The sequence below is a fragment of the Lithobates pipiens genome, unplaced genomic scaffold (genome assembly GCF_037356315.1).
Source record: "Lithobates pipiens isolate NorthernLeopardFrog02 unplaced genomic scaffold, aLitPip1_a1.2 Scaffold_8, whole genome shotgun sequence".
Taxonomy (NCBI): domain Eukaryota; kingdom Metazoa; phylum Chordata; class Amphibia; order Anura; family Ranidae; genus Lithobates; species Lithobates pipiens.
Genome location: NW_027507903.1, coordinates 121,396,659 through 121,468,747, shown reverse-complemented (window position 1 = coordinate 121,468,747; position 72,089 = coordinate 121,396,659). Strand labels below are relative to the sequence as shown.

Genomic DNA, 72,089 nt, shown 5'->3' with positions numbered 1-72,089 from the left:
AGTGACAAAAAGATATTGAAGGATGCAGAGGTATGCAGGGGACACAGTGGGTGTTTTTACATTTTATGGTGGGGGGAGGGTGCCAGATATAGGATCCGCCCTGGGTGCCAAATGCTCTAGGTACGCCTCTGGTTCCACTTTACTACTACCAAAGCATATAGGCCTCATGCACGCTGGGCATTTGTTCAGTTACCCTGAAACCTGGCAGGAGAAAAGCTGATTGAAAAACATACCTAAAGCTGTGTTTTGTACATGTGTTCAGGGGCACCAATCGTTTGAGCATTCATTCATTTAGTTGGCCAGAGTATTAATTTATTCTGGCCATTGGAATGAATAAATGCTCAAGCATTAAATGTGCAAAGTTGTTAAGCATGTTTAGGTGCACCAAGCATTTTTTGTTTGTTTTTTTCTGCCCAAAAGCGCTTCTAAAACACCTGTAAATATCAATGTGCATGGACACGTGTGCTATTATAGAAAAACATGTAAAAGCGGCTTCTTCTACTTCTCTCCTACTCCTCTCCCTCTCCTCCTTTCCCCTCCTCTCCTTCAAACTGTCATTTTTATTTCAGATCTTTCTCTTTCAATAAATTATGTGGCCATTATTCTGTTCTTCCAAATGTGATATTTGTATGCATGATGGGAAAAAATAGGATTTTTGACTTACCGGAAAATCTGTTTCTCTGAATTCATTGACAGACACAGAGCTTCCTTATTCAGAGCCACAAGGTTATATCGCCCCTTACAGGAGTAGGACACTAGGCAGAAAAAAGACTTGGCTACACCCATGGGCAGTCCTACGTGATATACACCCCCCTCTCTGCTATAGGCCTTCAGTTTTATCACAAGCAGTGTCAGAAGCATTAAAAACTCCATAGAGTGTCAAGGTGCTGTGTCTGTCATTGAACTCAGAGAAATGAATTTTACGGTAAGTGAAAAATTCTATTTTCTCATACGTTCATTGACAGACACAGTGCTCCCTTATTCAGAACCCTAGGCATGTCTCAAAGCAGTGCCAAACATGAGGGGTGGGGCAGCCAATAAAAAAAACAGGCCAACCAGACGATTTGGAGCGCAGCGAGAACACTGGAGCCCAACCTGAACAGCAAGAAAACCCCTTCATGAGGGAAAAACCCTCTAGACCGCCGCCTGCAGAACCTTGCAGCCAAAAGAGGCATCCGCAGATGCCAGCACATCCACTTTGTAAAATTTTGTGAAAGTGTGCACTCATGACCAGGTGGCCGCCTTGCATACTTGTGTCACTGATGCCTGATGATAGGAGGCCTGAGTAGAGTGTGCCTTCACCAGGAGGGGAGGAACCAGACCCCTGACAGAATGGGCCTGAGTCATCGTCTGTCTGATCCATCTAGAAATGGTCGCCAAGGACTCAGTAGCCGCCAAATACACCCTGATCTCCTGAACCACATCCAAGGTGTGTAAGGCAAATTCCCTCGGATGTTACGACCTGGGACATAGGGAAGGCAACACAATGTCTTAATTTAAATGGAAATCAGAAACAACAAGGAACGAAGGACAAGGGCGAAGAACCACCTTGTCTTTATGAATCACCAGGTGGGGAGTGTGACAGGATAGCGCCGCCAATTCTGACACCCTGCGAGCAGAGGTGATAGCCACCAAGAAGGTCACCTTCAGTGAAAGAGTGAGCAGGGGAATTTCTTGAATATTTTCAAACGGAGGCGTCCAAAAGTACCAGATTCAAGTCCCACGGTGGCAAGAGATCACACCGGTGGAACCACGTCGCACCCCCTGAATGAAGGTACGCACCAGGGAATGCAAAGCCAGGGGGCGTTGAAATAAAACCGCCAAAGCGGACACCTGGACCTTGATGGTACTCAAGGCCAAAATTCTTTTCAACGCCCTTCTGAAGAAAATTCAAAATCCCAGCCACCGAAAAGGAACGTGGGTAAAACCCCACTGACTCACACCATGAAATATACGCTTTGCGATCAGATCTACCTTAGGAGAGCCTCAATGCAGACATATCTGTTGAATTATCTCCTAAAGAAGGGACCATTCCCCTTGGTCAAACATTTGTCGACTGAGGTAGTCCACCTGCCAGTTGTCCACTCCCTGAATGTGGATGGTGGAGATGAATGGGATGAAATACTCTGCCCACCTGAGAATGCCTGCTACTTTCAGGCTCACTAACACACTCCTTGTTCCTCCCTGGTGCTTGACATAGGCCACCGCTGTGGCATTGTCCGACTGGATCTGTATATCGGTAGCCCCTAAAGTCGATCTGTCCAATGATCCAGACAGAGTCTGATCGCCCAGAGTTACAAAATGTTGATAGCTAGCCTGCATTCCGCAAGCTGGAATCGGTGGTGACCACCATCCAGTACAGAGGGAGAAAGGATTTCCCCTGCCGAAGAGCCGGGGAAAGAAGCAACCAGATCAGGGACCCTTTTGGTTCCTTGGCTCAGCCGAATCTGATGGCCCAGAGACCCTGGACATTTGTCTCATTTTAACAAGATCTTCTTTTGCAAGGGTCTTGTACGGAACTGAGAAAATGAAACTGCCTCAGGCGTAGACACCATCAAGCCTAGCACCCGCATGCAAGTCCGCAGGGAGAACCACCTGCTGGACAGCAGTAAGCGGGTTACCGCCTTTAACGTCTGGAATCTGCCCTGCGGAAGAAACACTCTGGCCAGAGCGGAATCCAGAGTCAGACCCAGATAAACCAATTTCTGAACTGGAATTGGAGCAGACTTTTGGTAATTTTATCAGCCAGCAAAAAAATCTGCCAGTCTGAATAGCAATCTCCGCGTCACCCCTCAGGGTCGCTGGGGACTCTGCTCGCAGCAGCAGGTTGTCCAGAACAGTAAGTCACCACTGGCGCAGAAGTGCCAGAACTGGGGCCAACACCTTGGTGAAGACCCAAGGAGTGGAGGCGAGACCAAAGGGTAATGCCACAAACTGATAATGCTCCTCTCCCACAGCAACGCGGAGGATCTGCTGGTGTTGTGCAGGTAGGCATCCTTGATGTCAATGGAGGCAAGAAAGTCCCCCTGGAGAAGAGATGCCACCACAGAGCGAATGGATTCCATTCTGAACGTTCACACCCGCACAAAGCAGTTGCCTTGAGGTCCAGAATCGGACATACCGTACCCTCTTTTTGGGGTTCGTAAACAGGTTTGAATAAAAACCATGGAAATGCTACGACACGGGACAATCGCACCTTGAAGTAACAGGCCTTGCACCACACCCCGGAGGGCTAACAAGCAGTCCGGAGACAGACACAGATTGGACGAAAAAATATGCCTGAGGGACATGACTGGAATTTGATCTTGTAACTAGACAGAATCCCTTGGTGGACCTACATGTCGTTTATCAGGGAGATCCATGGACCCAAAAAAACAGCAAAGACATCACCCCACCCAGACTGTGGGTGAGGGCATCCCTTCATCCCGAAGGAACCTTGTCTGGGGGGTCTGGAGAACCCCCCTCTCGGGTTTGCCTTTGAACCTTTATCAGTGGACCCTGAGGGACGAAAAAACTTTGTGTGCCGAGAAGCAAGGACCACGCTTGCGACGTGGCTCCTTCCCCTTTTTTGACTGTGGAAGAAAAGTACTCTCCCCCCCTGTGACACTCTTAATGATATCATCCAGAGTGGCCCCAAACAAACGATCGCCTTGAAAAGGCAGATCAGCTAGGGCTTTTTTAGAGGCATGGTCCACAGTCCAATATTTCAGCCATAATACCTGCCGAAGCACTGCTGCTGAAACAGACAGCTTAGAAAGGAAGGGTGCTGCGTCCAAAGAGGCATCACAGACAAATTGCAGCCCCCGGACCAGCTGGTCCGCCAATTCAGTGAAGGCAGAAGGAAACTGATCACCCCCCTTGTAATGGTACAACAGCTTCGCCCACTCTGTCAGCGTTTGAGACACCAGGGCAATGGCCAGGACCGGTCAAAGCACCAAACCCGCAATAGTGAACATAGTGTGGCTCTGCCTTCCTGTCAGCTGGATCATTAAAAGCCTGAGAGTCTTCAACCGGAATCATGGTGGCTTTGTTCAATCGAGAGACCAGAGGATACATCACAGGTGGAGTTGTCCACTTCTTGAGAAGACTCCCCTCAAAAGGATAACGCACAGCGAAGCACTTTGGGGCTGCAAAGGGACGTTTTAGACGCTCCCATTCCTTATAGACAAACTTTTCAAAAAAGGAGGGGTAAGGGAACACTTTTCCCTCTTGAGACGACTTGTGAGTGCCAAAAGGAACAGCACCTCCACTGAGCCGCATCCTCCATTTTTTTTTTTTTTAAAGTTCTTTTTATTTATTTCAGAAAAAGAAAAGTTACATAACAGAGTATCTGGGCATTCCCCGGCTCAAGGTGTATAAAACATTAGGCAACAACAAAACAACCCCATAGCTTGCTGCTAAAAATAACAGGATGAGTGTAATGCTCAGCAATTTACATATATATATGATATACGACAGGTATCACCCAAGAAAAAGTCTACAACAAGTGGGTGGTTATAGGCGTATGGTTAGAATGCACCCCTGGGGGGACAGTCAGAGGAACCATCATCTCATATGTAAATCAAATCAGACCGATTGTCTTACGGGGTCTTCTTGTTCTACATTTGTCATTTCAGACTCTAACCATATGTTCCAGACCTTTTGAAACTTTAGGGGACATCCTCTACTGGAATATGTTTCTTTGTATAAGGGTACTGCAAGGTTGACTAATGATTTCCATGCATTCAGGGTAAGGACAGACTTGGGAGCTCTCCACTTGAGTATGATTTGTTTCCTGGCATAGAAGAGAAGCAATCCTAGCAGTGTACGGACTGCCCGCAAGAGCATCCACCAAGCCAAGCAGGCAGATCTCTATCTTGTGGGGTATAGGAATTGTGGTCAGTTCTGTGATGAAGGTTGTAATTAATGACCAGTAATGCTGTACATCAGGGCATGACCAGATCATGTGTAAGAAACCCGCAGAGTAAGCTCGACAGCACCAACACTGCGACGTGCATTCTGGGTATATTTTGTGTAGCCTGTATGGAGTATAATAAAGCGTGTGTAATATTTTAAACTGGATCAACTGATCTCTAGATGAGACCAGGTGTCCAAAGGGGGAGTCCCAGATATCTTCCCAGTCCTCCCCATTCAACTCCAGCACCTCCAACACCCAGAAGTCACAAAGTCTCTCCAGACCATGATGTAGGGTAGGCTGCAGAGCCTTGTAAATTCTGGATAATGGTTTAGTTAATGTCTCTTGATGTAAAAGCGGCCGTGTTTGACTGGTAAAGGGTCAGGGGAGAGCCCCTGAACTGTGCCCTGTAGGCGTGGCGGAGCTGCAGGAACTGGAATAAATACACATTGGGTAAGTCAAATCTAGTTTTAAGTTGGTCAAACGTCAGCAGTGTATCATTCTCACAAATATGATGTAAATATTGAATACCCCGTGACGCCCATATGACCGGATCCAGGATGGAATAGAATTCAGGTAAAGGATTAATCCATAGCAGAGTATTTGGGGAACGCACCTGGGGAGCAGCCACCCGAGGGCCGGCTGCCCCAGACCATGCTCTAAGCACCATTTTCATTGAGATAGTGAGGGGATGTGGGGCTCTAGTAACTCGAAATAAAATATTCTGCAGTTCTTCGAATTACACCACAACGGCAGCCTCTAAGGCAACTGCTGCATTATTCGCATCCAAAATGAGTCAGTTGTGAGTATGGGTAAGCATCGGCGCAATAAAATAAAGGAAGAAATCAGGGCCGGCCAGGCCCCCCTGGGTCTAGGGTCTTTGGAGAATAAGACAAATCGGAAAGAGGGGGGGCGGAGCCCCACAAAAAACTGGATATGTGAGAATTTAGCCGCTTAAAAAGTACCTTGGGTATCCACATTGCAGAATGGCGCACTACATACAGAAGAAGGAGTAGTAATCAAATTGATCCTTCCAATCAATGTGAGGGGGCGGTTAGTCCACGCTTTTAACCTATTTTGAAAAATTTGTAGGAGAGGGAGAAGGGTAAGCTTGCAGAAGTCCTGTACTCTAGGGGAAATATGGATGCCAAGATATTTTATATTCTCAGCCCATTGAAGTGGAAGTGACGGATCCGCTAACTGTGTAGCACCCGGATGTACTGGCATTATCTGGGACTTCTCCCAGTTAACTCTTATGCCCCGTACACACGAGCGGACTTTTCGACATCCAAACTCCGACGGACTGAGTCCGGCGGACTATCCGCTCGTGTGTGGGCTGCAACGGACTTTAGCTTCGCAAAAGTCTGACGGACTTTAGAAATGAAGCATGCTTCAAATTTTCCCGACGGAACTCCGCCGGACCCAGGTCCGATGTAGAAGTCCGCTCGTCTGTATGCTGTTCCGACAGTCCTAAAACGACGCATGCTCTGAAGCAAGTACGAGACGGAAGTGCTCGGTCTTGTAAAACTCCAGTTCGTATTGGAAGTAGCACATTCGTCATGCTGCAAATTCTGTGCTCGTTTAAATGTATAGCGCATCTTCTTTATAATGCTAGAAGAACGAAGCCTTTTGATTTATAATGCTAGAAGAACGAAGTTGCTTTGCTGCTCATATTCACTCACAGAGTTCTCACCAAACACATTTCTGTTTTATTTCTCCTCATCTCATGAATGATCTTGTTTTTATTTTAAAGCCCCATCTCAATTTTTTTTTTTTTTTTTTTTTTTTTTACTAATTTTTTTTACTCCATATTTTTGGTACAATTCTTTACCATGTTTTTCTTGTGATCTCCATATTTAATTATTCTGTCAATTAAAACCCCCCCAAAACTAAAAAGTTGTTAACTTGACCGAATAATTAAATATGGAGATCACAAGAATAAAAATGTTCATGATTTCCCCCAAAAATATTGATCAAAAAATTACTCCAAAAAAAAATAAAAAAAAAGGAAAAAATGTTGGTGACTAATTTTTGGCCTACATATTTTTGGTACAATTCTTGACCATTTATTTTTTATTGTGATCTCCATATTTAATTGTTCCGTCAAGTTAAAACCAAAAACGTTATTTTTTTTTTTTTATTTTTTCATTACCACAATAACCTTTTTTCTTTTTATTCTGGTGACAAGTTACCACAATAACATTTTTATTTTGTTTCTAACCTCAAGGAGGTTAGTGTCCCTTGTTAATTTCACATTGTCTTTTATAGAAAGGTATTTGACCAAAAAACACATAGGCAATTATATTTTCAAACAAAAATATCCATTTATTCTTCTGGTTCTACAAACAAAAAAATGAAGGCAAAACTGGAGAAAATTGTGACATTTCTGTAGCCTTTTGGCCCCAGGGCAAACGTGAAACTATGTGGACAAGAAAATTCAAATTTTACAAAATCAAATATGGTCCCAGAATCCCAGACATCAAGAGCAGCATCAGATGGTATATATGTCCCCAGGCTGTGGTTGGTCGGACCAGAGTGAAGCCAGGTCATCACCTTCTTCTCTTCGCTCCACCCTTCACTGCACCCTTCCCTGCAGACTTCCCTGTAGCCTTCCTGGGAGGCTGTGTCTCCGATGGTGGACTCGTGGCAGGAGGAGGAGGAGGAGGAGGAGGAACAGGAGGAACTTGCTCCACAATAGTACTGTTGGCTGTTAAATCTCCACTGAACCCCTTCTGTAAGGACAGGAAAATCAGCCTTTCGCAGTGGAGACGTTGGCCCATCTCTAGTTGCTGGAGCCGGCTGGCAATGTAGCAGCCGTAGGCCTCTTCTGCGTCAGGGGGGCTGTTTAAAACATTAGTCGCCTCTCTAATTAGTTGCAGGGATTCCTCCTGTGCCTGTGTATTTTTTTTGGCCCTTTTGGATGGAAGACGGAGGGGAGGCACTTGAGAAGTCGTCATCCTTCTACTAGGCCCGGCCACCTCCTGCCTGACAGAGGGCATGGACTCCTCCTGGCTGAGAGTGGGCATAGCCTCCTCCTGCCTGCCACTTTCCTCACCTTCCTCCTGGCTGAGCTCCTCCTGTGTATAAAAAAGGGACATTGTTTTAGTTTTTTGTTCATCAATCCTAAACATTTTTCAGCTCCTGACTTCAAAATTCGGTTAATACATATAAAAGAGTATCATTATGACACCACTATTTCTTGTTTCTGCTGGTGACAAACATTTGTGGCCACTACTGTAAATTGATATGTCCAAATTTTAACTATTTTTTAACATCAATAATAGCGTACAAATTCGAATAACATCTAGTTAACATCATTAATATTCTGAATCTCACTATTTTTGAAAAAAAAATACCTGGCTCCAGCTGGGTGCATCCGCTTCCTCCAGGATGGAAGGCTCATCAGCCTCTGCTGAGGTGGAGGGAATGCTGCAGGGAAGGGTGGAGGGAAGGGTGGAGGGAAGAGTAGAAAGCGACTCCCTGGGTTTATATCGGTCGTCCAGGAACCGTAGCTTTTCAAAGTACCACAGCCTGGGAACATACACATCACCTGGTGCTGCTCCTGATGTTTTGGATTGTTGTATTTTCCTCTTTTCCTTTCGGAACATATTTTGCAATATTTGAATTTTCTTATCCACAAAGTCCACGTCTGCCTCTGGGATCCAAGGCTGCACAAATGTCACAAATCTCTCCAGTGTTGCCCTCCTTACTGGTTTATTAAAATAATCCTTGTGCTTGGTATGCCACAGATTAGACATTTCTTTATACTTGTCTATAAAGAGACTTAAAAATTCTGGATCCCGGAATTTTTGATTCATTTTTCTGCAAGACAATACACAAGCCAAAAAACATAATGTTAGCTCAGACTCTCCTAATCTTAGCCCAAGATAGACTCCAGGATCTGCCACTTATTTGGGGAAATGGTTTAAACTTACCTTCGTTTTTCTTGCTCCCAACTTCTGTTCCTATTTTCGCAAACGAACATACGACATGTGATTTTTGTCGTTATATACAGTGCGTCCGCGTAGAACTACGCCTGCGTTGCCCGCCCCTGACGTTCTTTTAGTCAAGTTCATGGTTTCCCGCCCCTTTCTGCGCACTTAACGTCCGTACGACATGTGCATTTTGTCGTAAGACCCAGTGCGTCCGCGTAGAACTACGCCTGCGTTGCCCGCCCCTGACGTTCTTTTAGTCAAGTTCATGGTTTCCCGCCCCTTTCTGCGCACTTAACGTCCGTACGACATGTGCATTTTGTCGTAAGACCCAGTGCGTCCGCGTAGAACTACGCCTGCGTTGCCCGCCCCTGACGTTCTTTTAGTCAAGTTCATGGTTTCCCGCCCCTTTCTGCGCACTTAACGTCCGTACGACATGTGCATTTTGTCGTAAGACCCAGTGCGTCCGCGTAGAACTACGCCTGCGTTGCCCGCCCCTGACGTTCTTTTAGTCAAGTTCATGGTTTCCCGCCCCTTTCTGCGCACTTAACGTCCGTACGACATGTGCATTTTGTCGTAAGACCCAGTGCGTCCGCGTAGAACTACGCCTGCGTTGCCCGCCCCTGACGTTCTTTTAGTCAAGTTCATGGTTTCCCGCCCCTTTCTGCGCACTTAACGTACGTACGACGTGTGATTTTGGCGTAAGACCCAGTGCGTCCGCGTAGAACTACGCCTGCGTTGCCCGCCCCTGACGTTCTTTTAGTCAAGTTCATGGTTTCCCGCCCCTTTCTGCGCACTTAACGTACGTACGACGTGTGATTTTGGCGTAAGACCCAGTGCGTCCGCGTAGAACTACGCCTGCGTTGCCCGCCCATGACGTTCTTTTACAAGAATATTTCCCGCCCCCTTTTCTCAACGGTGCGCAGTAGGAGAAACATGGCGGAAACACAACAGGTGCTTCATATGAACGACTCCAGTAGTCAGGAATCCCCGGAGCCACAAACGTCCCGATCCGGAAAGAGGAGATTTAAGGCCTCAAATATGGCATTTCAAGAAATGGTGGAGATGGTGGGAATCTTGCGAAGTAGGGATTATGATGGCAAGCATGGACCATACACCCATCCGAACTTGCGCAAGGCCAGAATCATGGCCAAAGTAGTAAAGACCCTGCATAAACGTTTTGGGGTACGACGGTCAAAAGACCAATTGAGGAAACGGTGGTCCGACCTGAAATTGAGGGAGCCGGATCAATACAGAAGGATCAAGAAAGTTCTGAAAAAAAGTAAGTACTTGTCGTGTGTTCCTATTTTATGATTATTGCATACAGATCCATATGCTTTACCTTTGTACAATGTAAAAAATTGCTGCTTTCATGTTGGTTACAGTAAAGAATCGTATCGTTTTAACAAACCCTCGTAAATTGTTCGTGGCAAACCTCGTTTATGATACAGGGTTTGAACAGCATTTTTTGGGTGTGTAATTTTTAGGACACAACAAATGATTAGGACATTGTGGTTTAGATGTGTTTCAAAATACAATGACTAGAAAAGAACATTCAGTGTAATTGAAGGAGAGGACACTTGGCAGCTGGGTAAAAACACATCTGCACTCATGAGCAAAGGTGTGGGACACCAGAGAACATTTATTAGGGTAAACCACACGCCACACGGGGTTCCCTGGTATACTTGGGGGGGGTTGGGCATCTGTGAACCTTGGCACAAAAACCTACTTATTAGCTTTTTTGGCAAAGTGAATTGATTTCTCATGTCTTCACATTTTGCATCTCTTCATAAACCGACAATTGTACAACACTTCTAATCAAGGTTTCATCTTCCTAGTTCTGGCCTTAAATATCTGTGTGCTAAAGTATACCTTTTGGTTTGTTAATTTCTCATAGGGGAGAAAAGCCTCACAAAGCAAGATCCCAGGGACCGCCATCCTTGCCAGGAGGAATGTGAGGTTAGCCCCATCCCCCCCGTGGATGTGCATGTGGAGGAAGGAGAGGTGGAAGAAGGAGAGGAGATGGGCACCCCACCAGGTGAGTGTCTGACACCACAGCTTCAGGTAATCGATGTATACCTGCATATTTCCAAACACATGTTTTTACATCTATTTTAGGTGATGTTGTGGTTGTGGAAAGCGACACATTTCCAAGCACCAGTGCCCCCCCCGAGGATGTCGAGGAAGGAGAGGTTGAGGAAGGAGAGGTGGAGGAAGTAGGGGAGCTGGGCACCCCACCAGGTGAGTGTCTGACACCCCAGCTTGTTGAAATCCATGTATGACTGCCTAATTTTTGACCCAATTTTTCACATCTATTGTAGGTGATGTTCTGTTTGTGGAAAGGGCCCCATTTTCCAGTGACAGCGCACAAAGGCTGATTGGCCAGATAATGGGCTGGAATGGGGAACTAGATGACATGCGAACTAGCCTGGATCTCATGAAGACTCAGATTGACAATATGCAGCTGGAAATGAAGAACATGATCGATATTTTGGGGAGAATATAATCCGTTTCTCCAGAATATCGATCATGTTCTTCATTTCCCTTGTTTTAAAGCAAAGATTGTTTTACTTCACCAATTTTTACGATTGTGGCTGATTGTTGTTTTATACATTTTTCATATTTTTACTAGAAAAATAAAAACCACCAAAAAAATCAAAAAAATATTTTAAAAATTGAAAAAAAAGGAAACCAAAAAATGTTTGGCAAAGAAAGTTAAATAAACCCCCCAAAAATTTTACATCACTAAATATTCAATGGCACATGTGAATGTGGCCAAATTAAAATTTTGAAGAATCAAGAATGTGTGGCGTATTCTTTCAATGCTTAATACCAGTTTGGGAAAAGGGATTTTGTGTATACAGTGACAATGGGCCTTATTGAATTTAATGAAAATACACTTGGCACTACAAGTACACTAGGATAACATAGGAGACAGCACAAACCAAAAGCAAGCAAGAAAACACATTTCAGATTTGAGGTTATTTTATTATTTTCCTCTTTTTTAAAATTAAATATTGGGGGGCATTGCAATGGCCCCCCTACCATTAAAATAAGTGACATATCTCTCACGCACTTCCCGTGCACTTTGGGGGGCCAAGCCAGTCCGGCCAGTATCCAGGCCTGTCATAGATTCTGGCCCAACTCCAGCCTCCGGCATTATTCCTGAGAAATATGTCGTTGAATTTTTGTGCAAAAAGTTGTGCAAAATGCAGCACGTAAGGATGACATGGTTCAGTTTGTATTCCGCTAGGTTGATATCCGTCAGAAATACACGGAACCGGCTGGCCATTATGCCAAAAGCATTTTCCACCACTCTTCTTGCTCTGGCCAGCCGGTAGTTGTAAACCCTCCTCTCCGGGGTGAGGGCTCTTTGGGGGAATGGCCGCATTATGTGGTTGTGCAGAGCAAAAGCCTCATCCGCGATGAATACGAAGGGCAGTTCCTCCACATTCTCCGAATCAGGTGGCAAGCCCAGGCCACCTGTCTGTAGACGGCGGTAGAACTCCGTCTCGGCGAAGACTCCTCCATCCGACATGCGGCCATTCTTCCCCACGTCCACATAGAGAAATTCATACTGTGCCGACACCACCGCCATTAACACAATACTGTGAAACCCCTTGTAATTAAAAAAGTATGACCCCGAATGGGGTGGTGGCACAATGTGGACGTGCTTCCCATCTATGGCACCACCGCAGTTAGGAAAGTCCCACCGGGTGGCAAAATGGGATGCCACAGTCTGCCATTCCTGTGGCGATGAAGGAAACTGGGGAGGCAAAAAGCAGAAAACAAACAAAATAAGTACTTTGGCACATTAAACATTGTACATTACAACACAAACTTTATTTCACGCTTCTGCCTAGTCACATGACACCGATCGTCTGCTCCCTGTCATTGGGAGCAGTGATCAGGGTCATGTCACTGCTAGCCCATCCCCCAGACAGTTAAGAAAAACACTCACCCAGAACACACTTTAAACCATTCCTTGGCCCCCTTGTGCTTAATAAAACACCTTCACTGCATGTGACATTTTTACAGTAATCAAGACAATTTTTGACAGCATTGATCACTGTATTAATGACAATGGTCACAAAAATGTATGGAAATTGGCCAATGTGTCCGCCATAATGTGGCAGTCACCAGAAAAAAAAAAAAAACCAACAAAAAAAAAAAACGTTATCAACGCCATTACTATTTTCAAAAATGGCAACATTTTAAAAATGCCAGCAAAATAGACCATATTTACTAAACGATAGAACTTGAAAAAAAAAAAAACAAGAAACACTTAAATTGAGTTTCATTTTAACACATTTTTGTGTACTAAAAGACTACGTATCAGCATCAAATGAGGTCCCCAAAAATCATGGTGAGATATTTTAGTGACTATCTTTCTTTAGAGCGAAAAGAGAGAAAAAAAAGCATATTTAGAAAAATGCATTTTGTGTTTGTTGGTGGTTAATCACCAAAACTAAAAAAGCAGAGGTGATCAAAGACAACCAAATACAAAATCGCTTTGTGCTAATAAAATGAAGATAATTTACTAGGAGGAGCCAGGTTACAAGGACGCACAATTGTCAATTCAAACAACGCACTGCCAAATCACCCAAAAAAGTGATGAAGGTCAGGAAGGGGGGGAAAATCATTCCAGGGTTGAAGTGTGTTAAAAATACAAGATATAATTCAACATTAATTTAAGGACACACAGACTCGTTGGAATTATATTAAGTGTGTGTGTGGGGGGGATCCAGTTAAAGGACACACAGACCATTTGGGATACTATTAAATTAAGGGGGGGGGGGGGGATTCAGTTAAGGGGACACAGACCATTTGGAATAAGCTTTAAAATGTTTGGTTTTAGGATAAAGCAATAGAATGGAGCTGACAAAAGACATTTTAAGTGACTAGACTAGGTGGATATGGGCCTACCATAGCATGTTGGTGAGGTTTAATGAAGGCAAATATGCATGAAAAAGAAAAAAGGAGCATTAAAAGATTGCAGCATGCATGAGGACAAAGGGGACATTCACAGCATATTGCAATCATGGTAATTAGAGATTGAGGAAAGAAATACAAGGCATTAGCAAACATTAAAGACAATAAAATGTGATGTTAACTGCGAAATCTTACCTTAATATAGTCCTCCTGCAGGACCTGTATAATGGCAGAACAGGTCTCTGGGATAATGATCCCCAGAGCCTGGGGGGAGATGCCTGTCGAGAACTTCAAGTCCTGAAGGCTTCTCCCTGTCGCCAAGTAGCGCAACGTGGCGACGAGCCTCTGCTCCGGAGTGATGGCTTGCCGCATGCAGGTATCCTGCCTGCTGATATAAGGGGTCAGCAAAGCCAGCAGACGGTGAAAAACGGGGTCCGTCATCCGGAGATAATTCCTGAAATCATCAGGATTATTCTCCCGGATCTCACGAAGCAAAGGCATGTGCGAGAACTGGTCACGCTGGAGCAACCAATTCTTCGTCCATGAACTCCTCAACACCCCGTCCAAGGACTGCTCTTGGGTTGCAGAATGAACTACAATACCAAGCGCAAGCAAAGCACGAACTCGACGACGAGTACGTACACGCAACATGGCTTCAAAACGGTCGGATTGTCAGAGCGAACTTAACAGACGTCACTGAAGAACAGCAAGGCCTGTGAAGAGCGACCTGAAAGTCAGCGAGCGCAGTTAGATCGCACTGCAAAATACAGACACGAACTGACTACACGCACTAAAAAACAGATACAAACCTCACAAGCACAAACTGAAAAGCAGTGAAAAACGTTCTGAAAAATACGAGTCTGAAAACCGCGAATCGTCTCTCACCAAACTTCTACTAACACGAGATAAACACGAAATTAGCAGAAGGAGCCCAAAGGGTGGCGCACTTGCTATTGAACTTCCGTTTTATAGTCTCGTCGGACCTGGTGTACGTCACAGCGGACCAGACGGGCGGACTTTAGTGTGATCGTGTGTAGGCAAGTCCGTTGCGTCGGAACTCTGTCGGAACTCCGGCGGAACTCCGGCGGAACTCCGTTGGGAACTCCTTCGGAATTAAGTCCGCTCGTGTGTACGGGGCATTAGTCCTGACATGTCAGCAAAGCCTGAGAGGAGCTATAACACTGCCCGGAGGGAGAACCCCAGGAAAAGGATAATATCATCAGCATAAAGTGCTATCTTTTCCTCCAGGGACCGTAATGCAACAGCCAGGGGCTCAACCATCAGGGAGAAAAGGGCGGGGGATAGAGGACACCCTTGTCAGGTTCCTCGCTCCACAGGGAATGAAGAGGATAACATCCCTCCAAGCTTAATCTGTGCTGTTGGTTTCTGGTTTAAGAGCTGGATCCATTTTCTAAAAGTGGAGTCAAAACCATATATCTTGAGTACCTCCTCAATGTAGGGCAAGGCAATAGAATCAAATCCCTTTTCAAGGTCCAAGGCAACCAAGACTCTGGTACTCTGTTCTGTAGGAGGAATTTGTAAGTGGGTGAACACCCTACGAATATTAACAGCCGTCGACTTCCCTGGCATGAAGCCAGTTTGATCCATATTTACTAAGAATGAGAGGATCCCCATCAGTCTGGTGGCTAACACTTTTGTTAGTATATTTAAATCATAATTTAGAAGGTACATGGGTTGATATGCTGAACAGTATGAGGATCCTTCCCTGGCTTTTGTATCAGTACTATGTGAGCTTGTGACGTTGAGCCAGGTAGGCTTCCTGCTTCTGAACTAAGGGCATACAATTTTTGGAGACGCGGGTCTAAGTCAACTATGTACATTTTGTACCAGTCTCCTGGGGGCCCATCAGGGCCCGGTGTCTTGTTAGGGGGAAGTGAGTGAATTGCCATTTCAATCTCAGTCAGCAAGATCTCCGCCTCTAGGGAGGCAACATCCTCCTCTGTCAAGGTTGTTAGAGTCAGGTCACGGAGCTACAAGAGGTGGTCAGGGGATATCTGCGAGGTGGTAGAGCTATACAATGAGGTGTAAAATACTTTGAATTCGTTAAGGATGTCAGAAGGGTTTGAAGCGACCCCCCCCCCCCCCCCTGCAGCAGTATGTATTGTGGGTATAACTGTTTGAAATTTGGGGTCAGCCACCAGACTGGCTAGAAACCTCCCGTTCATGTCCCCAGACTCAAAGATTCTGGCCCTGAGCAACCTTTCTGATGAGGCAGTCGAACTACAAAGGTGTAAAGAGAGTGCCCTTTGAGCCAGTGGCAGGAAAGAAAATGCCCCAGGAGAAGAGTCTGACGCAAACATCTCCTCTGCCGTACTCACCCAAGGCTCTAGTTCTTTAGTCTTGGAGGCATATCCCACCCTGGCAGCTTTAATTACAGATATGTAATCCCCTCTTATAGTTGCCTTAAAGGCATCCCAGGTCACCTGTACATTGGTCACATTGTTATTACAGTGCCAATATTGGGCAATTTTCCTTTGCATATTCTCTTCTACTTTTTCATCCTGTAGCCAGCGTGTCGCCAGTCACCAGCAACCTTTGCGCTGCCCCCTCCAAGCTGAAGAATGACCACTAGGGGGGAATGATCTGAAATCCCTGCCAGCAGGCAAGTTGCTGAGGCCACATACGGGAGTGTAGCTGGAGAGCAAAAAGCCAGGTCAATTCCGGAGCTCGAGTGGTGGACGGCAGGTAAGTGGGAGTAGCGCTGTGTTTGTGGATTTTTCCATCTCCAGTCACCAGCAACCTTTGCGCTCCCCCCTCCAAGCTGCAGAATGACCACTAGGGGGGAATGATCTGAAATCCCTGCCAGCAGGCAAGTTGCTGAGGCCACATACGGGAGTGTAGCTGGAGAGCAAAAAGCCAGGTCAATTCCGGAGCTCGAGTGGTGGACCGCAGGTAAGTGGGAGTAGCGCTGTGTTCGTGGATTTTTCCATCTCCAGACCTCTGTAAGCTGCAGGGTCGAGGCCCATTGCCACAATTTGGGGACCAGCAACCTGGTTGGATTAGAGGTGTCCAAAGTCTGGTCCAGAATGCCATTAAAATCCCCTGCTATGATGAGTCTAGTGATCATATAAGGAGTCAGTCTGAAACAAATAAACAAATAAACTGGAGCAGTCTGGTGTCAGATCACTCTATCACGGTGCAGGAGTCAGTGCTCTATATCACGGTGCTGGTGCTGGTGATCATCTCCTGCACCCTCTTCTTTGCCTACCCTGACCTTCCCTCGCCTCCATTGTCTCGAGTCCTGAATTGTCAGAATTTCACATATAAAAAAAGAATGCTTGTAGTTGTCGATCCCAGATTCACCTCATACATGTGTTATGTCACGGTGCTGGTGTCAGATCACTCTATCACGGTGCAGGTGTCAGTGCTCTATATCACGGTGCTGGTGCTGGTGATCATCTCCTGCACCCTCTTCTTTGCCTACCCTCACCTTCCCTCGCCTCCATTGTCTCAAAAGTCCGGAATTTTCAGAATTTCACATATAAAAAAAGAATGCTTGTAGTTGTCGATCCCACATTCACCTCATACATGTGTTATGTCATTGGCCATGTGGTGGGACTATGTGTGCACAGCTAGTAATTATTTTGTGGCTGCAAATATGACCTGTAGGTTTGTGAAGTTCACCATCCCTGTGATGTGATGACTTCCTCCTGGGGCTGCTTATTATGAGGGGCTCCCACCATCCCTGTGCTATGCTGACTTCCTCCTGGGGCTGCTTATGGTGCAGGTGTCAGTGCTGTATATCACGGTGCTGGTGTCAGTGCTTTATGTCACGCTGCTGATGTCAGTGCTCTCTATCACGGTGCTGGTGTCAGATCACTCTATCACGGTGCAGGTGTCATTGCTGTATGTCACGCTGCTAATGTCAGTGCTCTCTAGAGGTCGACCGAAAAAAAAGGGCTAACTTGCGTGTGAAAGACCTCTGCGCAAATACTGCATCACATAAAATATTGCAACAACCGCTATTTTATTCCCTAGGGTCTCTGCTAAAAAAATATATAATTTTTGGGGCTTCTGAGTGATTTTCTAGCAGAAAATACTGGATTTTTACTTGTAAGCAACAAGTGTCAGAAAAGATTTAGTCTTTAAATGGTTAAACTGAGAACTTCTACACACGGAGTTCAGCCCATTGAAGAAAAAACATTGTATCACTTTGATCTTTTCTTGGCAGCCTGTCCAGAGAGGAGGAAAGTCCTTCACTGATGACTTCAGGCAACTTACATTGACTTCTATTACAGAAGTCTTTTGCAAGTCATAATAAGCATAATGACTGAGTCGTCGTCAATTCGACGACAACTGATCCGAAATCCGAAATTCGTAAACAAGTTCGTATTCCGTACAGAATTCGGACGCACGGCAATTCTTATTTCGGTTCCTCCCGAACGTACGAATTTTGGGAAATTTGTACGAATTTGAGATTCGTACGAAACGAATCGCACATGTCTATTCTGTATTGCTCCAGTTACTCCGGTTATTAAAGGATGGCAAAAGTATACAGAAAAGAACCTAATTAAGCGCCAGGATGTTCAGGCCCATTAGGGTAGTATAATGTATCTGTCAAACACCATTTCAGGGCATTTCAGGCAACAACAGCTTACCGCAGAGCAGAAAACCAGAAGTCAGCCTCCTCCGGGGAATCAAAGAATATTGCAGTGCCAGCATGTACAACTCTCAGGCGGCTCGGGTACAGAATGCCGTAGGGCATTCCTTTTTCTCTGAAGTGTCTTCAGATGTCTTGGAAGGTTTTTCTCTTCTTCTGTAGGTCTGCCAAGAAGTCAGGGTAAAAGGTAAGGTAAGTGTGCCCCAAGGGGTTGACAGCCAGTGGGAACTCGATGTGCGCATTCGATTACATAGATTCGGTGGAACAGGCGCCAGCTCAAGGATGTCCTTGAAGAAAGCTTCAGCGAACTCTGCAGGTCGCTCGCCCTCAGAGCACTCTGGCAGGTCAAGCACCCTAACATTATTCCTCCTTAGGCGATTCTCTGCATCATCGGATTTAGCTACCAGTGAATTGACCATAGTCTCTAACAATTCAATGCGGTGGTCATGACTGGCAGTCAGGTCCTCTGTGGCTGATATGCGTGATTCAGATTCTGTTAGGTGGCCTCTGAACTTATCTATATCTTCCCTTATGCAATTGCATTCCTCCGTGTGCATATCAATACGGGTCAGCAGGGAGGATCTATTGTTTTCTATGGCTTGCAGGATCACCGCTGTTCAGAGTTCAGAGGTGGAGGACTCCAGGGCTGCCTAGTAATCTCCTGGCTTGCGGCTACGTTTAGCTCAGCCAGAAGCACGTGGATCCTGTCAGCTAAGATGGCGTCTGGGCATTCATCCGGCGCCGGCGGGTGCTTTTTACTGGAGTTCGGGGCCGCGGCTTTACCTTTTCCTGGCATGGATGGAGGTACAAGGACAAGTGCTGTCCATTTCGGGCACCAAGGGCCACCCGAACAGAGTCCCATCGGTGCGGAGAAGGATGATGTTATTTCAGGGTGACAGAAGCTTGCTGGTAGCGGTACCGGAACACCAGGACACCCCACAGCCTGCAGCAGAGAGAGGAAAGGACCCCACCAGACTCATCACCCCACTGGCGTAGCGCTTGCTGCCTCAGGTGTAGACCCACACACACGTAACGTCTGAGGAAGAGGATAACACAGGAGTCAGCACTGGATTAAAAGGAGGAGCTTCCTCCTGCTAAAAATGCTGTCTGGGCTCCACAGTAATGGCCACCGCTGCCTGAGCACAAAAAAACACTAAATCATGGGCGCCAGCCATAAGAAGTCAGTACGCACTAGGGGGTAAAGACGCTGCCTACGGCAAAATGGCCATGCTACACGGGGCTGACACAGACCCCGGGAAAGCCCCTGAAAAAGAGAGAGAGGATCCAAGCACCAGACCCCCAGGAGTTCTCAGTGCCTCCCCCCTGATAAGCACTGCACCTGGTGGCATGCACCCCCTGCCCACCAGTACTCAACCCCACCCCCCAGGATCCATCATTTCCCTACACAAGCGCTTATAGAGGAGGGAGGGGGAAAGGGGCTTCTACCAGGGGACCCCCAGGGACCATCCACCCCAGGAAGAGAGGGTGCAAGGGTGGAGGGAAATCTGCAGGACCGACCGACCCGGGGAGGGGCCCGCGTCCACCACAAACCCACTAAGGGGAGAAGGGGGACCAGGGAGCATCCACCCCAGGAAGAGAGGGTGCAAGGATGAGGGAAACCCGCAGGAATAAACGACCCAGGGAGGGGCACACGTCCACCACAAACCCACAAAGGGGAGAAGAGGGACCATTTACTCACCATACCAGGACCAGGAGGGCACTACTCTAGACAGAACCTCCTCTCTGCCAAAGTGGGAGGCTGCGATCATAAGGGGCGCTGCGACTCGAGCCGAGAACCGGTTGTATGCAACCTTGCAAGATGTTTAACTCACAGGTCCAGCGCCCGTCCAGTGGGGCTTTGCCACAGGTGACAGAGCGCGTAGCTGTGGTCTGCACTCACTGACCAGACTAGAGAGACCACTGGATCAAATGTCCAGCCCGTCGCTCAGTCCAGCAGTTGATTGCAGATCTCACTGGAAAAAATCCAGGAAAAAGAACAAACAAAAAAATTCAATTTGCCAGGGCTAGAGATCCCAGCAGGGAACTTGGTCCTTACTCCTGACTAGGCAGAAAAAAACTGAAAGCCTAAAGCAGAGAGGGGGGTGTATATCACCTAGGACTGGCCATGGATGTAGCCAAGTCTTTTTTCTGTTTAGTGTCCTACACCTGTAGGGGGCGATATAACCCTATGGTTCTGAATAAGGAAGAGCTGTGTCTGTCAATGAATGAGAAATTAAAATGTACTACTTATTTATCCTGTCAATGTTTAACCACTTGCCGACTGCCCACAGCAGATGTACTGAGCCTATTTCATGAAACAACGTACCTGTACGTAATTTCGTGCAATAGACACTGGGGGAGCATACTGAATGGATACAGCAGGAGCCAATCGGCGGTTCTGCCGGCCACCCAGGGTCATTCCTGAGCAAGGCAGAACGACGATCTGTCTGACAGGGAAGAAGATGGAGATCTTGTGTACATGCTAAGCAAGAACACGGATCTCAGTCTTCATCCAGTCAGACAATCCCCCACACAGTTAGCAAGCACTCCCTAGGGACACACCTTTGATCGTCCCTGATGTTAACCCCTTCCAGTACAGTAACAGTGTATATTTTTTAGCACTGATCACTGTAATAATGTCACTGGTTCCCAAAAGTATCAGTTAGGTGTCTGATTTGTCTGCCGCAATGTCACAGTCCCGCTAAAAATCGCTGATCGCCTGCCATTACTAGTAAATAAATAAATAAATAAAAATGCCATAAAAATATCCCATAGCTTGTAGACGCGATAGCTTTTGTGGAAACCAATCAAAATACGCCTAGTAAGATTTTTTTTTTTTTTTTACCAAAAAGTTGTAGCAGAATACATATTGGCCTAAACTGATGAAGAAATTTGATATTTTTTTAATTTTTTTTTTTTTTTTTTACTTTGTGTTTTATCAGAAAGTAAAAAATATTGTCTTTTTTCAAAATGGACACAAAAAAGGCAAAGGTAGTCAAATATCTAATAAAGTAAAGCTCTATTTGTGGGGGAAAAAGGATATCAATTTTATTTGGGTACAGCGCCGCACGGCAGCGCAATTGTCAGTTAAAGTAACGCAGTGCCATATCGCAGAAAATTACCTTCTGGAGCTGAAGTGGTTAAACGGACTATATAAAAAGACAGGCAACACATACATAGGAAATTGTTTGTTAGAAAAAAAAAGTATAAGCGTCATTAATCTCTCATCTCCAAGGGTTCATGCACACAGCTATTTGTAGGCGTTTTCTGTACCTAGCTCGAATTTCTGGGTGCTTTCCCATGCTTGGGGAGCTGCATATGCCACATAGAGACACATACAAGTGAATGGCTGTATGCAGCTGTATTTTTGTAAATGGCGATACTTATTGCGCCCACGCATGTGTGTCCAACATATTTTCTGAACACAGACATGTTAAGTTTAAAGGGAATCTAAAATTGTAAATAATCTCATCTGTGTAATAAAGTGTTAGGAAACTTTGTTTTAAATATCATTTTATATAATAATTTACATAAAGCAAATCTATTTTATCATTATATAGGCAGACTGTTTTCCGGTTTGTGTCACAGAATAAGTGTGTTTAACTGTCCTTTTCTAACACTGGAATTCCACCAGTCCTAACAACCAATTGAAAACGGTAGACTCTCTTTACTCCTCCTAAAAGTTCTTTATCAGACTAGCCAAATACACTTTTTTACATAAATAGCTTCTTTATTTGACAGAATATCAGAGCACAGAGATCATATGCAACAATGACACATCCGGATTGCCAATTACAACGTTGTTACCATAATGTCAACGATGCAGGAAGCGAACATTGTAAAGTAAAGCAAATAAAAGTGTGAGCTTATTTCCCTGGCTTAGTGGAGCCTTACAGACTAAAGGTAAGAAGATCCATCACTATATACACCATGCTACACGTGGGTCTGAGCACTCAAAAAAAAAAAACAAGTTCTTATATAAAAAAGGAGCATGGAGGGTAACATGCCTAAAATAAGAGAGGAGTGAAGAAAGAGAGCAAAAAATTAGGGTGGGGGCAAGGAAGGAGAGAACAGGCAATGGAATGAGCAGGGTGAATGGGGGTCATGTAAGAAAGGGCCCCACCCAATAGGTGGCTGGCCCAAAGAACAATACGGTTGGAAGTGTTTGATCGGGCTCCGTGGCCCCACAATCTCATAAGGCCAATTGGCGTCTTACTAATAGTACAGGGTACTGACTGAGTTTAGTAGGGCTGTATAGATAAATAGCTTCTAAGTATAAGAATCGACTAATTGTAGAAAAATATTGAAAATACATCAGCAAGCATGTAAAATGTAGAGGACGTATAAAAAAAAAAAAAGAAACAATGATAAGTAATAGCTGAATATATTTGCTCACTGAAAACACATTATAGAATCCCTTTAACCATAAATACAGGTAGAATGATTGTGATATAGTTAGCTGAACAGAAAATAAAAGAAGCAACAACCAGGTGCTGTTCATTGCATATTTAAAGACCAAGCTAAATCTAAAGTGTATCGATACTCTAAGAAAATAAATGTAACATATTGCAGTTTATCAGTCCTTAACCGCCTCCTGCCCGCCATATAGACAAATGAGCCCAGGCAGGATGCTCTCATGTTCTGAGCCAACGTTCTATGACATCGTCCAGTCTCAACATGCAGCAATGCGATCGTGGGCGTGCCGTGTCCCTGGGACACGGCGTGACCCCGATTTCAGCAAAGAGCCGCCGCCGCGGCTCTTCACCCATGTGATCAGCTGTGTCCAATCACACTTCTTTGTTTACAATCACATGTAAACAAAGAAGTTCCATTTATCGTCTCTCCTCGCCTCACACTGATAGAGTGTGAGCCGATCAGTGGCATCTCCTCACTGAGGAGACCTGTATAGGTAATCAGGGCACTGATCATCAGTGCTGTGATTACAGTGCAGCCCCAACAGTGATGCCACTCTGTGCCCATTAGTGACACCAGTCTGTGCCCATCAGTGATGCCAATCTGTACCCATCAGTGATGCCAATCAGTGCCGCCTATACGTGCCACCTATCATTGCCCATAAGTGATGCCCATCAGTGTGCATCAGTGCCACCTATCAGTACCCATCGGTGCTGGCTATCAGTGCACATCATTGCTGCATATCAATGCCACCTATCAGTGCCCATCAGTGCTGCATATCAAAGCCACCTATCAGTGCTGTCTCATCAGTGGCCATTAGTGAAGAAGAAAAATTACTTATTTACAAAATTTTCTGACAGAAACAAAGACTTTTTTTGTTTTTCAAAATGTTTTCTCTTTTCTTAGTAAAAAGTAAAAAACCCAGCAGTTATTAAATGCCACCAAAAGAAAGTTCTATTTGTGGGAAGAAAATAATAAAAAAATGTATTTGGGCACAGCGTTGCATGAATGCACAATTGTCATTCAAAGTGTGACAGCGATGAAAGCTGAAAATTTGGCCAGGGCAAGAAGGGGTAGTGCCCGGTATTGAGGTGGTTAAATGTGGTGGCTGCATTTGTTGAATTTTTTTTTTCAGGCTTTGTTCCTTTTATTCTCGTCTAATGATCCTGCTAGTTACACACTTCCCATTCTACGGTGACAACACTTGCTCACTGTGCTGTATCTATGGAGGAGTAGAATTGTCACCATAGGTGTGCACAGGGGGGTTTGCCAGGTGCCACATGCTGTGCCGATTCTCCCTACTGCCCCCCCCCCCCCCGTGTTGCACCCCCCACCCCCACCTAGTGCTGCTGGCTTCCGTCCTCTCCTCTCCCCCCGGCTGCTGCAAGGGATATGTCAGAATGGAGATCAGGGGAAGGGGCAAATCAATATGTCATTTACCAGCCCCTTCCTTTTCTAAATGAACACACTGTGTTAATTCATAACTGAAGCAGAGTAAACAGTTCACTAGGCTTCAATTCATGAATGAACAGAAAGCCGCTTAGCACAGATCACTTCCCATTAATTCACTGTCCAGTGCAGCTGAGGCTACAGACAAAGGCATGTGTGTTTGAGTTTTGGGGTGCACACCCTAATGCAATAGGCTGCACACACACCTATGATTGTTCCCCTAGGAAAGGAAGTGTTTTAGGACTACATAACACCTTTCCATCTCCTCAACTCCATGACAGGGTGAGGTATTTTGCAGTTTACTGAGTTACCTGAGAAGGAAGATAACCCTACATTAGATAACATTGCAGAGTGCCCAAGAAACAATACAGCAATGAATGTCTGGCAGGATCAATCGCTATTTTTATCTGTTATAACAAAATCCCTTCAATTGTATATTTAACAGACCAAAAAGAAGCAAATACAATAAATTCCTTATTGGGATTTACAAATATTTTATGATGAATTAATCTGGAGGATATAAGGCGAGTACACACGTTTCCAAAGGGGGAATCAATCAGCACTAATTCCTTATGCCTGCTGAGTCCCTCCCAAGCACAAGGATGAAAACGGTGTACTGAGCAAAATGACAAATACAAGTTTGTTAAATAAAACTTTTCATAAAACAGAGCAGAAAATACAATGTTTAAATGACAAACGGTCCTTCTTGAGTCATCATAGAAACTGACTGTTAGTCACGAACATCCCTGTGCTCTGTGACTGCAGCTTCCTCCACTACTGCTATTCATCCAGATTAGGTCTCCATCCATCTCGGAACTTCAAGAATTTTACACAGTTAAGTCCATTCATTCCCAAGCAGCTCTTCATCATCTCTTGGTTAAGGTCATACACTAGCTGGCCATCCACCTGAGATGCTTCAAAAGCTTTTATGTATTGGTGCATATTGAGAAATGTCAGACATTCACACACTTGTTTCACAGTCAGTTTGCGAAGGTCTTTTGGGACATCATGAATGGATTTGAAGGATTGTACAGTTGGGGATTCTGGTTTCACTGTATTTAGGGTCAGATTGTGAATGACTTTTGGGACATCAGGAATGGGTTTGAAGGATTGTACAGATGAAGATTCTGGTTTCACTGTATTTAGGGTCAGATTGTAAAGATCTTTTGGGACATCAGGAATGGGTTTGAAGGGTTTTACTGTTGGGGATTCTGGTTTCACTGTATTTAGGGTCAGATTGTGAATGTCTTTTGGGCTGTCAGCAATGGATTTGAAGGAGTTTACTGATGGCAATTTTGGCATCGCTTTGTTTTGGGTCTGTTGCACTTGCTTCAGTTCTGACACGACATGAAACTGATACACATTGCTGCTTCCTCTATTATCCAGAGGTGCCTTGTAGTCACTGTTGATTTCATTGAGGTCAATATATATTGGCTCAATTGTGCTGTAACATGGCTCTTGTGGATTAACATCCTTTTTATCTAGCAATAAAATCTCTGTAGGGAAAGAGTAAGATGACAAGTGAATGAAAGTTACATTTATTCATCTTTCATTATAATGCTCTAAGCAGCCATACCAAGTTAGCATTATAGAACAATAACATTCCATTTAAAATGTGAAGAAAAAAATTATGTAATGTACCTTTGTGGGTGGATCACTATACTAATTGTCCTTCCTCCAAAATCAAATATTTCTAAATGAATGGTGGTGACCCGTATCATGACTGTTTCACTTCATTATTATGGGACTACAGAAGTGAGATCTCCCTTTTGGAACCTCCCTACCATGTATTCTCACTCTATTTCAGAAATAAACCTCAATCTTCCTGCCAGTTTGGAAAGGTGTAGAATCAAGGAAGATTTAAAGCGGGATTCCACCCTAAAGTGGAACCTCCGCTGATCGGATCCCTCCCCCCCTCCGGTGTCACAATTGACACCTTTCAGGGGGGAGGGGGTGGAGATACCTGTCAAAGACAGGTATTTACACCCACTTCCGGGCATAGACTCCCGTGGGAGTCTACGCCATTTCCTGCCCTGTCGCGATGTCTGCTGGGACACACACGGGTCCCAGTGACAGCGCGGAGATTTCCTATTGCGCGGCGCGACTCGCGCATGCGCAGTTGGGAACCGGGAAGTGAAGCCGATTCGCTTCACTTCCTGATTCCCTCACCTAGAATGGTGGCAGCAGCAGCCGAGAGCCGAGCGATCGATCGGCCTCGGCATCGCTGGGACCCGGGACAGGTGAGTGGCCATTTATTAAAAGTCAGCAGCTGTAGTATTTATAGCTGCTGGCTTTTAATATTTTTTTTTTGGTGGAATCCCTCTTTAAACAGGAGACTACCGCACAGTTAAATGGCAGCAAAATAGTATAAGATTTTCAAATAAACATTTCTGTGGTGACAGAAGAGCTAGTGTGCTGGGAAGTTTGTCTGTCTATTTTCTGCACATCACATTTCCACAAGGTGGACTTAAAATTGACGTCCGGGTTTCTTGTCACTTTAATAGTTTGTTTGGGCCAAGCTGACCCCCCCAAAAAAAATGATTGTACATTACTAAGGGATTTGGCCACCTGTATATACTGTATCATACTGTACTAGCATGAGCTGCATAAAGTATGTGGCGTTGTGTCCCATAGCAGCAGGGGTGACTTCATTTCTGCTGTCGGAACAAAACTGAGGCGGCCTAAATGCTTCTCAGACCTTCAGGAGAAGCTTGTACTTTTATCAGTAAATACAAGGCTTCTTCTGATTGGCTGAGCTTAAGAGGCAGGTAGATGATATCATGATGTCCACTTCTGCCAGCCAGAAGAAGCCTTGTATTCATTCATAAAAATGCAAGGCTTCTCCTCAATGGCAGTTCAGGCCAACTCAAATTTGTTCTGGCAGCAGATAGGAAGCCACTGATACTGCTGCAGAACACAGTGCCACATACTGTACGTAGCTAATGCCACTAAAGCAGGGGCCTCCTTATCAGTGTCACCTAATCAGTGTCCATCAGTGCCGCTTCATCAGCGCACATCAGTGATGGAGAAAAAATACTTACTTACAAAATTCACTGACAGAAACTAAGAAACTTTTTATTTTTCAATATCTTCTGTCTTTTTCCTTTTTTTTGTAAATTAAAAAAACCCAGCAGCGATTAAATACCACCAAAAGAAAGCTCTATTTGTGTGAAAAAAATGCGTCATTTGGGTACAGTGTTGCATAACCGCGCAATTGTCATTCAAAGTGTGAGAGAGCTCAAAGCTGAAAAATGGCCTGGGCAGGAAGGGGGTGAAAGTGCCCTGTACTGAGGGGGTTAAAGTGACAGGAAACCTGGACTTTAAAAGATGGTACATGATGATTTAGTACAGTCTCCATTACTGCCTGTAATTGTACATGCAACCAACAACTTACCCTCAAAAGTGACATTTTCAGTGTTGCCTTGATTTCTGACTTGCTGGGTAAACAAACCACATAAGGAGTTCCATTTGTCTGTATTTCCATTCGTATATCCCACTGCCACTGCCAGTTTCAGCTCTGTCATGTACATTGGAATGATTATAGGCTCCTCTACCAATAACTTACCTTTATAAGAAAATAGGAATGAAGAATTATTTTGCTGTTCTACTCATTTCAATACATAGTAGCAATTACACATGGATTGGGGGGTTGCGATAGGAATATTGGAGAAACATTTGTAATCATTTTGTCCATTCTATTCCAACAATATTCAAGTAACTAATACAGCTTTATCATTTGATTTCCCTTTGCAGTTAATGTTTAAATGTTTAGCACTTGTGCCAATGGTGTCAGTTGGAGACATTTCTGAGATCATTCAGAATCCACTGCCAAGTCAATTTAACATGCAGTTAACTTTCTTCTGACTTGCATTTGACTTTTCACAAGAAGGATTTGCATTCCCATAGAAAAGTATAGGAATGCAAACCCTGATAAAGTGAAAGAAACCATCAGCAGCACTAGTCTGCCAATATCCAAAAACCCTGTTATAACAGAGTATGATAAGAGGACATACTGTATATCATTCATGCCATAGTCATTGCTGTTCCATATGAACACATAACTCAACCTGTTATATAGTTAGTAAGGTTGAATAAAGACACCAGTCCATCCAGTTCAACCTGAGTGAGCATCTACAATTGTCCTATCCTTGTACATTGCACACTCAAATTGGTCCCTACCCTCAAGGACCCCACAATCTAAGGTCCCCATTCATATACTAGGGTCAGTTTTGGACATAAGCCAATTAACCTACCTGCATGTCTTTGGAGTACCTGGAGGAAACCCACACAGGCACAGAGAGAACATGCAAACTCCAGGCAGGTAGTGTCGTGGTTGGTATTCAAACTAGCGACCCTTCTTACTGTTAGGCAAGAGTGCTAACCACTACACCACTGTGCCACCTGTTATAACAAAATGGATTCTGGAGGAAAGACAGAGCTATAGAGCAAAAACAATTTACATTTAGGGTCCTTTCACACAAACATCCTGACCTGGTCTGCCTGTCCGTTTTTGAGGCAGACTCGATCGCAGCCTCTATGTGTCTATTTACACCTGCCAACATCCACTCTGATCCACTAAAAATTGATGGATGGGGATCCTGCGGATCTGATGGCAGTTGGCTGTAAAGGGATAGGGGGTCCATTTACATCTGACCCCTCAGAGGAGAGTAGGCTGTGTCTGTGTCTGCTCTGCATAAGTGGAACAGGCACAGACCTGTCATCCTCCTGCTCAGTGGGGGTCAGCGGAAAGATACTCTGAGTAAGTTGATTGCAGCCGGAGTTCGTGAAAGGACCCTAATGCCATGTACACATGATCGGAATTCTCGTCAGAAGAAGCTCTGATGGTTTTCCCAACGGAATTCCGACGGAATTCCGCTCAAGCTGTCTTGCCTACACACGGTCACACCAAATTCCGATAGTTTAGAACGCGGTGACATACAACACGTATGACAGAACTAGAAAAAGGAAATTCAATAGTCAGTAGCCAATAGCTTCTGTCTCGTAGTTGAATCTGAGCGTGATTTTTTGGAGTGTCGGAATTGCATACACACGATCGGAATTACCGATAGAAAGTTTTTCTGTTGCGAAAATTGAGAACATGCTATCAATTTTTGGCTGGCGGAAATTCGGACAGCTAAATTCCGATGGAGCATACACACGGTCACATTTTCTGATGAAAAGCTCTCATTGGTCTTTTTCTGGCTGGAATTCCGACCGTGTGTACGCGGCATAAGAGTGTATGCCAGCCAGAATCTTTTATCTTTTTTAGTTCATTTTGAATGGAATGAGAAAGCATTAGAATTTTCATTGGAATTAATACTACTATAACATTGCTATTAATGGCTTTATTAGTAGAAATGTCTTCCTACTTACTATCCAGATGACAATGGTTTCATTAGACAGTAAGTGAGGGAAAATATGCAACAGAGAAACATACAGAAGTTTAAAAAAAAAACTGACAGGGGTTATAGCCTTCCCCTACTCTACTAAAGCATTTTTATTTCTCTCGGTGTTGCGGCAGACTAGGCACGACGGAATCAGAGCATCGGACAATCCAATCGTGTGTGGGCTAATCTGATCGTTTTTTCATTTAAAAAATTTGACGGGCCTAGAAATAGAACACGTTTCAAATCTATCCGACAGACTCAATTCCTATCGGGAAAACCATTCTTCTGTATGCTGGTCCAACGGACTAAATATAACGCAAGGGAAGCTATGGTCTACTGGCTATTGAACTTCCTTTCTTACATCATTACGTTCAAAATGGACGGACTTTCTAATGGACTTAGTCCGTTTGTGTGTGGCCAACTCCATTCATTCGGAAAGTCTGTCCACCGAAAGTCCATCGGGATGACCGTCGGACCTAGTCTGCCGGAAAGTCAGTTTGTGTGTAAGGGGCATTAGAGTATCTTTCTAATGGACTGCCTAAGAAAGCAGTAAATCAGATGGGGTTTTAATCCTTCCCCACTGTGGCCAAAACTTAAAAAAAAATTTTGACTGGACATAGTATTTTATACGTTTGCCTCTACAGAAAAAAATGTAAAGGTAAACTAACACCGGACACCCTCCTCAATCACCCGATGCCTGCTATACTTATTTACCGAGCTGTCAGCACCCAGCAGCCACCCCACTCTTCTCCCTCTTCTCCATCAGCACTTCCAGCATGGACCAGATTGATTTTGACTCATCATTGGGGGTTTGGGAGGGTGTCTGGTGTTAGTTTACATTTCTTCTGCAAAGGTGAACTAACCTTTTAAAGTTGAAGTTCAGGCAGACATAAAATACATGAATGCTGCTCTGTATTATTAATCATCAAATGTATCAGTCAGTACCTATATTTAATTTGATTATATGCTTGTATGCTCTCCTACATAGCAGCATTCAGCATTGCAGCATAGGGAGGGGCAGGACTGGGCATCAATCAGGTGTGTTTCATGTAAATGTCCTAACAAGCAACATGCTGATAAGAGAAGAGACCAAACTGAGTAGAAGGATTTCCTCCTCAGTCTGCTGCTTCCCCACACTTTTCAATCCCATCAATGTTTTCCTTAAAGTGGATGTAAACCCTCACATAAACCCAGTGAAGTGAACAGCCTCGGATGATACACAGAGATGAAACAAATCTTCCTACATAAGTTTTACATGTAGATCTGCTGTCTTCAACTTTCTAGACTGTTTAGAAAGTGCACATAGTGTTAGAATGTTCTCATCCTGTTTCCGCTGATGGGTGTGGATTCTTGGCATACACTGTGTGACAGCTGATTGGTGGAAAGGCGCACACACCCCCCTCCACATAGGCAGAGGATAGAAGAAATGTGCAGAGCTGTGCTGGGAATAGACCAGCTGTCTGCTTATCTGTCTCTAAGCACCATCCCCGACACAAAGGGTTTGCTTTGGAGAGAGATAAGTAAACACTACAGATAGATATGCCCAGGTTGAATTCCATGAATGGGGTTTACATCCACTTTAACTTCTTTGTGCCTGCGCTTTAACTGAAACACGGGCAGAGCGTGGGACTAAATTGCCGGGAGGGCATCCATGTACATCCTCCAATGCATGTGCTGCCTGTGCACCCCCTAGTCCATGAGACTTAGTTGATCACAGATCGGATTAAGGCCGCGATCCCGGCCTCTTACCACTTGATGAGCTATCAGCCAATGACAACTGATCACGTGATGTAAACAGAAGCTGGAAATCGGCTTCTGTTTCCCCATTTCGGATGGCCTATTTGTGGAGCCAAAAGCTAGAAAATCCATATTGGGATATGCCTCTCCTGGGAAGAATTGAGAGTGACTGGCAGGGACACCCATACTCTCAAATTTTCCCAGGTGAGGCACTTCATATCCCACTTGGGATTTTCTGGTTCTGGCTCCGCAAACAGGCCTCCCGAAACAGGGAACCTTTTATACACAAAAATAAGGCTCCATGTCCTTCATTACTCTGTTGATGGGGATTCTTTGGATATAGGAAAGTAACAGCCATGTCTCTTATTCTTATATGAGCTCTTGAATCATCTGTGACCCTGGTTACATTAGAAGTGAGACTTTCTCTCCTCCGCAAACTAAGCGATACAAAATAATTGGTCCATCTGCTACATCTGCAAACTATCTGTGGGAAGAACTGTTCTTGATCTATAACTTTCTCTTGTATGGTGGTACCTCATACCTGGTCTCAAGGTTTATCAATACTTACCCAGTATATCCTGAGGAAGCTATTAAAATTGCGAAATACGTTGACAAGGCATGCAGAATTTTATGAATCCAATGCTTTGATATCTTTATACAGTGTGTTTGTATCAACCATGGACTATATATACTATAATTCTACATCCATGCTTCCATCTCCATTCTATTGGGTATCTGTTCACCTTGTCAGTTAGTAGGGTGTCTGTCTAATGTTATTTTAATAATGTTTGTAATAAAGATATTATATTTTACAATTACCACCTCATAATATGCCCACAAAGTCTGCCTTGTTTTGATAAAAGTTCTTTTTTCTGAACTCACTTAATACCTTTTATATTTATATAAATACTGAGGTCATTTCAGACTTGGAATGTATCAAGGGCAGAAACATAAAAGCCTTCTGTGTCCCTTGGAGCTTTGCTATGTTAAAAGCAGATTCATTTTGCTTCTTTTTTTCAATCGAACATCTAAATGATTGTTGATTCCACTTACCTTTGTCAATAGGATGTCCAAATAGGAACATTTCCTCATAAGTATCTTGCAGCATCAGTTCCGATAGCATTTCATCTTGAGACTTCCTATCCCCCTTTTGCTTATATGATAGGACCTTGGATGTGTGGACAGTAACAGGTAGAGTATATTTGGCTAATATATCTTCCAGACTCATGGGATTTTGATTCTTCAAAGCTGTAGGAAGGGGTGAAGGGAAAAACAGTGGGAAAGAATAAAATGTTCAATGCTTCTCCCATAATCCTGCGCTACTAGAGATCTGTGCTAAGAGCAATATTCAGGCAGCCATTTCCAAACTCCTTTTAAAAATTCTAGATACCTGACTGTCTGTGTCTTCAGTAATTTCAGTCACTGTATAAAAAATAAACATGCAGCCACAGTTAAAGCCCAATTAAAGTTTTTTTTTCTTTTTTTACAATTTCCAACCTAAAAAAATTAAAAAAAAAGTTTCAAATCCTTATTCACTTTCTCTGCACTCCAATGCTGTCCTTCCCATCCTCATTTGCCTCTAGCTAACAGTCCTTTTCCAGGTTGAATAACACCTCATTCAAAGAGGTATGACCAAAACTTTTTTGGCCATGCTTCTCTTGTGGGTCACAGGAAAACAATTACTTTTGTCCTCCTGTGCCCCTAAGTCAGCTGATAGCAGGCTATTGTTTGTTATCAGCTGACGGGCCAGAGTCACTCCAGGCTTGGGAAGCATCTCAACAATATTGTCGGGCTCCATCCCTCTGCCTGAGCCTGACAGCTGGCTCAGTATGCAGCTAAGAGCCAGAGCAAGCTGCTGCCACCCACTCCCAAGTCTGGCTCTCCAGTGAGCTCTGGAGGGGCAGAGCAGAGAGTGATGCCTGCCAGTCACGTGATCGCTCAGTTCTCAGGCTTACAGAAGAGCTGACATGAGACAGCTGCAGCATCAAACAGCAGTGGAGGCTGTAGAAACTGTTTGCTGCGCTTAGGGTTGATCCCGTTTTGGCCTATCACAAAGCCGTTTTGGCCTATCACAAAGTTTTGGCCTATCACGGACCACTTCCTAATGATGGCTTTGTGATAGGCCAAAACGTCAAAGGTTACGCCGCCTCATCGCGTCACTTCCACCCATATGAAATTACTCAGGAATCGAGCTGAACACTGCAAATGATGATTTTTTTTTTCCTTTCAGGGCCGATTACTCTTAATAATCATCTGCTACACACGGCGGGTGGCGGGACTAAGGCACTTTTAAATGTGAGTGAATTATTTGAATTTGTGTCTTTAATAAACCCGGTTTTACGGCATTGCGCAATGAAGGTTCTTCTTTGTCATTTCCATCCATACTTATGATGGGTATTTATGCATGAGACGTCATCTCAACAGGCTCCCTAGGGGTATCCCCACATGCCTAAGAGACAATACTAGCGATAGTTGGTCAACATCCAGAGTGAGTGCACATCTATGTGGGGCACCCAGTCTAAGCACCATTGTACAAGAGATGTCAATTTAAGCACGAGCACTTTGTATCATCACTTAATGTGACTTTATTAATTTTTTGTTTGTTCTGCATGTTTACATGAATGTGATCAACCCTAAGCACAGCAAACAGTTTTTACATTCTCACTTTGCCATTTGCTTATTAGCAAGTTTTTTTTACTGCAGCTGGAGTTTGATGATCAGTTCTTCTATCCAAAGGTGCTAAGGTTTGTATTCCTTAGCATTTTTTTGGGGAGGGATTAGCTCCTTATGCCTTTACTTTGCAGGAAAGGGAAAAAAAAAAAATATATATATATATATATATATATATATATATATATATATATATATATTGTGGCAGCACGCAGGTAAAATCACCTGGTTGTATTCAGGATGGTAAATATGTGTGTCCTAGATTCAGGCTTTATGCAGACTTTTACAATTAGAGGGGAAGAGTTAATGAGCCCAGCTGAAGTAAGTGGGCTCATTAAGGCCTCTACAAAAAACCCCAGCATGCATAGGGAGATGCTCCATCCTGGAACCAGTTTTGTGTGTATAGACTGGGGAGTCTGAGATCTGTTCTGTGCGGTGAGTTAACGCCTGTGTTGCAAACCCCTACAATAGAGACAGGGACTGGGGCAGCACAAGGCTGCACCCAGTTGTTAGACAGGGAGTCTACGTGTGTAGTTAGAGGTCAAGCTGACCAGGATTTATTTTCTTGTTTTATTTTGTTTGGCTGTTATATGTATCACTGCATGTAGCCTAAATAAATCGGATCTTTTGTTTTTTGCACCTACACCGCTGTCTGCTGTGCCTGACTTTGTGTTGTGAACCCATCCAGGGGGTCACACACACCCGCTACCGAGCGAACCCCTCACAGTTGGTGGAGAATTTTGGCAGTTTTTTTCAATTTTTTTTTAAAGGCCAGCATGGAGGAGATACTGAGACAGCTGGCTCTAGCAAATGCAAACCAGCAGCAAGCAAATGCAAATCAGCAGCAAACAAATGCAGCTTTACAAAAGAGCCTTGCAGCCCAGCAGAAAGCTCACCAGCAGAGCCTGGAAGCTCAGAAACAAGCACTGCAGCAATCTGAAGCCCGCTTTATAGACCTATTGCAGAAACAAGAGCAGAATTTTCAACAGAAAATAGAGACATTAATACAGCAACGTCCGCAGACCAATGAAGCAAGTGGTTACAATAATACCGCATCCTTTGGTGTGAGCCGTTTATTGACAAAAATGACTGGAGAGGATGATCCGGAGGTGTTTTTGACCACATTTGAAAGGACTGCTGAAAGGGAAAAGTGGCCTAAGGAGCAATGGGCTGGACTGGTGGCCCCTCTGTTAACTGGGGAATCGCAGAAAGCGTATTATGACCTAGAGCCTGACCAAGCAAAAGACTATGTGGTGCTAAAAGCAGAAATATTGGCACGGCTGGGTGTCACCCTGGCCGTCCGGGCTCAGCGTGTGCATAACTGGACTTTTCAGGTTGGAAAACCTCCCAGGTCTCAAATGTACGATCTCATTCACCTGAGCAGGAAGTGGCTGCAGCCAGAGACTTTGACTGCACCAAACATTGTGGAACGTGTTGTTATGGATCGTTTCCTGAGAGCTCTTCCTACTGCCATCCAAAAATGGGTAAGCCATGGAGACCCAGAAAATGCAGATAAACTTGTGGATCTGGTTGAGAGGTACTTGGCTACAGAGAACCTGACCACCTCTTCCAGGGACTCACGGACTTTCCCCCCTAAGACCAGATCATTCCCAGTGGCGGGTAAGATGACTCCAAGGGGTGAGGGTGGAGAGAGTGAGAGGGTGGGAGTTCTACCTAAGGTCTGGCGGGAGCAGCCCAGGAAGCCCATGCTGCAAGAGACAGCAAAAAAGATTATTTGCTACCGCTGCCGGAAAGAGGGACATATTGCAGCCAATTGCCCCGTTGTGGATGAGCCTATGCAATGTGACTTTATAAGGGAGAGACGTCAGTCGCTGTTTGCGACAGTTGCATGCACTGCCATTCGGGGACCTGAGAAACATTTATGTAAAATGTGTATTAATGGTAGAAATGTTGATGTGTTGCTGGATTCAGGTAGCCTGGTAACATTGGTAAAAGCTGAATTAGTTACTACAGAGGTCTCTGGGAAGAACAGGGTGGCTGTTATTTGTGTGCATGGGGACACCCGAGAGTATCCTGTAACTTCAGTGTTTTTTGAGACCCCCAAAGGTAACCTCTCCCATCAGGTGGGGTTAGTGTCTCACTTACCACATGATGCTATTGTGGGAAGGGATTTTCCAAAATTCTGGGAACTCTGGGATTGTCCTGAGCCCCCCATTGGTGCCCCTATAAACCAGGAAGATGACCAGAATTGGGAGTGGTGAGGACTCTCCTGAATTTCCCTTGTCGGTATTGGCGGGGGAAACTCGAGAAACTGGGGAGGAGCCAACATCCTCAGATGAAAACATGCCGTCTGTGGAGTTTTCGGATCTTGAGGTTCACAGGGAAAATTTTGCCACAGAACAGTTAAAAGACCCCACCCTAATAAAGGCACGGGAAAATGTGGTGAAAATAGATGGCGAGTTAGTGAACCCAGATAAGACTTGCCCTTATCCTTACTTCACTATGGAAAGGGACCTGCTGTATCAAGTGGCTCAAAGGGCAGAAGAAACCATTGAGCAACTTGTAGTGCCCAAACCTTACAGGAAGTTGGTGTTAGAATTGGCTCATGGACACATTCTGGGAGGTCATCTGGGGACAGAGAAAACCAGAGAGAGGGTATTGCAGAGATTCTATTGGCCTGGGGTCATGAAGGAAATAGAAAAGTATTGTTCCTCCTGCCCTGTGTGTCAGAAGTCGGCACCTATGCCACATTTCCGTAACCCACTTGTACCTCTTCCTATCATTGAGGTCCCCTTTGAGAGGATCGCAATGGATTTGGTAGGTCCGATAATGAAGTCTGCTAGGGGGCATCAGTACATTTTGGTTATATTGGACTATGCCACCCGTTATCCGGAAGCAATTCCTCTCCGAAATACCTCGGCCAAAACCATAGCCAAAGAGCTATCCCTTGTTTTTAGCCGCGTGGGTATTTGTAAGGAACTGCTTACGGACCAAGGTACACCCTTTATGTCCCGGGTTATGAAAGAATTATGCAAGTTGTACAAAGTGAAGCAATTGCGTACATCTGTGTATCACCCCCAAACAGATGGGTTGGTTGAAAGATTCAACAAAACCCTAAAACAAATGTTAAAGAAGGTGGTGGATAGAGATGGAAAGAATTGGGATTGTCTAATACCCTATCTGATGTTTGCCATTAGGGAGGTACCCCAATCCTCTACGGGTTTCTCACCCTTCGAGTTGCTCTATGGGAGACACCCAAGAGGGCTGCTGGATATCGCCAAGGAAACTTGGGAAAATGAGAGTTCTCCTCACAGGAGTGTGATTGAGCATGTTGCCCTGATGCAAGATAGAATTGCACAGGTAATGCCAATTGTAAAGGAACATTTAACCCAAGCGCAGTTAGCACAGCAGAGAGTGTACAACCGTGGGGCCAAGACCCGTACTTTTTCCCCGGGGGATAGGGTCTTGGTGCTAGTCCCTACGGTTGAAAGCAAATTTCTGGCCAAATGGCAAGGTCCATATGAAGTAATTGAAAAAATTAGTGAGGTGAACTACAGGGTTAGACAGCCAGGAAGGCGAAAGCCGGAGCAGATCTATCACGTCAATCTGCTGAAAGCCTGGAGGGATAGGGAATCCCTAGTCGCAGAGACTTTGTCACAAGTACAGCCTGATTGCTTAGTTCCTGAGGTTGGAATAGCAGACACCTTATCGAAACCCCAACAACAGGAGGTTAAAGAGTTTGTACTTCGTAACAAAGAGATTTTCTCTGAGCTTCCGGGACAAACATCTGGCGTAGAGCATGACATTATCACCCCGCCAGGAGAAAGGGTAAAACTAAAACCTTATAGAATACCAGAGGCCCGACGGGAGGCAATACGTGGGGAGGTTCAAAGGATGCTGGAATTGGGTGTGATAGAGGAGTCCCAGAGTGACTGGTCCAGTCCTATCGTACTAGTGCCCAAACCTGATGGGAGCTGGCCGTTTTGTAACGATTTTAGACAATTAAATAAAGTTACAAAATTTGACACCTACCCCATGCCACGTATAGATGAGTTGATTGACCGGCTGGGAACAGCCCGATATGACAACTCTTGATCTCACCAAAGGGTATTGGCAAATTCCCCTGGCCGAGTCGGCCAAGGAGAAAACTGCGTTTGTAACCCCAGATGGGGCATTCCAATATAAGAGAATGCCGTTTGGGTTACAGAATGCACCGGCAACATTCCAGCGGAAAATGGATAAGATTCTGAGGCCCCATCAGAAATATGCTGCAGCTTACCTGGATGATGTGATTATCCATAGCACAGACTGGGTCTCACATTTGCCGAAAGTACAAGCGGTCCTAGACTCTATCCGGGAAGCTGGGTTTACGGCCAATCCAAAGAAGTGTACCATTGGACAGGAGGAGGCCAAATATCTTGGGTACACTATTGGGAGGGGGGTGATAAAACCCCAAGTCAATAAAGTCGAGGCCATACAGAGTTGGCCACGTCCCAACAGCAAGAAACAGGTACGAGCCTTTCTGGGAATCGCTGGCTATTATCGACGATTCATTCCCCATTTTGCTTCTCAGGCTGTGCCCCTCACCAACCTGACAAAAGGGAAAGAGTCGGTCATGGTTAAATGGTCCCCAGAGGCTGAAGAAGCATTTCAGTCCTTAAAAACCGCCTTATGTAGCCAGCCAGTGTTGTACTCACCAGACTTCTCTAAGGACTTTGTTGTACAAACTGATGCATCAGACGTTGGGTTAGGAGCAGTGTTATCCCAGGTCTGGAACGGGGAAGAGCACCCAGTCATTTACCTCAGCAGGAAGTTGAAGTCCCATGAGGTAAATTACGCCACGATTGAGAAGGAATGTTTAGCAGTGAAGTGGGCTCTAGATTCCCTTCGGTACTATCTGCTAGGTAGGCACTTTGACCTGGTGACTGATCACGCTCCTTTAAAGTGGATGGCTCAGAACAAGGAGACCAATAGAAGGGTAAATAGGTGGTTCCTGGCCCTACAAGAATTTAACTTTACAGTTAAGCATCACCCTGGTGTTAAAATGGGGAATGTGGATGCTTTGTCTCGGATACATGCGTGTCTGGCTGCTTGTGTTACAACCCCAAGGTTGAAACAAGAGGGGGGGGTGTGTGGCAGCACGCAGGTAAAATCACCTGGTTGTATTCAGGATGGTAAATATGTGTGTCCTAGATTCAGGCTTTATGCAGACTTTTACAATTAGAGGGGAAGAGTTAATGAGCCCAGCTGAAGTAAGTGGGCTCATTAAGGCCTCTACAAAAAACCCCAGCATGCATAGGGAAATGCTCCATCCTGGAACCAGTTTTGTGTGTATAGACTGGGGAGTCTGAGATCTGTTCTGTGCGGTGAGTTAACGCCTGTGTGGCAAACCCCTACAATAGAGACAGGGACTGGGGCAGCACAAGGCTGCACCCAGTTGTTAGACAGGGAGTCTACGTGTGTAGTTAGAGGTCAAGCTGACCAGGATTTATTTTCTTGTTTTATTTTGTTTGGCTGTTATATGTATCACTGCATGTAGCCTAAATAAACCGGATCTTTTGTTTTTTGCACCTACACCGCTGTCTGCTGTGCCTGACTTTGTGTTGTGAACCCATCCAGGGGGTCACACACACCCGCTACCGAGCGAACCCCTCACAATATATATATATATATATATAATATGTAAAATCAGTTTTCTTCCTCTTTAAAGCCGTTGTATACCCTTCTTTTACATTTTTTACCTACAGGTAAGCCTATGAGGCTCACCTGTAGGTAAAATTAATATCCCTAAACCTGTACCATTTAGGAGATATTTACCTTGCATGCAGCTGCTGACATCAGCGGCACATGCGCTCTGAAGGTCCGGAGGATCTTGCTGGAATTGAGGACTCCCAGGCACATGCATGGGAGAGATGTCATTCTGGCTCTGGCCTCTTACGGCGCCGGAAACGCGAACCCAGAAGAAACGCAGAGGGGAAAATGTCAGCTCCCTCGGCAGTTACCGGGATGCCATGCCAACGCTTTGTTCTAAGGAAAGTATTTCATTTTTTATTTCATATGACTTTGACAGTTTTTTTGTATTTTTTTTGTTTTTTTGCAGGTATACAACCACTTTAAGACATTAGATAACTATCTGAAGAGTGAATTAACTTGAACACACGTTTTTGTTCATCTGAGAATACCCTTTCATTTCTATTCTTTCATTTTATTTATTGGTAAAATTACAGCTAGAGGCGCATCAGGAATGAATTGTGGTTAGGCTTGCTTTCCATTTTGCCTGTATGTTAATTATAATTTGTCTTCTGCTAAACAATATCAATATTTTAGGAAACGTCTTAGAAGTTCACTTTGATAAATGGAGTGATTTAGGGAGTATTTCTAGTGTTTTGGTACTACTTGGCCCACATTTGGAAAACAAAATGTCCTCCTCAATCAGCAAATTGATATCCACTTGGTGGGAAAAGATATATATATATATATATATATATATATATATATATATATATATTTATACAATTCAGTTTCTTACTTCCAATGGGCCCTTTAACTGATGGCACCAGAAATTTCAGTCTTGTCAGCTTAACTGGTAAGGAAAACAATTTCCCGGTTTTGGTTTCGGCTGTTACTCTTCTCTGGTTGTACAGGGAGTGAACTCTGATAATCTGAAAAATAAATACATTTGATTAAGGACAAATATTTTTTTACTCAGACTTCACACAGGTCATGATATGTACAAAGTGCAGAAACACATACCGGTAGATAAGGAATTTCTTTTATCAGTAGAACGGGTATTTTAGCAATTTGTTACAGGTCATAGTTGTTAAAAATGATCATGTTATTTAAACATAAAAGCCTACAAAGCATTTTCTTGTGTTTAAAGCCAGCCATAGATGATGTTTTTTTTATGGTCTGCGAGAACTAGAGTACAACCAGCATGCTGGATTTTTATAACCAATTATTGCTAGAGTCTATAGCGTCCCTGCCCGTGCTTAACTGGGAAAACAGAATAGCTCAGTTACGGATTCTCCCATCAACACTGACTGTGTTGATGGGGGAATCCCTCCCACGGAACTACTGTGTTCTTGCTGCTGCCTGTCTGTCCAATGAGGAGAGATAGAGAGCCAGGAGAGCCTCTGCTTTTGTGCACATTGCTGGATTGAGATTGGGCTCAGGTAAGTATAAAGAGGGACTGGGGGGGGGGGGGGGGGGGAGCTACGTGCAGAATGTTTTTAAACCTTAACAAGTGAATTGCATTTTAGATAAAAAAATCTTGTACTTTTAAAACCACTTTAACGTTTATGTGAACCGTTACCTTGTAAAACAGCCCATTAACTTTAAATTAGGAATGAAAGACAAAGCATTTGTGTGTGTATATTTTATATATATATATATATATATATATATATATATACATATAACACATATGCGCGCACACACACACACACACACACACTATAAATACCTTTTCTCTTTTTTTAAGTGATCACATATCCAGATGAGAACAGATATTAAGGGACTTAGAGAGCTAGGGGAGGAGAAACAGCCGCACACTGATCTTCCTAGTTAATAACTGTACAGGAGTGAGGGGTGTGTCAGCAGGTCTGATCATTGGGGGACAGACAGGCTGTGCTCCTAAGAAGAATGCCAAGAAGCAAACTGACTACACTTTCATGCCTGGCGTGGTCAGTTTAAAATGAGAAAGCAAGGGGATCTTTGGCATCTCCATGTATTTTACACAAATGAAGCAATACAAAAGAGGTCATTCTGTTTCCAACTATCCACTATCCCCATATTTCCACTAAATGCCTCTAAAGTTACTCCTGTAGTGTGTATTAAAAGCTGCTCGGCAGTCATCCCAAGCAGTGGGAGGCCCCCCCTCCCGCTGCCCTCCGCAGCTTTCCCGTTCCACTGTTACCACGTCCGCTGGCTGGCCAGAGACCCGAGCGATGCCCAAATCGGCTTTGATCAGGTCTCTGATCTGGTAACCTGGAAGTGATCTCATGACATCACTTCTAGTTTAGAGAAGACTTCTAGGCGTCAAATTTAAAAAAAAAATGTCAGTACTTTTAAGTGCAAAGGAGGGATTTGGGGTCTTATAGACCCCAGATCCCTCCATAAAGAGTACCTGTCACTGCCTATTACTGTCATAAGGGATGTTTACATTCCTTCTGACAGCAATAAAATAAATTTTTTTTAAAGAGACAGTGTAAAAAAAAAAATAAAAAAAAAATGTAATGTTCCTCTGTGCTCGTGTGCAGAAGCGAATGCATACATTAGTCGCGACGATCGTTAGAGCAAGAGCAATCATTCTAGCACAAGACCTTCTCTGTAACTCTAAACTGGTAACCTGTAGAAATTTGTAAAGCGTCGCCTATGGAGATTTTTAAGTACTGTAGTTTGTGGATATTCCACGAGTGTGCACAATTTGAAAGCATAACATGGGGGGGGGGGGCTGTGTAATGTGCAGGGGGGACTGGATTGGGGGAGACGCTATGTAATGTAAAGGGGTTCAGAATTGCGGGGTCTGTGTAATGTAAAGGGTTTTGGTTTTCCAAATTATTATCTTAATTTATTAGCAGGTGAATGCGGCCCTTCATGCATTCACATACACTGAATCTGGCTCTTAAGTGGAAAAAGGTTGCCGACTCCTGCCTTACAGTATATGGAGGACAGATGTGCATGAATGACCTAACTGCAACAATTTCTTTTGACCAAAGACAGGTTGGTTCAGAGCCCTATGACCGGTACAGATAAGGATGACAAACAGGGTTAACACAAACTTACCACTTGAAATGGACCTGAAAGTGAGCCTTGGTCTAACGTACGGTATACCAAAATAAGGGGGCATACCCTAGATAAGAAATGAGGATTAAATGAAATGAACATGAAATGAAGTGAAATGAGTACTCTTGTGAGGAGTATGATGCCTTGAGAAATGCCCTAAAAAGGGGATGGGAGGGTGGGTATCGCGCACAGGAACCGACAAGGAACACAGCTGAACGGGATGATTAAATACCCCTCCGGGCTCCTCCCATAAATTCAGGCCACCATACTGGCCTTCTTATTTATGGTTATTTATGGTTCAGAGCCCTATAGCCAGTATGGATAAATATGACAAACAGGGTTAATACAAACTTACCATTTGAAATGGACCTGAAAGTGTGCCTTGGTCTAACATACGGTATACCAAAATAAGGGTGCAAAAACATTCCGGTAGGGGATAGTTCTTTATTAATTGAGTTTGATCATTGAGTGAGATTAATAAATGCCTGAGCCATTTCCACTTGCGGATCGTGGCTGTACCGGGCGAAGCAGGCAGACTCCCATCTGCCTAGCCTTTCAATGACATGGTCTGGGACCCCGTGACGGGATGCTGCTGAGGCTGCCCCAATGTGGAAGGAGTGACTGGAGTACCGGTTAGGGTTTAGATGAAAGTTGCGTAGAAGTACCCTCATGTGTTTCATAAACTGACCAGTACTCAAGGGCTTGAGGAGAAAGGAAGAAGGGGACTGGAGTCCGACTGTTGGGGGAGTAGTGTCGACAGTTGGTTGAGTGTGGCAACTGGACACCCGCTATTATCGGTTCTATAAAGTGGATGTCTACCCTGGAGCCTACTTGCTGCTCTTTAGAAACCGCTAGGTGAAGTACGAAGTGATATTTGTAGCAGACTAAGTGGTGTCTACGTAGCTCTTGGCCTGCTGGATTGCTGCCGGTGAACTTTCCAGGTCGCAGGGACCCGTAGTAAGCCAAACACCTGGCTGCTTGTAGGACCATGCTAGGGGGAAGACCAAACAAAGAGGTAGTCAGGATGGTCGGTATACCCTTAAGGATGTCACCCGTTTGGGTAAGCATTTGGCACTGACCACCGGTTGGAGTTCCTGGACTTCACGTAGCATGGCTTAAATAGCGTGGGACATGAATAAGGAAGGTTAGCGAGGTCCAGCAAGGGCCAGAAATGTTGCATGCCGGCTAGGTATAGCCAAATAGTGTTATGGGATAGGGCTAGCTGGGTATGACAGTATGAGATAAAGGCTAGTATCTGCTTGATGTTAGGAGATTCACAGGAGTGGTGTGTCAAGAATTTTTGAAGGCCCTCCAGGCCGTCTGGTAGGTTGAGGGTGTTGCGAGAAAGTGAGACGTTGATGAGCTTGGTCGCAGTTTGCAGATGTTGTGCTAAACAGGGGTTTAGCTGAGGCCGACCAAGGATAATGGCTGATACTGGATCGGCTCCTGGCACCTGTGCAAAGAAGGTGTAGTTAAACACGACAGCGCATTTGCTGCGAGATTGCTCTTGCCCGGGAACAATGTACAGTCTCAACTTTAAACTGAATTAATAATGACAGTGGTACCAGCATACACAGGAAGGACATGACTGCGAGGATTTAGACCTGTATTTGCAATTATCTCTGCTGGTTGTCGGTGGTGAAGGCCATAGTTTGCCCTGTCCAGCAATGACCCCAGAGCTGTGCGGCTGTTACTATGGGACAGAGCTGCCATGACGGGGTGTAGCTAAAGAGGGAGGAAATCCGGGTAAACCGGGGGTTTAGGAATATTTCTGGAGGCCATGGTCCTGTATACCAATGGTGGCCAATAATTGCAGCGAAGCCTGTGATGGTCGTTACATCTGTCACTACCTGGGGTGATAGGGGCGAGACAGACGGTATGAACATTGATATACCGATCTACGTAGTACGGAACCTCTGACATTGAAAGGTCCACGGCGTCCAGATTAAGGATCTGACAGGGGTCCTGTGTCTGGGAGGGGAAGACCAGGAAGCATGACATAAAGATCAACCCTGGGGAATGACCATGTTGCAGAACTGAGTATTCTCAAAACAGACTGAAGCTGCTTCCTGGCACACCCCTGTGTATGGGTGAAGCATTGAAAACTGACCTGATAGGGTCAGCTTGTCAAGAGGGAGAATGGCGTGCAAGGACATTTTACATATCCCTAAAGATGGCAGTTGTGATGGGCAAGCGTTTGGCGTTAGCTACGGGCTGACGCTTCTGGATGTCAGGTAGAGGGGATCTTACTGTATGGGCCGTAAACAGAGACAGCTCACCGGGGTCCTGTAAGGATAGAAATGCTGGATGCTAGCTAGATATAGCCTGATAGTGTTACAAGAAGAAGCCAGCTGCGTGTGCCAACTTGACATCTGGTGTAGAACGGAAGCTGAACTCAAGGGTCCTAAGGGAGAAATGACCGACAGAAACAGCGAGCGGCTCGTATGAAAATGCCACTGGGGCCAAGAGGCAAAATGAGTACCGCTGAAATGATGTGTGAGTGCCACCGAAAGTGCTTGCAACGATTACAAATTATGCTAAGTTGCGCGCCTAGCCATGATAGCAAGTGTCGTGCTTAAACGTGTGCTTGCAACGATTGCAAGGGAGTTAATGTCACTGGAGATGTGATTGTAGTGGCTGTGAGCAGTATGACTGCATGTGCTTGCTAAGACTGAAGAAGTTATGCCAGGATGCATGCTTGCTACGATTGCAAAAAGTTATGCTAGGATGCACAGTTAGCTAGGTTGAAAAGACAAAAGTCCACCCAGCCCACGACAATAAATCAATGATTAAACAAACAAAACATTGCACAACCCGACACACCCAATGCTACACCCACAGCTGATCCAGAGGAAGGCAAAAAACCTCCGCAGAGCATGCCCCAATTAGCTACAGCAGGGGAAAAAATTCCTTCCTGATCCCCCGAGAGGCAATCAGATTTCCCCCTGGATCAACCTACCTATAATATAGTATAGTTATATTACGTACGTAGGAAAGTATCCAGGCCTTACCCAGAGCAATGCACTGAGCCAGCCAGAACTGCTTACCAGCAAGGAAGCAATAAGTTTGTGCCTGGGGCTTGCTAGCGACAACTGCAAAGTTTATGCTAGGATGTGTGCTATCAACCATTGCAAGAAGTCTATGCTTGGATGCGTACTTGCAACGGTTGCAAGAAGTTATGCTTGGGTGTGAGTCTGCCACGATTGCAGGGAGTTATGCTTGGGTGTGTGCTTGCGGTGATTGCAGGACGTTTGTGATTGGATGCGTGCTAGCAACAATTAAACGAAGTTGTACTTGGATGTGTCTGAAATGAATCCGACATGAATCGGATGCAGGTATGAAATGAATCCTATGAATTGGTTGTATGCGATAAATCTGATACAAAGCGATCGTGGAGTGTATGAAATCCGATATGAATTGTTAAATTATACCCGTAAGGCTGAAATGACGGGTGCGGATCAATGCGTTGCTGGTTTGAGTGGATTTGAGTTGATAAAGCAATGAGTATGTGGAATTAAATAAATGAAATGTATGCCGTGATATAGGCAAGAATTGGTATGTTGTGATTAACAATGAGTTTAGACTGTGGAGCCCAGAACGAAACAAGGTCAAGACAACTGGGGCATGCCTGGATGAATCAGTGCATGGCGGATGCTACTGGACTCGACTGACCTGCAAATATGAAGGCAAAACTTTGTTGAGAGTTCCATACCTGTCAGACAACTGGCTAAAATGGTGACTTTAATGGGGGGGTGGTGAGTTTGAAATGAAATGAAATGAGACAAACAAACACAATGAAATGTTGCCTTAAAATGAAACATCTGCCACGACAGAGGCGCGACTCGGTCGTGTTGCATACGCAACTGACAGCGAACCGGACTCTGGAGCATGTACTGAAATGAGGCAATAAGTGAAATGAGGCCAATGAGCAAGGCCCCCCGGAATGAATCGGAACATTGCAAAACAACTGGATTCGAACCGGGGTGCAGTACGTGACAATGAAATGAATGATTCTGCCATGACAGAGGCCCGGATCGCCATGCCATAGCTTGCGACTGAGCACGAAACGGACTCTAGAGCATGTGTTGAAATGAGGCTTGCCCTGGGGCACGCCGGGAGGAATTTAGTGCATAGGTGTGACTATATTCATATCGGAGCGTGATAGGTGACAACTAAATGATACCCATGACAAAGACAAGAATCAGAGAGTAAGCCCATGATTGACAAATGAATCCTGTCTCTGGAGCATGTACCGAAATGAGGCCAAACAACTGGGCACACCGGAACAAATCGGTGCATCTGTAAATGCAACAGGATTCAAATCAGAGTGTAATAAGTGACCAGAAATCATATGCCATGACAGAGACAAGAATCAGCGACTGAACCAACGAATTTGACAAAGAATCCGTCTCTGGAGCATGTACAGAAATGAGGCCAAACAACTGGGCACACCGGAGCGAATCGGTGCATTCCTGAAATGCGACTGGATTCGTATCGGAGCGTAATACGTGACAAGAAATGATATGCCATGACAAAGACAAGAATCAGAGACTGCACCTGAACCTGCGAGTGACTCTGTCTCTGGAGCATGTACTGAAATGAGGCCGAAAACTGGGGCACACCGAAGCGAATCGGTGCATTGGAGATGCGACTAGATTCGAATCGGAGCGCGGTACATGACAGAAATGAATGAAATGATTTAGAAATGATTTGAAATGATCCGGACTGTTTAGAACATTCTGACATGATAAGCAACAACCTACAACTTTAGAAATGATTCGAACGATTCGAAATGTTTAGAAACGACTAGGGACTTGTCCGAATGAATGAAATGTTTGCGAAATGAATGCCTGATGTGGCATGACCGATGTGTCACGAACGAGTGACAACGACTCCTTCGAGAAGCTAAGGAGCAACCGATGTTTAGGTAACGAATGCGTGCGACATGATCGGAACACGTTAGTGAAATGTTTGTGAGTGGTTCGTGAGTTCAGGATATCGTGGTTTAGTGGCATAGTAAAAGCATGAAAAGAGAAATGGGAGCCGAAGCCCTACCTGCGACAGCCGGACCAGATGCATTGTACGACAACGGCGATTCGAGTATTGCGAAACTCAGACGACAACAACACACGAACACTCAATTTACGAACACGAAGACAGACTCGTAACACGGACTCAGGGAGACAGGACTAACGAATACGGGAACTCACGAACACGGAACTCACAATGTATAGTCTCAAATGGTCGGCCCTAGATCTCTGACATAACAGACATTGCGCACAGGAACCGACAGGGAACACAGCTGAACGGGCTGATTAAATACCCCTCCTGGGCTCCTCCCATAAATTCAGGCCACCATACTGGCCTTCTTATATATGTATGTTCTCAGAGATACTCCTAATGACTGTGTGAATTCTGAAAGGGGGAAGTGATAAGAGATAAGCGCTGTATATTCAGCTAAAGTTGGATGTACACACAGAGATCATTTTGTAAGCCTGCGGGCGGCAGCTGCGACGGGCAGAGAGTCGCTAATTGCCACCATTACTAGTAAAAAAAAAAATGTCCCCAGATTTCATTTTAAAATTCTGGTCACCTTACCCTACTAGTGTGGCTGAAGGAATCTTCTGCTGCGACTGTTGCACTCTGACAGCCGCAGTCAGCAGCAGCTTTCAGAATACCCAAACAGCGGCTGTATCTGACAATGCAGCTGCTATTCAGCTAACAATTTTCTGTCTGTTTCCTTCAATTGAAAAATTGAAGGATGCCAGACTTATTTGTATAGTGTGTACCCAGCATTAGACTAGGTTTAGGAACCATGCATTACAGAGTGGCTTTAGTGAGATAGTGTGCCTTTCACATATAATTGTAAATGTATGCAAACATTTCTGTTTTTAACCGCTTGCCGACCAGCCGCCACAGTTGAACTGCAGCAACATGGCTCAACTGTGCGAATTGCCACTATGTTACATTGTTTTATATTTGGCCACTAGGGGCGCGCACGCACCCCCTGCTCGCCCATGAAGCCAATGTGAGTGACCGGCAATCGCGATCACCGCCGGGCTCCCGCGATTGCTCGGGGCACACAGAGAACCAGGATCTGTGTGCGTAAACGCACAGATCCTGTTTCTCTGAGGGGAGAAGAGACAGATTGTCTGTCCATACAGAGTATGAACAGCGATCTGTCGTCTCCCCTACAGTCCCCCCCCCCTTCAGTTAGAACACACAATAGTAAACACAATAACCCCTTGATCGGCCCTTAGTGGTTAACCCCTTCACTGCCAGTGAAATTTTTACAGTAATCAATGCATTTTTATAGCACTGAACGCTGTAAAAATGGCAATGGTCCCAAAAATGTGTCAAAATTGTCTGCCGTGTCCGTCATAATGTCGCAGTCCCGAAAAAAATCGCAGATTGCCGCCATTACAAGTAAAAAAAAATATATAATAAAAATGCCATAAAACTATCCTCTATTTTGTAGACGCTATAACTTTTGTGCAAACCAATCAATATGCACTTATTGCGTTTTTTTTTTTTGCTTTGTTTTTTTATTTGCAAAAATATGTAGAAGAATACATATCAGCCTAAACTGAGGAAAAAAATGTTTTTTTTTTATATATTTTTGGGGTATATTTATTAAAAGTAAAAAATTATTGAGTTTTTTTTTTCAAAATTGTCTCTTTTTTTGTTTATAGCGCAAAAAATAAAAACTGCAGAGGTGATCAAATACCACCAAAAGAAAGCTCTATTTGTGAGAAAAAAAGGACATCAATTTTGTTTGGGTGCAACATCGCACGACCGCGCAATTGTCAGTTAAAGCGACGCAGTGCTGAATCGCAAAAAGTGCTCTGGCGAGAAAGGGGGTAAAATCTTCCGGGGCTGAATCAGTTAAAGCAAACTGATAAAACAGTGTAGATTTTATTTTTTGCTGCCTAGCTGATATGGGACCTGGAAAATGTTTGTATTTTATTCTGTGAAATGCCCCTTCTATGTTACTTTTTTTTAAAAAGGTCAGTAATAAACTAACTGTAGTGGTTGCCATTTTTGTTTTGTTTTCTGGAAGTGATTCGATAAGGTTTCATTCACACCTGGACGTTCCAGAATCACTGCAAAACGTGGGATGAATTTGCGATGCCATTACTTCTAATGGCAACCAAATCGCAGTGTGATTTTTGCCGTGGTTGTCTACATAAATCATGCTGCAATCTTGGCAAACATGTGATGCTGTTGCCCAAAAGAAGCTCCTGCTCCTTTGAACGATAGGCTTTGTACGTTGGGATTTTGCTGCAATTGTAGCGTGTGACAACTAGAGCAAAATCGCACCGCAATTGGGATGCTATTAGAAGTAATAGCATTGCAAATGCTTCCCGCATTTTGCCGCAATTCTGAAATGGCGGGCAGAATCACCAGCGATTCCAGAACACCCAGATGCAAATGGAGTCTTAAGAAGGGGAGAAATAGACAGGAGAAATGTAATAGAGACAGAATTATTTATTTATTTTTTCTATCTTTAACAGCATTCATTACATTTTTGTTCAGCAAACCAAACGGACCCTCCCAGGATTCCTCCATAACTGGGTGAATCAGCTCGAAGTAATGTAAAAGCTGTTGGGCTCAGGAAAGTTCAGATCCCTGTAACACACCTCCTTGACATTGTGCTGAAATGTTCAACAAATATCAACCACTTGAGGGTGTTATAACCTAATTTCCAGTCTGTGGAGCTCAGTACTTTTACTAATATAACTGAGAACCAGAGGTAATGGTGGCTCTGCTGTTTTGTGTTGAACTAAAAATTAACAGCATATAGTGTTCATTTCAACCACAGTAACTTCTCACAACTAACCATGCAATGTTTCTTTGTTATATTTGGAATCGTTTATATGAGCAAGATGGGCCTTCCTGTTAGGCCTCATGCACACGAGACGCAGTTAAACGTGTGTTGAGATACAGTTGGACACTTTTTTCAACTGCCCCTGAACTCATTCAATGTTATCCTATGTGTCCATGCACACAGTCTCGTTTTTTGGCGTTTTTATGCAGATGCGTTTAACCTCATTTTTCCAGAAGCAAAAAAAATGGGTTCAGACGCAAAAATTTCCACGTTTCAGACGCAAAACACGGCTAAACGCGGGTGCCGTGTTTAGCCGCGTTTGCGTTTATATGCGTTTTTAAAGGAACCCAATTTTTTGGACCTGAAAACTCACAAATATGATCTGAGAATGACATTTTGTGACCCGAATTTAGGGGCCCATATCTTGGGGCCACTTATTGTCAGGAACCCCAAATTTGGTATACAGACACTGTGGATCTAGCACTACAACATATCCAAATTTGAGGATCCTATCACCAAGTGACCCCGAGATAGTGGGCCCCAAAGTCAACTGTGACCATCTGCGACAATGTAATTTGGTCATTAGGGTTGGGTGTTATGGTAAGTGGTTATCCGTTAGGGTTATTGTTTAGGATTAAGGGTTGGATTAGGGTTAGGGTTGTTTAGGGTTAGGCTCGGTTCACACAGGGGGCAACACAACTTGCCGCGCCACGACCTGCCGCTACCTGCCGCGACCTCAGCGGCGACTTGCAAACGACTTCTGTATAGAAGTCAATGCAAGTCGCCCGAGGTCGCCCAAAAGTAGTACAGGAACCTTTTTTCTAAGTCGGAGCGACTCGAGTCGCTCCTCTTAGAACGGTTCCGTAGTACAGAACGGGGGCGACTTGTCAGGTCGTGGCGCGGCAAGTCGTGTCGCCCCCTGTGTGAACCAGCACTTAGGGTTAGTGTAAGGGATAGTGTTAGCTGTTAGTGTTAGGGGTTAGGGTTAGTGGTTAGTGTTAGGGTTAGGATGAATGGTTAGGGTTAGGATTCTGGATATTTTAATAAGGCATTAAAAAATATTATACTACCATATACAGCAGCAAAGAATTAAAATATATTAATCAGTACATATTACACGATAAAAATATATTAAAAAATTGGCCAAGTAAATTTAAAACAATTATAAAAAATCTAATTAACATAGATTTGCTTTTAAATAAAACAATTTGAAACAAAAAAAAATGAATAAAAGCATATATTAAGATTAAAAAAAAAATAATTAACTATTTTAATATTGTTTTATATTAGAAATAATGAAAAAATGTTAAAAATTGCCACAAGAAAAATTTAGATATTTAAAAAAATTGGATAATTTGCTATAAATAGACATTATTTTTTTTAAAATAAAGGACAGATATGGGATGGGATCCATTTCAAAATATATACCACAGAAAGAGAGGCAAATGCAAGTGTACAACTGCTCGCTATGCTGCTGCTGCTCACTCTGATCAAAATAGCAGAAATAGTTAAAAAAAACATGCTTTGAGAGCTTGGGGAGGGTCTACATGATGTTATCTTTATAAACGCTTATGAACGCAAACGCGGCTGAATGCGCCTAAACGCGGCATGCAAACGCGGCAAAACGCGCGTTTCAGCTTTTTTTGAGCAGAGTTTTCACCTGTGTCTCGTGTGCATGAGGCCTTAAAGTAATGTATCCTGAATTCAATGTGATTTTTAAATAAATATACCAAAGTGATCAGCTTGATACAAATATTCTTATGCGTTAATGTTTTAAAAACCCTATTGTATAAACTTTGAGGCTTGTAAAAAAAAATTACAATAAAGCGGTGCAAAATGCAAGGTCTGCAACCACTTTTTCAGACTCTGTATTTACAAGTTAAAAACTCGTTTTTTTGCTAGAAAATTACTTAGAACCCCCAAACATTATACATTTTTTTCTAACACCCTAGAGAATAAAATGGCAGTCATTGCAATACCTTTTGTTACACCGTATTTGCACAGTGGTCTTACAAGCTTATTTTTGGAAAAAAAAATAAAACAGTAAAGTTAGCTCAACTTTTTTTTATATTGTGAAAGATAATGTAAAGAGTAAAGAGTAAACTGATACCCAACATGTCACATGTCAAAATTGCACCCGCTCGTGGAATGGCGTCAAACGTTTATTCTTAAAAATCTCCATAGGCAGCGTTTAAAAAAATTCTACAGGTTGCATGTTTAGTTATGCCCTGTACACACGACCTGTTTTCCAGTCAGAATAAACTCTGAAGGTTTTTCCGAAACAGTTCCGTTGGAATTCCACTGAAAGTCCGATCGTCAAGAACGCGGTGATGTACAGCACGTACGACGGGACTAGAAAAGGAAGCTCAATAGCCAGTAGCCAATAGCTCCCGTCTTGTACTTGCTTCAGAGCATGCGTTGTTTTTGGTCCGTTGGAACAGCATATAGACGAGTGGTTTTCCCGATTTCCTGATTAAATGCAATAAAAAAAAAATTGTCATTTGGAAAAATGACAACAGAAAAATGTCCCTGTAAGACGTATGGGTGGAAGTAACGTTTTGATGTCGCTTTCGCCCTGCTATAGTATGGAGACAGGTGGGGACCATCTTCTCCTCACTCGTCTCCATACCCAGCCATGGACAGGTCTCAATCACCTCCACCGCTGCCGACGGCTCCATTAAGTGGCAGAGGGCGCGGAAGAGCAGTGGGGGGGGGGGGGGGTGGCTCTCCCACCACCAATAATGGTGATCTCACGACGAATCTGCTGCAGAGACCACCATTATCCTAAACAAGACCGCCGGCTCAAAAGATGGATACCTCAGTTGTGGCAGCCGCTGCCGCCGTTACCGAGATACCCATTTTTAACCTGCAGACGTATATGTACAGGAGCCAGTAAGCAAGTGGTTTTAAAGTGACCGAGTCCCACGTGTAGAAATGCCACATTGTACATTTAAAAAAAAAAAAAAACACCCATCAAAAAAAGTTTTCAAAATATATTTACTTTATACCCAGAAAAGGTAATATCAGTTCTTTTCAGAGAAATCCTTTAAATGCTGAAGATCCCAAATTTCATATGAATAAGCTCCAGCACAGTCCAGAAGCATATTCTTTCACTGGAATCATAGGCAAAAGGTAAGTATGGGGGATGGACCTGCCATTTTGCTAGATCCTCAGTTATTTTCTTATAAAGTGTGGGATAGTTTTTCCTATACAACGTCTGAATCTTCGGGGTCAAATAGATACCAAGATATGGAAATGCCTATGGTAATGCCTTTCCTATTTGAATTTATATGACCGCTCTAGAGCCTTCTGTGTGGTGTCTGACAATGAAAGATTGAGCGCTCTAGATTTAGTCTGATTCATTTTTAGCCCCGAAATTTCAAAAAAGGGTTGCAAGATCGCATGCAAGTTGGGGAGGGAAGTAACTGGCAATGTCAGCGTTAGCAGTAGGTTGTCCGCGAAGAGTAAGCATTTGTGCTCCCTGTCCCCGCAAGTGATCTCCTTAACATCCTGGCACTCCCTGATCCTGATAGCTAATGGCTCTATCGCGAGGACAAACAGCAGCGGGGACAGTGGACACCCCTGCCTCGTGCCTCTTCTAATCGGAAGAGGCCGAGTGGATATCCAACTAAAGCAACATACCCCGTCTAGGGCCCCCACAGTCCCAGTCTGATTGCACTGCTGTTATGAGATTAATTAATCTGCGGGTTTGGTCTAATGTCTGTCTGTTCGGGACAAAGGCCACCTGATCAGGATGAATATAGCTTGGGAGGAAGGTGTTTAGTCTAAACGTCAAAACTTTAGTTAGAATTTTTAAGTCAGTGTTTATCAAAGAAATCGGGCGATAGTTTGCACAGTCCCCATGATCCTTATCAGGTTTCGGTATGACACTGAGATATGCTACATTTTCATGAGAAGGTATCTTGCTTCCTCTCCGAAGATCATTAAAATAAGAACATAGGTGAGGAATCAATATATCCTGATATTTCCTATAATAATGACCCGTAAAGCCATCCGGTCCGGGGGCCTTGGAGGGGTGTAAAGATTTGATCACCATTATAACCTCCAAATCTGTGAATTCATCATCCATCAAATCAGCATGGGCACGTGTCAACTTGGGTAAGGGGGTGTTGCGGAAGAACGTGTCCGCCTGATGTGGATCATATTTGGCTTGTGAGCCATATAGTTTGGAGTAGAAATCGTGAAATTCTTTCAGAATGAGTTTGGGGTTTTGAGTGGAGTGCCCTGTAGAGAGCCTCAGTTTAGGTAATGTGGGCGTATGAGGTCGGGGGACTAGTTTCCTGGCTAACATTGTGGTTGGTTTGTCTCCCAATATATATTTTTTTAATGTAGAATTGGGTGTTTTATCATTATTGGGTGGGCTACAATTTAATAAACATTTTCAAGGTCAGTTTTAGTGCAGTAACATGCGGTACTTTATAATCAATGGTAACGCATTGAAAATTTACCTAAACATTTTATCAGTGCACTTTCTGTCACATGTGCATGATTTCACTGGTTTGCTAAAGGGCAATTGAAAAAAATGGAGGAAAAATACATGAAAAACACACACTGTTTAATTTATTATTATTATTTTACACAATTGATATAGCGCCAACAGTTTACGCGGCGCTTTACAATGTATAGGGGGGAAAACACAATTACAGTACAGTTCAATACAAAAGGTACAGGGGGGCCCTGCTCGTAAACTTACATTATAAAGGGAGGGGGTGGTACAAAAGGTAATAGTTGCAGAGAATGATTTGATGGGGGTGGCTCCGGCACAGTTAGGTGGGTGTGGGATAGGTTTCCCTGAATAAATTAATTGTCAGGGATCTCCTAAAGGTCGACAGGGTAGGGGCTGATCGGATATACTGGGGCAGGGAGTTCCATAGGATGGGAGAGGCTCTGGAGAAGTCCTGAAGGAGAGCATGGGAGGAGGTAACAAGTGAGCTAGAGAGCAGAAGGTCCTGGGAGGAGCGGAGAAGACGATTTTGGCGATATCTGCAGATGAGGTTTTTGATGTAGATGGGGGCGATGTTGTGAATGGCCTTGTATGTTATGGTTAACATTTTGAATTTTACACAGTGGGGTAGGGGGAGCCAGTGAAAAGATTGGTAGAGAGGAGCAGCAGTCATAGATCGGTTAGTGAGGTATATTAGTCTAACAGCAGAATTCATAATAGACTGAAGGGGGGATAGTCTGCTTAAGCGTAGGCCATTAAGGAGAGCGTTGCAGTAGTCAAGGATGGAAATAATCAAGGAGTGAATACGTTTTGTGGTATCATTAGTCAGGAAGGGTCGAATTTTGGAGATGTTGCGGGGTTAAGGTGGCAGAATTTAGCCAGTGATTGGATATGGGGGCTGAAGTAGAGGTCAGAGTCAAGGATTACACCCAGGACCCTGGCATGTGTGGAGGGACCAATGGTTGTGTTGTTGATATTAATGGTGAAGTCACGGGGGGACCGTGAAAGAGGAAATATAACAAGTTCAGTTTTAGAAAGATTGAGTTTGAGGAAGTGATGTGACATCCATGTCGATATGTCATTCAGTAAGTTTGAGATCCGTGAGGAGATCGAGGGGGTGAGATGAGAGGTGGTATTGGAAGCCATGGGAGGTTATCAGCTGGCCCAGGGAAGAGATAGAGTGAGAATAGGAGAGGCCCAGGACGGAGCCTTGGGGTACCCCAACAGAAAGAGGCAGTGGAGTGGAGGAGATGGAGTTGTAAGTGACACTGAAAGTGTGCTGAGATGGGGGCGTGGCTTGACGGAGCATGGAGTAGGACCTACATGCCCAGGGCTCCGTCCATTAATCCTGTTTAAGTATTATCCTCCACTCTGAGAGACACACCATGCGGGTGGCCGGCTCCTCTGGGGACCCTCCTTCCACCTCGCCTGCTTCCCAGTCTCCCGGCGGTCCGATTCGGCCGCGATCGTTCTGCCCGGCGGCCGCGTATAGGCGAGCCCCCGGCTTGGCCTACCTGCGGAGGTCCGCGGCCATCTTGGGACGCCCTCCCTCGGAGTAGTGCTGGGCCGGTGGACGCTGCTTTCATCCTGTTCCTCCTGGGCTTCACCCATCCACAGACTGAGCAGAGAGGTGAGCCTGGGTTAGGAGCTTTGCCTTCAGGAGGGTCCGTGGCTCCAGCCTATACACGGAGGCCGGCGGCCATCTTGGTACACCCGCGAGCAGGCAGCAGACCCTGTACCTGTGCCTGTATTCTCATATACGTTCTGCACGATCTACCCTGCCGGGTTCTGGGTGCTGTGCCTGTGCATGCTACCATGTCCCCCCCGAAGAGCCAAAAATCCACTGCGGCAAAGCTGGCACAATTCCGCCGGACTGGGGGAGAGGAGGCGGGGGAGGATGGTGGTGCTGAGCGGATGGCAGGAGAGCGTGGACAGGGAGACACGGATAAACTGTTGGAGGCCATTACGCTCTGCAGGACATCCCTCATTGCTCAGATCGAGGGGGTCAAGATGGATATGTCTTTGATTAGACAGGATTTCCAGAAAATCCGCGAACGGGTCACGGAAACGGAAACCCGCATCAGTACGGTGGAAGATATCCTGCCGCCATTGCAGTCGGGGTCTGAACACATGCAGAGGCAGATTAACCAGCTGCTCGCCAAGCAGGACGACATGCAAAATCGCCTGCGGAGGTGTAACCTCCGTTTCATAGGCCTCCCAGAGGGGGCGGAGGGTACGGACCCGACGGTGTTCCTGGAGCAGCTACTGGTGTCCACGTATGGTCGGGAGGCCTTCTCTCCCATGCTGGCGGTGGAGAGGGCTCACAGGATGCCCGCTAGACCTCCTCCTCGTACCTTTATCGCAAAACTTTTAAATTACAGGGACAGGGACTGTTTTACAGGTATTTACTCAAAATTTCAGTGCACAAGTGTTATTACATGAGGAGATTGTAACAGGTACATGTCTTAACTGGGTACCCTTTCCATGTTTAGCTAAATGGCAGGTTTTCATACTGCTCATGTTCTTGGTACTGCATGACCTTCTAGCGGGTGATCCTCAGGAGTACATCCTGGTGAGGGGATATTTTTCATATGCTATACGATGACATCTATAAAGTTCCTGACGTGGAATGTGAGGGGCCTGCGTGAGCAAATTAAAAGCTCGGTGGTCCTTTCATTCCTAAAGTGGCAGAGGTCAGATGTAGTGGCTTTGGTGGAGACGCATATAGAAGGGAGGCTTCAGATGGCCCTCCGGCGCCCGTGGGTGGGGTGGGCATATCATTCCACTCATACTACTCACGCCAGAGGTGTTTCACTTTTAATAGCCAAATCGGTACACTTTGAGCTGTGTGAAATAATTACCAACCCACAGGGAAGATATGTGTTTCTCCATGCCAAACTATATGGTGAACAGTTTCTCCTCCTGGCCTTCTACATACCCCCCCCCCATTTAGTTTGGCTGTGATTATGGAGGGACTTGCCCTTATGACCCGCCATCCCAAAATACCAGCAATCTGGATGGGAGACTTTAACACCACCCTACGGCCAGCACTAGATAGATTACAGACTTCACAGGGGACGGCCACAGATACCAGGGAGACGAAATTTTCTAAACTGATCTCCACGCTCCACTTAATAGATACTTGGCGCTACAAATTCCCTCTTACAAAGACTTACTCCTGCTTCTCACCTTCCCACAACTCGTCCCGCATTGATTTTATTCTTGTATCCAAAACCCTAACGCCACGGCTATTAGAAGCGGCCTTTTGCCCAAGGCTGTTATCTGATCACAGCCCATATTGGATTTCATTGAGTATTCCAGTCGGTAGGCCCCCAAAGCCTTGGCGCTTAAACCAATTCTGGCTGTCCCTATTCCCGGACGAATATGAGCTCCTGAACCTATGGAAGCTATACTTTGCAGAAAACGAACGAACAGCTTCTATTTCAGCGGTTTGGGACTCTTTCAAAATACACGTGCGCAAGACCCTTGCCTCCCACATAAATGCGATTAAGGCGAAGTCTGCAGATGTCTTTGATAGGGCAGTAGCGGAACTCACCTCCACAGAACGGGAATATGCCACCAACCCTACCCTGGAGCTAGCAGCCCGACTCAAATTGCAATCTAGAGTAGTTACCCAACTTCAGTTTACAAAGGCCAGGCAAAAGCTGTTTTTCACTAAGCAAAAATTCTTTGAGCATGGGGAAAAGGCGGGTAAGCTGCTGGTGTATATGGTCCACAGTGAAGATAGACCCCCAGTGGTTATCACCCTGCATGGACCGGGGGGACAACAGATCACGGATCTGCGTAGTGTAACAGCTAGATTTAGAGATTTCTTCACAGATCTGTACCGCACAACTACAACAGACCCCACTGACCAGGGAACGACCTTCCTTCATGGTATCGCCCTTCCCCAACTGACGACTGACCAGATTGACCTTCTTGAGACTCCCCTCACCACAGACGAAATAGCCTCGGCTATTGCCAGTTTTGCCAGATCCAAATCCCCTGGCTCGGACGGCCTCCCAATTGAGTTTTACTCCCAGTTCAGTGAATTTCTTACTCCAAAGTTACTCATGCTATTTAACCAGCTTTTTGAGACCTTTTCTTTACCACCGTCCATGACAGAGGCAATAATAGTACTCATTCTCAAACCAGGGAAAGATCCGGGATATCCGGAATCATATCGCCCCATATCCCTACTCCAAACTGACATTAAAATCCTTGCTAAAGTACTGTCACTGAGATTGAATAAAATGATCCTTTCCTAATACATGTTGACCAGGCGGGATTTATACCGGGACATAATACATCCTTCAACTTACGCAAGTTGTTTATTAACCTGCAAGCCGTCCATAGGGAGGCAGGATCGCGGGTAGTAGTAACCTTGGACACGGCGAAAGCATTTGACTCCGTGGAGTGGGGGTACTTATGAAAATGTCTCAGGGGTTATGGCTTTGGGCCCAAATTTATTAAATGGGTGCAACTTCTATACCAATCACCCAAAGCCAGGGTGTCGGCGAGCAGTTTGACCTCAGCAGAGGCACAAGGCAGGGCTGCCCCCTTTCGCCGTTGCTGTACGCCCTGGCAGCTGAGCCATTAGACATATCCATCCGGGACAATCCGGAAATTAAGGGACTAGGCTCCAGTACTCTGATTGAGAAAATCAGTATGTACGCGGACGACACCTTGCTGTACCTGGCCGACCCAGGCCCCTCCTTGCGCGTGGCATTACACACAATTGAGCAATTTGGGACCTTTTCTGGGTTAAAAATTAATTGGGAGAAATCTCAGATTCTACCGATCGACAGTTTCCCACCAACCGAGTCACAAGCCATGTTACCTCTTCAAAGAGTTAGTACCATTAAATACCTTGGGGTACAGGTGTCCAGAATATCGGCAGACTACATACATCTAAATATTGAACCCCTTATATCATACGTGAAAACTAAGCTCAGGGCTCGCCTGCCACTGGGAGTATGGGGGAGAATAAACTTAATTAAGATGATTCTACTTCCCAAAATTTTATATGTGATATGGCACTCCCCAACATACCTACCTTTGAAATATTTTAAGACTCTAGAAGCCCTCCTTAAACCGTTTGTCTGGGGTCCTAACAGACATAAACTAGCATGGCAGGCACTCAAAAACCCTACAGACCTGGGAGGTATGGCATTGCCAGATCTCCACTTATATTATCTTGCGTCCCAATTGTCCCAATTGTACCACATAGACAAAACAGACAGAGCGGTTCCTCCAGCTGATGTGCCCCAAGTGGGCCAGATGCACGGAAGACTCATTGTATGTGATAACAGGCCCGGCAAATGCTGGCTTGCGGAGCGGGGAGAAGGCCCTATTGCTACAATACAGGCGTGTATGGGACATCGCTTCTGCCAAGCTGGGGATTCCCCAATATAATGATTTTACCCCATTATGGCACAACAGGACCCTACTTGAGTTCTGGCGAATCCCGGATGTGGATTGCTGGTCCGCTTATGGAATTTTCTACCTACATCATTTAGTTGCACATGGGACCCTAAAAACTTTTCATGCACTCAAAGAAGAATATAACCTTCCTGATCACATGTTTTTCAGATACTTACAAGTCAAACATGCAACCCAAAATCAATTTCCATCGTCCCCTCCTCAACCCACTCCGAATGCAATCATGGCGATAGTCAAAAATACGGATCCTCAAAAGCTTATATCGGAATTCTATAACATGCTCTCCACTCCTGTCAAAAATAAACTAGCGAATGGCCTTAAGCCTCGGTGGGAAAGGGCTGTGGGACCCATAGAGGACAAGGAATGGGGGGAAGCCTTGGAACTTTGTAAAACGGTTTCGCCATGGCTCTCGGACAGACTGACCCAAACCTATATAATCCATCAGGCGTACCTCACCCCCCTTAGGGTAGCCAGATACAGAAACTCTCAGTCCACTTTGTGCCCAATGTGTGAGAGAGAGACGGGCACGTTTATCCACCTGTTATGTTCATGCCCCAAAATACAGGGACTTTGGACACAGATAGTGAGATTCCTTCATGACGACATGGGCTCTCCGGCCACGCTTGACCCAAAAATGTGCCTCCTAGGATTCATGCCAGACTCGACCGACAGGTACACAAAAGTATTTCTGCATGAGACGCTATTTATAGCGCGTAAGGTAATAGCTAGGAAATGGACGAGGACTTGCCCCCCGAACATAGCAGACTGGAAGGCAGAAATAAACAATACCCTCCCATATAAAAAGTATATACACTAATAGAGGATGTCCTGTGAAATACTATAAAATCTAGGACAGGTGGCTGAGGGAGTCCGACACTTGCTTATAACCTGACCTTTGCACTGCGCACGGGAAAGTAGATGACTCATGGATTACCAAGCTCATGGGTGACAAAGCGAGTCCCAATATACCAAAGGTCTATGTTCTTATTTATCCCATGCATTTCCTGGATATGTTATGATGTGATGATAAAGATCTGAGCTGTAGACACAACTGTTACTTGAAGTCATGTATGATATGTACTGTGCCTGAAACTGTACACTATAACATGTATGCACTGTAAACTAAATAAAACGTGTTGATTTAAAAAAAAAGAAAGTGTGCTGAGATAGGTAGGAGGAGAAACAGGATAAAGCAGAATCTTGGAGGCCAAGGGAGTGTAATTTTCTGAGGAGGAGCAGATGGTCAACTGTGTAAAAGGCAGCAGAGAGGTCTAAAAGTATGAGTATGGAGTAGTGCCCATTGGTTTTAGCAGTTAGTAGGTCATTGGCGAGTTTTAGTAGGGCAGTTTCAGTAGAATGTTGTGGGCAGAAGCCAGACTGTAGGGGGTCGAGAAGGTTGTTGTCCATGAAGTAGCGACTCATTCGGACATGGACAAGGCGTTCAATGAGTTTGGAGGCAAACGGGAGCAGGAAAATGGGTCTTAAGTTATTCAAACAAGTGGGGTCTAGTGAGGGTTTTTTGAGTATAGGGATAACCAGTGCATGTTTCAGCAGGGAAAGAAAGGTGCCGGAGGAGAGGGAGAGGTTGAAGATGTGGGTTAGGGAGTTTAGGATAGAGTGAGAAGGTGGTCGCAGTAATTGAGAGGGGACAGGGCCCAAGGGACAGGTAGTGAGGTGGGCCATGGAGAGGAGTTTATCAACTTCATTTGTGGTAACTGGGCAAAAGAAAGAGAGTATTGAGTGTGGTGTTGGACCCGATGTGTTGGGTAGGGGAGGAATTTGAATGCTGGATAACTCCTTGGGAATTGTGTCGATTTTGCTATTGAAATGGTTGGCAATCTGTTGAGTGGTAAGCAAGTTTGTGGGTGGGAGCAGTGGGGGATGAAGTAATGAATTAAGGGTAGAAAAGAGTTGACGAGGTTTGGATGAGAGGGTTTTGATGAGAGCGTTGTAATAGGTTTGTTTAGCATTCTGATTATCAAGCTAGAAAGAAAAATACAATACAAGACACAGAATTGTTCTGATAGCCCTTGTACACACGGTCGGACATTCCGACAACAAAATCCGTCAGATTTTGTCTAACGGATTTTGTCCGAAACCGGTGTTGCATACACACGGTCGGATAAAGTTGTCGGAAAATCCGATTGTTCTGAACGTGATTACGTTTTTTTGTTATGACGGGACTACGTTCAGGCTAGTAGCGAATAGCTTTGGTCTAGGAATTTGATCTGAGCATGCGTGACACTTTGTCCGATCGGAATTCTCTACAAACGATCAGACAAAGTCTGATCGGATCATGTTGTCGGAAAATAATATAGCCCAGCTCTAAAAGTTTGTCGGTCGGATATTCTGACAGAAACAGTCCGATGGAGCCCACACATGGTCGGATTATCCGATAACACGGTCCGATTGGACATTTTCCGTCGGAATGTCCGACCGTGTGTACAAGGGCTAAGAGAGATAAGGCCAGATTTGGGCTTTAAACATTGTGAAAACTCAACCAATATACATACAGGCTACAATTTATATTAGCCCAACATAAAACATAACATAAAACATATTATTTATATAAAATGCATAGAAAAAAGACAAGATCCTGCCTATTACACCTTCATTAACCCATGACAGTTTTGTATTCTCCCTTTTCCTCCTCCCTTTCTTCTCTCACCCTTTCCTCCCGTCTACTGTCTACAGCTTTGAATGGTCTCAGGATAAATCATCAGCCAACTTGGCCTTTGTTCAAGTCTCCTTATCTCAAATTAATTATATACCACATCAAGACTAACTGACTCATTTCCAATATTTGCTCACTTGATTATTAACACATGTGGCGATTTACTGTGTGTACTACCTGAATTATACTTAAGCAAACCTGATTTTGAAAGAAAGAAAACGATATAACAATTGCTAAACTATCCATATTTAATTCAATGTTATTAAAATGACCTATTTACAGTATTTAAATCCACAGATTAGATTTAAAAAAAAAACTGCCAAAAGTGTTGCTGCCTTACAACCACGATAACGCTGCTCATGTGATGGATTCACCCACAGTTTGGTCCCTGGTAAGCCAATCATCAGCACTCTCTTAGGTTCCATACGCACTGGACTTAAAAAACTTTGATTCTACAGGCGTTTGACATCTTTTTCACCTGCCTCTAGAAGCACTTCTATTGTGTTCTATGTGTCTTTGCACATTATGACAACTACAGGCGTTTTCTGTCAGGGACATTCAGAGGCAGGAAAAAAAACCTTCTCTATCGCGTTTTCTAGAGAAGTTTAGGAGCTATAAAAACGTCAGTCTCTCCTAAACTCCTCTCATCTCTTCTAAATGTCAAGTTTCAAAGTTTTTTTAGTAAAAAAAAAAAAAAAGGTGTGTTGTCACTGTACATAATTTCCTGGCTTTACAGGAAGTATCTTTTGACCCTTTCCATCGTCTCCATCTCTCTAAAAGAGAGCCACACGTTCAGACATGATCGGGAGGGATGTCACACAACATCAGTTGATTGCAGCTGTGCAAAGACATGCCAACCTCTGGGATAAATTTCACCCAGATTATAAAGACAGAATTATAAAACATTCATCCTGGGAGGAGATAGCGTGAACTGGAGCACCCTGAGTATTCGGAAGAGTACAATTGAAGAGTAGATTGGCATGGCTCTTGATGGTTCAGGAATCTCTGCTCACAATATCCTTTGCTCTTTTTGTCCAAAATAGCACCCAGCAAAAAAAAAAGCTATGAAATGCTTATTTTGGGAGTAAAAACTTTTGCAGAGGGGAGTGTAGTGTCAAAAACACCTATAAACAAAAATGCTCATAGACTCGCCTAAACTTTGTACAATATACTCTCAATTTGCGCCTTTTATACCATGTTATTAAAGCTAAAATGCTGACATTTTTTCTGCTCCTTGTGTGCATGGAGCCTAAATTAGCACTTCAAAGAAGTGTGATGACATGTCTCTATGGAAGTAGATAACAATATGCAATTAAATAAATAAGTCTGTCCAATTTCTTTTAGATACAGTGGGGGAATGGTTAGAGCCTTGGTCAAGCATTTACTGCTTTCTGGGTCCCCAATGGGAAAATTTCCTTTTTCTTCCACTGTGGCCACCAAGACAGGAAGAGAGAGGAAAACTTGTCAGAGGGTACACAGGCAGGGATAACTAATTGACAGAGATTCTGTTCTAACACTTGCTCACTAACGAAAGAAAAATCTGGTTCCATGTAAGTCTTTTCCGAAACCTTCATAGTGTATATTACTGACCTGGAGAAAATTGTTCTTTTGAAAAAAGTCTGTCCAACCAAATGTGATCATTTGGTTTCTGGTAGATACTCATGAGCTAAACGATTCAATGTGTTTCTATATCCCTCAGTAAGTCTAGTGGAAAATCCTCTCTGCTTGAGTTCCCAGGCATGTACATCTGCATTGACAGGTACAATGGAGTCCTATTGTCTCCTCCAGATTTCAAATGTATTGTATATTGTGAATTTTAAATTAGAAGGGTTCGGAAAGCACCAAGGTGTACTGGAAATTTCAGTAAGGACTATGACAGCTCTCTGATTCCTACTGTATTAAAAAGTGTATTGCAGTTGTAATGTCTACCCTCAAGTTGTAAAGCGGTGCATGAATTGTTGGCGCTATATAAATCCTGTATGATAATAATAATGATAGTAACTACTTACTGCTGTGTGTGTACTAGATATAAGAAGCCAATGGATGTACGCTTTTCTTAAAGGACAATTACACCCAAATAGTTTTTGGTTAAACCCGCAATGGCAGTGGCATCTAACTCACAGGCTGCAACACTGTACAGTACAAGGGCAAGAGCTTGTATACAAACAGTGGGACACTGCAGAGACAGTGACAGCTGTAACTGTTGAGCCGTGTCTTAGGGAGGCAAATGTAGTCAGAGCTGCAGGGTGGAGCAAAGAAGACAAGATGCAACCCCATGCCCGGCATACGTTGCATGGTGGTGCCCTGAGCCCACCAATTCAAGATAGCAAGCAATTGTGCTGCAAGTTTGAAAATGTCTTCATGAGCTATTGCTAGACTTGCCAGGATTCAAACTTTTGTTGCACAATTGCAGCAAGGCCGCATTACATGACTAGGGTTCAAATTTCTTTGCAAACATTCTGCAAGTCTTCTGCAAGTTCTGCTTCAGTGATGTTGTGCAATAGTCATCCTACCCAGGGGTCTCTGTGGCTGAATTTTCATGCTGTAGACATGCAGAGCTCTTGCTGTAGACTTACCACTGCAACTTTGCTCTTGCTAGAAACTTGCCACGCAAATTTGCTACAAATTAGAAAAGAGTCATCTAGAACTTGTGCTTCACATGAAAATGTACAGCAAGTTAACAGACTTACAATTCAATACTGCCACAAATTTGTGGCAAGTTAGCCTTGCTATCTAGACTGTAAGGAAACACAAAGACTACCATGTTTGTGGGTACACTGACCCCCATGTAGACACACTTGTAGGCAGGCTCCAGGCCCAAGGTACCCAATCAGGGAGAGACCACACACACACAGTTTTTGATTGTTGTAATTATTTGGTATATTGCATATATAGGTTAACCATAATGAATGATGCCATTTTTTTTAGGCACTGATATATGGCAATGCAGCAATTGTAATTTTACAGTATTACCAGGCTTGGAGCCTATAGTAATGAAGGGCCGCTTCTGCTGAAGGGATGACAGTTCGTAGTGTACTTGACGGCACTGTATGGCTATTGAGGAGAGCCCCGTGTGGCTATTCCGAATAACGAGAGGTTTCCTCTCTGTAGGCATAGTCCCTGTTCCCCAGGAACCTCTCCCTATGCAAATCACTTTCCCTAGACAGGGGGTCTTTATCCCTGACTACTCACTCCAGGAACTCCTAAATGACACACAAGGAACAATTACCCTAATAGACTTCTCTCTATCTGTAATAATGACACAGTGCCACCTACATGATGCAACTCGTACCTGCCTACACACTGACCACCAATGTAAAGGTGCCTGCAGACAACCATGTAAGGGGGCACACTGACCAAAAATGTAAGGTAGCACACTGACCACCAGCATTAAGGGGTACACTAGCCATCAACATAAGAAGGCACACCAATTTAAGGGCAAATGCTGACCACTAGCTTAAGGGAGCATGCTGATCACTAGTGTAAGGGGGCACACTGACCACCAGTGTAAGGGGACATGTTGACCACCAATATAGTTGGATGCACTGAGAACCAATGTAAAATGACACATTGAGCACTGACAGCCAATATAAAGGGAAGCACTAAGCACCTACGTAATGAAACACACTGAGCACTGACCACCAATATAAATGCTGAGAATTGACCACCAAGGTAAAGAGGCTTCAAGGGACGCACTGAGTGTCCACTACCAGAGGAAGGAGCACGCTGACCACCAGTGGAAGGACCTGTTCACATCAGAATGCAATGAAAATTTCAAAGATAAAGTCATTGGAGGAGATTTACTAAAACTGTGGAGTGCAGATTCTGAGTGAGCCAGTTTTAGTAAAGCAACCCCATTGTGTTCACGTGCATTTGCATGTGGTTTTGTATGCACTGCACATTTTTCCGTGCTTTTTTTAAAATGTTTTATGAAAGAAACCTTTTGATGAGTTGCATTCTCGTGCATTGCTTGTGCACGCATTTGTGCGTGTTGCGCCTTGTGAAAAAATTTAGCCTACTCTACTTTTTTCGAATGCATGTAACCACGATGCAATGGTGTGAAGTATACTCATTGAGGAGCGTTCTTTTTTTACTGCATTTGAAATGTGTTTTTAAACACACCCAAAGGCATGTGGTGTGAACAGGCCCTTAGGGGGCATGCCGAATGAAGGTAACACACTGACCACTAACATACTCCAGATCCCTGAACTCTGCAACCTGTGCTGTGCGATTACATAGTTCTGACCCCTTGCACAGTATGTTGTACATGACGTAGTCCTGACTGCTGGACTGTAAACTCTACATAATCCTATTCATCATAATCATAGAATAAATAATCAGCTTTGGAAGCTTTTGAATGAATTTACTGGTCTCATGAATGTTGAAAACAATGTGTTAGAGGAACATGGTGCTTACAGAGAAAGTAGAAAGACATGTATTGTATAGGCGATGACCTTACCGTGCTGGAGCTGATACTGTCTATCTCTTGCTTCCCCAGGAATCCCTCTGTGATTTTAATAATATTGGGAAAGGATTTTTGAAAGTCGGTAACATATCCTTGAAGTGTGTACTCAAATCTTGACCACTTCACTTCTGCCAGGTCCATTGTTCAGAACTGCGTCCTATGCAATGCCTCCTCGTGCATTAGCAGGTCACACTCCTAAGAAGTAAGACGAGGAAGTGTTTAAAAAAAAATATGTGACAATGAAAAGCAGCTAGACTGAGCATTCCTTATTTACTGATAATGGCAGGGCCCTAGGTAAGGTTACACAATTACAAGGAAGTAATCTGGTTTCTCATCCATTTTAAAGTATACATGAACACATAAAAAACCCCACTCAATTTATAATAGACACGCAAGGCAAAACATATACATATCACCTTTTTTCTTTTTCTCTCAGCTGCATAAGGGGCTTAGAGAGCTGAGGGTGGAGACTGCAGGGGGGCATGGCAGCAGGGGGCAGATAAACAGCAGGACACTCATCTTCCCAGTGATCTTCCAGTTCACTAAGTTGGAGCAAGTATGAAACCAGTGCTGTAGTTGCTCATAGTCAGTGACCATTAAAGCCAGAGGATCATGATAGCTATGTAACTATCACTGTCAGGAGCAGTGGGGGGGGGCGGAAAACTATGCACCCACAGCCACCCCCCCCAATTGGTTGGGTAACCCACACCCCCTGTTTCCCCCGGTCCTTTCGGTTAGGTCATCAGGAGGAGCACAGGCACTTACCCCATCTATGGCAGGCAGCGACAGCTTTGCCTTCCCCTGCTCTTCTTCTCTGCATCATGGGCAGTGGCTCCCCTTCCCCTGCTCTCCTTGGCAGGTATCATGGGTGGTGACTTCTCCTTCCCCTGCTCTCCTCCGCAGGCATCATGGGCGGCGACTTCCCTTTCCCCTGCTGTTCACCTCTGCATCATGGGTGGCGACTTCCCCTGCTCTGCTCCACAGGCATCACGGGTGGCAGCTTCCCCTGCTCTCCTCTGCAGGCATCATGGACGGCAGCTTCCCCTTCCCCTGCTCTCCTCTGCAGGCATCACGGATAGCAGCTTCCCCTTCCCCTGCTCTCCTCTGCAGGCATCATGGGCGGCACTTCCCCTTCCCCTGCCCTCCCCCACAGGCATCATGGTGGCTTCCGCCGTGCGCCTCCTCCTGAGCCAATTGGAACGCTTCTCCTTTCGGCCAATCAGGAAGCGGGTCTAAGATCAGCTTCCTGATTGGCCGGGAGGAGAATTAGTGTGACAGTAGTGAATATTCTTTCGCTATAGTCATACAACTGGGTGGGATCAGGGCACAGTTCTCTGCGCCCCGAGTCCGCCCTTTTTTGAAGCCCATTAGAGCCTCTGGCTCTAATCTCATGCTTAAAAAAAAACAATTGGAATCCATGCGTCCGATGCCCTGCATGTAGATTAGGGGGTCTGACGCATGGCTGGGGGGACGGCTGCCACTAGTCAGCAGGTTAATAATGCACACCTACATCTTTTTTTCATGACAGGTTTGATTAAAATCACGTAACAGTTCATGGTCATAAAAAAACATTGTCACTCAGTACAGTATAGTGTTGAAACTTTGTGCAGTTAAAGTAGAACTAAACCCACTGTTTCCCAAAACAGTTACATTCAAGGCATACCTTACTGTTTGCTTATGTCAGCTGCAATGTCAAACCATCAGTTAGCTGGTGCCACAGCTCATCACATATGCAGCACCATAGCACTGCAGAGCAAACAGAGGCTAAGATGGCAGCTTCTTTGACTGTAAAGGATAGCAGGGTTTAGCTCCACTTTAATGGGCATAATGTATTGAAATATTCTCAAGCAAGTGTTGCCATGGGTGTCCGCAGAACTTTTTTTTGGGGGGGAGCTTCATTTTAAGATCACCCATCTCCACCCCTTTTTGACAATTTCATTAAGGGGAGGGGCTTAATCATTAATTATCACATAAAGTGCAGGCTGGCACATTACACAGAGGGCACACCACTCCACATTACATGGTGGGCACTGTACATGGTGGGCACAATACATCACATGGTGGTCACTGCACTGCTTATGACATGGGGAGAGGCAGCAGTCTGCCCCCCAGTACAATCATTTCCCCCCCCCCCCAAAGGTCAGTTTCTGCACAATCCCCCATTTAGTGACCTAATTTTAGCAGCATGGTAGATCTTCTTATGAAGGGGATGACATTAGCGCCCTTCCCCCACACAGCTGCCTGAAGCTCCAGGAGACTGAGAGGATCTGTGCGTACTCCTGTGATAGGACCCGGGCAGCACTGACAGCTTCAGCTCCCCTCCTCTGCCTCAGATTGCGGCGCCTGGGTGCAGTGCACCCGCTTCACATGACCCCCCCTTGCCCCCTCCTGTGGACATCCATAAGCACTGCATTATTTAAAAAAAAAAAAAAAGATTTCCTGCTTGAGATGATCCTCTAGATGTTTTCACAGTCATGACTATGTTCATTGAGCTCTGCTACCTCAGGGCAACAGCATATACAGTTTTCAATGTGTCCATACAGATGTATTGCGGTGTACGGCAGTGATCATTAACCCTGTCCTCAGGGCGTACTAACAGGCCAGGTTTTATGTATTACCTTGGGGAGATGTAGACTAGAATACTGCAATCACTGAGCAGCAAATGATATCACCTGTCATGTATTTTAGTTATCTTGCAAACCTGGTCTGTTAGTGGGCCCTGAGGACAGGGTTGATGACCACTGGCGTACTGCATAAAAATGCAGTATGTTGTGTCACCACACTGCAGCACGTCGTATTGAATACAGTTGAATGAAGTGCGATTTTGTGATACTTTAAGCAGGGAGGAGGGGCTGCAAGGGGGTCTTGTAGGAGGTCCAGTAAGTTCCCAGCATCCAGAGAAGACACGCAGAGGACGAATATTCCCGACCACCCTGCACTGGATTGGTTCCTCTTTGTTGGCCTGGCGCCGGCGGTTGGGGTCTTTGGTGGTGTTTTTAAAATCTGCAGTGCTTACCATATTAGGGACCCATCTATGGTATGGAGTCCCCTGTTGAATGCCAGTTAATGGTGGGTTAACTGGTAAGTTAAACTGAAAGGTATCTGCAGAAAGTTGAGGTTGTCCCCGAGGCGGTGTGGTGCAGCTGGGGACTGCGTAAGTACAGTAGTTACTCAGAAACAAAAGTGCATACTTAATACCTCCAAAGATTGGCAATCTTATGTTTATTGTTATGTTTATTGTGATTGTATTATTACTTTTTCTCCTGTTTTAAGGAATGTTTGTTATAATTGGTTATTGGTTGATAAATTGCCGCTAGGGCCAATTTTACTCCAAAATGGTATCATGGTATTATTGTAGTTAAACTGGGGTAAAAGGGCCAGGGTAGGATAGCGCTTGCCAACCAGCCGCTGTCATTTTACTGTGGCAGGTCAGCACGATCCCGCAAACCATCGTAGCTATACGTCGGCTCGCGGGATCGTGATAGCAGGCACGCACTCACCTGCTGCACCGATGCCGATGCTCGTGGCCAACGGTCGTGATGACCGCCGGCCACGAATGATCGCGAACACGAGGGACAGAACACGGAAGTGTGTGTGTAAACACACAAATCCCTGTTCTGTTCTGAGAGGAGTGACAGATCGTCACTTCCTCTAGTCAGTCCCCTCCCCCTTCAGTTAGAATCACCTCCCAGGGAGCACAGTTAACCCCCATGATCGCTCCCTAGTGTTAACCTCTTCACTGCCGGTGACATTTATACAGTAATCAGTGCATTTTTATAGCATCGATCGCTGTATGCCACTGGTCCCAAAAATGTGTCAAATTTGTCCGATGTGTCCGCCATAATGTCGCAGTCAGATCGCCACCATTACTAGTAAAAAAAAAATAATAATAATAAAAACGCTATAAATCTATACGCTACAACTTTTGCACAAACCAATCGATATACGATTATTGCGTTTTTTTTGTTTCGTTTTTTAACCAAAAATATGTAGAAAAATATATATCGGCCTAAACTGAGAAAAAAATTGCCTTTTTTAAAGAAAAAAAATGGGGATATTTATCATAGCAAAAAGTATAAAATATTGTATATTTTTTTTTCAAAATTTACGCTTTTTTTTGTTGTTAGCGCAAAAAATAAAAAAACGCAGAGGCAATCAAATACCACCAAAAGAAAGCTCTAGTTGTAGGGAAAAAAAAGGAAATCCATTTTGTTTGGGTACAGTGTCGCACGACCACGCAATTGTCAGTTAAAGCGACGCAGTGCCGAATTGCAAAAAAATGGCCCGGTCATTCAGCAGCCAAATCTTCTGGGGCTGAAGTGGTTAATTATGTGGATGCTGATGACATCTGTGGTGTCTTAGTCATTACAAAACCATGCATGCGGGTTTCCCAGCTCAGAAAATAGCATATGTTATTCAGAAGTTATTTGCCTTT

The 72,089-nt window shown here is 44.5% G+C and overlaps 1 protein-coding gene across 1 annotated transcript; it reads right to left on the bottom strand.

Annotated features, from left to right (window-relative positions):
- Window positions 1-22,088: 22,088 nt before the first annotated feature.
- Window positions 22,089-68,438, bottom strand: LOC143961097 (uncharacterized). Its single transcript, XM_077470261.1, has 6 exons — window positions 68,420-68,438; window positions 67,649-67,849; window positions 40,526-40,658; window positions 32,419-32,613; window positions 27,636-27,806; window positions 22,089-25,737 (listed from the first exon to the last, which is right to left on the bottom strand). Exons 2-6 carry the CDS (start codon window positions 67,793-67,795, stop codon window positions 25,022-25,024), a joined length of 1,362 nt encoding a protein of 453 aa, XP_077326387.1. The 5' UTR covers window positions 67,796-67,849; window positions 68,420-68,438; the 3' UTR covers window positions 22,089-25,021.
- Window positions 68,439-72,089: the final 3,651 nt, after the last annotated feature.

Bases quoted from the DNA above. Each gene is read 5' to 3' on its own strand.
- LOC143961097 (XM_077470261.1), bottom strand. From the start codon at position 67,795: ATGGACCTGGCAGAAGTGAAGTGGTCAAGATTTGAGTACACACTTCAA. The intron at 40,659-67,648 runs GTAAGGTCATCG...TTTATTTTTCAG, and splicing joins ACAGTATCAGCTCCAGCACG to ATTATCAGAGTTCACTCCCT. The intron at 27,807-32,418 runs GTAAGTGGAATC...TTTCTTATAAAG, and splicing joins TGGACATCCTATTGACAAAG to GTAAGTTATTGGTAGAGGAG.